The sequence below is a fragment of the Panthera tigris genome, chromosome A2 (assembly GCF_018350195.1).
Source record: "Panthera tigris isolate Pti1 chromosome A2, P.tigris_Pti1_mat1.1, whole genome shotgun sequence".
NCBI classification, from domain to species: domain Eukaryota; kingdom Metazoa; phylum Chordata; class Mammalia; order Carnivora; family Felidae; genus Panthera; species Panthera tigris.
Window position 1 is genome coordinate 47,827,081 of NC_056661.1, and position 64,005 is coordinate 47,891,085.

Sequence of the window (64,005 nt, forward strand, 5' to 3'; positions counted from 1 at the left end):
TGCCAGATAAGGAAGCAAATGCTATACATGTAATTAGCAATCAATAAATATTATTCCTACTTAAATTTCTTGACAACTGCAGTTAGTGTGATGCAAAAGATGAACATCTATATGTATGAGTTGGTGAGCCCCTTCAGATGAAACAATCTCGCTTAAAAATAGTGCAAGGGTATGTAAGTGATGAAACATGGAATCTATCCCAAAAAACTGAGAGCACACTTTACACGCTGTATGTTAGTATATTTCTTTTTTTTTAAATTACGTTTCTTTATTTTTGAGAGGCAGAGACAGAGCGCAAGTGGGGGAGGAGCAGAGAGAAAGGGAGACACAGAGAGAGAGGGAGACACAGAATCTGAAGCAGTCTCCAGGCTCTGAGTTGTCAGCACAGAGCCCAATGCAGGCCTCAAACTCATGAACCGTGAGATCATGACCTGAGCCAAAGTTGGATGCTCAACTGACTGAGCCACCCAGATGCCCTGACAGTAAATTTTATTTAAAAATATAGTGCAAGGGTAGGAGCTAGCAATTTCAGATGTTAAATGGGACAGCAACAGAGCTGCACGTGACTTAGATTGAGAATAAATGTGAAAATTACAGGCACCTCTTCACATCCCCAGCCATGTTGACATAGGAGGCTGTCTGTTTCAAGAGTAAATTTACTTTGTTGAGGGGTAATCAATGCTGGAAAGCTGAGCATCGGTGTTGAGAAGCTCTGTTTTCCTTGATCAGTGTCTAGAAAGACATATTGACAGCTTGTTCCACTTTGTTGTCATAGAAAGAAAGGTGATACAGGCAATGCTCAATGAAGATTGCTCAGGAAATAAATTGGGCATCAAACAGCCCACAGGTAGATGATGCCTTGCTGAGCCTCTGTATGCTTGATGCATTAGGAAGGTAAATTGAATAGGCATTTTCAAATTGTAAAAATGATCATATTGTTTTCTGAACCCTTTCTAATGAGCCCTATTAGTGAAAACATTCTCCACTGTGTATTGTTTCTCAGGCCTTCAGCAGTGAGCCAATTACCTTTGAAATGGAACTGGCAGGAGAAATCTTCCAATGGCAGCACATCAATACTACACATAGAGTGGCGCACAGACTTCTGTGCCTTGTTCCCCTAACTATGGTCTGTGGACCATCCAATGGCCATCACCTGGCAGCTTTGAGAAAGATATAATCTAATGGCCCACACCAGACCTTTTGGATCAGAAGTGGTATTTTTGCAAGATCCCCAGATGAGTCCTATGCATGTAAAACACTAAGAAGCTCAACTAGATCACACACACACACACACACACACACACATGCGCACACACAAACACACACACACAATTTTGATATGATAATTCAGACATAGGACTCAGGAGTCTGCATTTTTTACAAGGCAAGTTGTCTTCAGGTCACACTTTGAGTCTTTTCATAATGCACTCACTCTACCTTTACAGTGTGGGCATTTCTTTTCCTCTGGGAAAATTTGGAAGACTGGAAACTTAAGGTGTCTATATTTACCGGTCAGTCCAATGGCATCACTATGTGCACAGTTGATAAATGTACTTTAATATCTAGCCTTGAAAGTAACAGTGGTATATATACTTGTTTATGTGTACGTGCATACACATGCACATACATTCACTTTGGTTTTATTTTGTAAATTCTCTAGACACCTGGAAAGAATCCACTACAGTAACAGAAACATGATTTTTTGGAGAGAATAAAGCTCTGCTAAATAAATGAACACATTTTGTTAAATGTTGGAAGCCCCCTGCCCCAGAGTCTCTGAATATGCCGGTAGAAGCAGCACTTGTCTCTGCAAAGTAAATCGATTGTGTTTAATCAAATTACTCCAGGGAGATTCACCAGCTAGAATGCAGTGGGAAGTGACCTTATGTCAGGGTTCCCATTTGCTTGCTCATGCTTGCTTTTCTGTGTGTGTGTGTTTAGGAGGAGTGCTGAAAAACAATTGATTTTGGAATATCTATGCCAATCTTCATTCCCAACTATGGAAAGCCCTGCCAAGTCTGAAAGAAAAAAAAGAGCAGAATCAGAATTAAAGGAGAAGGAGAAGAAATGCATTACCATGGAGAGAAACCTAGAGGAAATACACAGAGAAAATGTGCAAAAGAGTAAGTTTACCTGTTGAGAGAAATGTTGTACTTAACCTTTGTAAAGGATAAATGTGTGTGAAAGGCTGTAGCCTCATATGCACATGAAGCCACAGAAATGCAACTTGGAATTATAGACTGTCAAGGAGGTAAGGTATTTCGATAGTGTTGGGTCCTTCATTTTTCAACAGATAAGGTAACTGGGACCCAGAGAGAAGTGATCCCAATAAAGTACCTAAGAACTCAGAGAAAACAGTAGAAATTGAATCCTCATCTCCTGGATTTCTTCTAGAAACTTAAGAGTCATCCTGTCTGCCTTCTCTCCCTCACCACTATTTAGTTCATCTACAAGTCATACCACTCAGATTTCCAAACTTACCTGTGGCTCCCACTTTCTATGCTGAGACCACCCAAGTTCAAACCCCATCTATGTTACCCCTCCACTCTGAGCTGCTTTTCATTTCCTCTAACGGGTCAAACTCTCTATCACTACGGGGCCTTTGCATAAGCTGTGTACTCTGCCTCCTTGTCTTCTGGCCATACTTTGTCCACTCGTTCCTACTTACACTCCAACTTAAATATTACTTCTTCATGGAGGCTAGCACTAAATCATAAAGGGTACCTTCCCTGTTATTTGTGTCAATACGTGCTTACCATGTATCATTGCATTTTTTATAACTTACTATTCATACTTTTCCATCTGTTCTGCTATGATAGACTAATAAATAGCAAAATCATTAGAGTGACCATATAATTTATTGTTCAAACCTAGACACTTTTGAGAGTGGAAGCATGCTATTAATAATCATGCCAAGGCAGCAGGCTTAAACCAGAACAAATTGGGACATGTGGCCAGGATAGTCATAATGTTCTTCTAATGTGTAAGCAGTGTTCATTCATTTATGATTTTTCCTAGGCAAGGAGAGCCAGAATAACTGCAGTGGAGTTTAATACTTCACCAGGAAGGGGGAAAAAAAGAAAAGAAAAAAACCTCCAAGCTTGCCTGCTGCACAAAAATGTTTGAACTCTATTTTAGGGGCTGAAGGCTTTCGGGCTGAAGGGATTTAGAGAGGATAGGAATGTTTAAAAATAGATGCCTGCATCCATTCCCCCTCCTCACAGGGTGCAATCCTAGCCCCACATGACTCTCTGCTAAAAGCAGGTTCCTCTTCTTCCCATCTGCATCCTAACAGCAGCCCTGACAACACAAAGCTCCACTTCTATTTGTTTTTGTTTACTACCTGCAAGCCAGCGTTCTAAGACTATTGTCCTTTGTGAATCTAAAATTCTCTGAATTTTCTTGTCCAGGCTAAGTTATCAACCAGAATATATATTATTGTTTTGGTTATTGCTCTGGTTACAACAGTGTATAGGTGTTGAGTGATTTGGTTTGATTATTTTTCCTATAGGCCACTGGTTTTGTGGCCATATATTCCATTGGCTTTCAAATGTTTTGACCACAACTCATAAGTAGAAAATATATTTGGTACCACAGCCCATTACACATATGGATATGACCATATGCCCATACACATAAACATATACATATGCTTATATAAAGATATACATGTATATAAACTGAAATGGTTTTACCAAAAAATTTACCCTTGCTATATATGAGAAGACTCAAGGGAAGAGGGGTTGAGCTTTTATTACATAAGTTGAGTTTGAAGTTATGGAGAGATATCTAAATGGAAATTTCTAACAGGCTATTGATGAAGGATTTGAATTGGGACAGTTTGGGCTGAAGTCCAACCTGTAATAATTGATGCAATCTCAAATCAGACTTATAAATACAGAGTATAAATTGATGGTTGCCTGAGGGGAGAAAGTAGGGGATGGGCAAAATGGGTGAAGGGGCATGGGAGACACAGGCCTCCAGCTATGAAATGAATAAGTCACAGGACTGAAAGACACAGCAGACAGGATACAGTTAATGGTATTATAATAGTACCGTATGGTGACAGATGGTGGGTACACTTGTAGTGAACAAAGCATAACATATATAGAAGTTGAATCACTATGCTGTACTCCTGAAACTAATGTAACATTGTGTGTCAACTATACTCAAATAAAAACAAACTTTAAATAGAAAATAAAATTGAATAAAGGGAAAGAAGAGGAAAAAAAAAAAAAAAACTTATGAGATCTCAGTGGATGAGAGCAGAGTAAGGAAGGAGCAAAGAAATAATGACCAAAACTTGGGAAATCCTTATTTCTGTGGTTGGAGGTAGAAGTGAAAGCCAGCAAAGGAGCTGGGAGACATTACTAAAAGGAAGAGGGAGATAAGGAGAATGAGGCCTGTTAAGGAGACCCATTTTAGAGAAAAGGAGAAATTGGGAGTATCCAGTGTTCATTCATTCAGTATTTCTTGAGCATATATGTTCCATGGAACAGGATATTTGTTTTGTTCCCTGTTTAATTACTGAAAGAAAGAGCTCAGCAATAGTAGAAAGTCCCTGTCCGTTTCTGGATGTCTGTGTCACTTTCTGTGTTGAGTGATATAGAGGATGTACTGAAGAACAAATTAATCCCAAAACAAAGTGACACAATTGTATTATTAACAATAAGTTATACCTATCAGATGACTTGTGGCTAATGAATACATGGTACAAGTGCCACTGCCTAAATAGAATCTAATTGTTAGGTTTCATTGGAATTTAACAATGTTCAATTTATGTAATAACACTGTCTAATTATTTTCAGCATCATTATTTACAGAATAGTTATTTAGGATAAGAATTGTATAATTATTCATAATTGAGCTGTGCATGTGACATGTAATGATATGACATAGATCGTGATTAGTGATCATCCCAGGAAGAGGAAATTGCTATTTATCCCTTTGCCTAAATATCCATTCCCCTCAACCTCTCTTCACTTATCAACTCTCCTTTATATCTCCTCATATATATATAAAGGGAACACATGCTTTTATTTATTGTGTGGATTTTACCCATATTTTTACAGCTACTCATCAGTGCTTTACAGACCAGTGTATGGCATTTTATTCTGGCCTTTGCTACAGATGCCAGGCAAGCATGATTGGTATCTGTTTAGTTACTTTTGTACTTTGCCTTTGATAAAGAAAATAGTAATATTCCATTGGTACATTATAGGGGCAAGTACTATAGCAAGAATTTTGTAACAAGAAAATTCTCTGTTCTGCTTGCTTCTACCCCTGAGTGGGTTGGCATTACATGGAACTTGGGTATATAATTTAACCTGAAATTCACAGTATTGTTATTTTTAAAATGTAAATATTAACATTATCTCATGGTCTTCTTGAAGGATTCATTCAGAAGGAGCATGTGAATATGGTACCCAAAGCCTGACAAGGAATAGGTGCTCAATCATTATATGATAATATTATATTGTTTTGGCACTAAAATTCTGAGTTTATTTTCTGATGACAACCAACATCAGCCAGTAACTAAAGGCTTAGCTCATATGACAGAAAACAATTGTATTCACACTTTTTTTTCTTATATTTACATGATCCTTGACACGTAAGAAACTTAAAAGTACTGAGATTAATGTACCCAAAGAGGTGATAAAAGGAAGTTAGTAGCCTTAATGCTCTGAGACAGTAGAGGAAGGATTAGTTCTAAGAGATGATCAAGAAATTTTTGTTGAAAGAAGTAGCATGTACATTGGATCTTGAGAATTGCTATAATTGTATCAGATAACTGGGATAAATCACATAGAATTGTTTGAGCAAAACAAATATACAGATAGAGGCATATAAATCACTCTTTTGTAACTAGAGAAGTAGTATGAGAAGTGGTACAAGATCTTGAACAATTTTTTTGTGGAATATTTTATACTCCTGGATTATTGTATATCTATGAAAAATTTAACCACATAGGACAGGGATCATGTGAACTTACTTTTGAAACAAACATAGTAACAAAAATAGATATCACTTTCTATCTCAATCTTTTTTAACATTCTTTCAAACAAGAATGTTTGTTTGTTTGTTTTATTTGAGAGAGAGAGAGAGAATCAATCTCAATAGGCTTCATGCTCAGCAGGAAGCCTGACATGGGGTTCAATCCCATGACCCTGGGATCACTACCTGAACCAAAATCAAGAGTCAGATGCTTAACTGACTGAGCCACCCAGGCGACCCAAGAATGTTTATTTAATAACTACTTCATCTCCTAATTAACTCCAGATTAGTAGGAATTAGATGTAGTACTGTTTTTTGATGGATTCTGGGGATCAATGGGAAGAAATATCAAAATTTATTACCAGTACTTGCCATATGCACAAAAAAGAGGACATTTTTCTTTGTAAATACAGAGATCTGAGTCTAGCTGAGACCATATTAGAAAAAAAAATGGAGTAATAGCTCCTTTAGTCTAGACGCTAATTGGTGGCGTGATATTGGTGGAATTATTTTTCCTGCATAAATTTCCACATCACATGGATCTGAGACAAGTCAGACCCACCATGCCCTGTCTGAATTCCTGACCCCACAAAATCACAGGCAAATAAAATTAAGCCAACATGCTTTGGGGATTATTAGTTATACAAAAACAAATAACTGAGAAAGAAACTGAAACATTCTAGTAGGGTATTGCAGTAACAACAACCTAAAACATGGTGTTAATTTATGACTGTGCAGCAGAGAGAGGCCTGAAGGGTCCCAAGGTGACTACTAGTGGAAGATGGAAAGGCAGTATGGTTTATGCTATAGAAATTTTAAGAAACAGGATCTAGGTGATGTAGTAGGAGGACAATTAGTAGATCAAAATCAGTTGAAAGTGACAGTACCCTTTTATTAGCTGTTGTTGGTAATGAATGAATAACATGACAGGAGAGAGATGAGCTAAATTTTGAGCATAATTTAGAGGAAATAGTAATGAACCAGGAGTTGATGGGCTTTATAATAAAACTCTTTCCATCCTCAATTTTGTCCAGCAAGGGACTCTAAAATTAAAATGGACTCAATGCAAATATCAAATAGAGTGTTGCCTATAAAAAATGTGTCCTCAGAGTAAAGATCACATCAATGTTACAGTTAGAAGTCTCTGTTGAAAGCTCAGAAAGTTTTAAAGCTTCTCCTAGCTAGATAAAAGGGCTTTTAAGGATCTCAGAGGTGTACTTTGTAGACACATTCTGAAAATAGCATTTCTGATAGTCTTAAGAACATTTTCCCACAGCATCCTGACTCAGATTCCAAAGTAGAACCGGGGCTGTCATCATGAAATTTTGTGTGTGACTTTTCTGTAATGGAATGTATTGTAATATAATACATAAAAAACAATTTTAAATGGATTATATCAGTTTGAACTTAAAAACAACAGCAACAACAAACAAACAGAAGCAGTTCAAATTAAAAGAAGTCATTAGCCTATAGCTTCTTATGGGGAGGAAATAAACTGAGAAAGCAACTCCCATACAAACATGGGCCATTCATTGTGGCAAGGTTGATAATTAATTCAATTTCTTCAATGAATATAGGGCTATTCAGGGTTTTTATTTCATTTTGTGTCAGTTTAATAAGTTATCTTTTTTAACGGTTTCAGTAGGTTTCACCTAAGTTGTAAATTCATTGCCATAAAGTTCAAAATATTCTTTATTATCTTTTTACCATAGGTAATACCGGTAGTTTCATAACCTTTACATTTCTGATTTGGGGAAATTTATATCTCTATTTTTTATCAGTATTTCAAGAAATTTATTTATTTTCAAAAACCTCACTTTTAGCTTGGTACTTTTCTCTAGTGTCTGTTTTATATTTCATTGAGTTCTACTCTTATATTTACCTTATTATTATGGTATGTCCAATTATCTATTTACTTTGGTTTTAATTTGCTCTTCTTTTCTAGATTATTAGATTGAAAATAGATAATTGATGTTAAATCTTTCTTCCTTTCAATTATATACTTATAAAGCTATAATTTTCCCACTAAGCACTGCTTTATCTACATCCTCAACATTTTGGTATGTTGAATTTTCATTATCACTTAGCTAAAATATTTTGGAACTTCCTTTGTTTAGTTTTTATTAACCTTTTGTTATTTAGGAATGTCTTGTTTAAATTCCAAATATTTGGAGCTTTTCTAAATTCTTATTCTATTGATTGCTAATTTAGTACATCATATCCCAAGAGGGATGGGGGAATGTACTATATAGATTTCAGTCTTTTGAATTAATCTATACTCACTTTATGTCCTGGTAGTTTGTCTGATGAATTTGCTATGTTCCCTTGAGAATTATATGCATTACACTTCTTTCCTGCCTATGAAGAAGTGATAGAAGAATTATCTGTTTACTATGAACAACTAGAACACAGCACCAATTACATGAAGCAATGGTGTTCAGAAGTTGGAAAGCAGGAAGGACAACAATATGATCTGTGAGAGAAGGGAAACAGGAGATAAGCCCTTTGACTCACCAGGCTTACTACCTGGAGGCAGTTTCCAGGCTATAACACAGGGAGAGGGACCAAAAGAGAGTTGGTAGTCTCATTTAATCAAGGAGACAGAGGGGTGCCTGGGTGGCTCAGTTGGTTAAGTGTCTGGCTTCAACTCAGGTCATGATCTCACAGCTAGTGATTTTAAGCCCCGCATCAGGCTCTGTACTGACAGCTTAGATCCTGGAGCCTGCTTTGAGTTCTGTGTCTCCCTTTCTCTCTGCCTCTCTCCAGCTCGTTTTCTCTCTCTCTCTCTCTCTCTCTCTCTCTCTCTCTCTCTCTCTCTCTATCTGTTTCAAAAATGCATAAATGTTACAAAAAATTTTAAAAAGGAGAGTGTCAGGTTCAGGCTTTTTAGTTAGTTTTATACACTTGCGGACCATCCCTCTCTTCCATTTTGCCATTTGTGAATTGAAGAAATGTTCCAATTTTCAAATGAACCTGAGACAGACATAGAAACTGCTCTTTTACTTGAATCACACTGAGCTTCTCAAGGGAGAGAAGAGTGGATTTAGAAAGCCTTTGCTTTCTTTTGATTGCTTTCTTTCAATATCAGTGGTAAATATTTTAAAAATAATTTGTCCATCACTTTGCCCCTGGTTTAGTTCAATGGGAAGGCTTTGTATCATTTCACTTTCTCCAAATAAATCAGCACTTTGGGGGTGAATTAGCTTTTGAGTTTTCTTGAAATCTGTCTTGCTTAGAAATAAAATTCCTGTTTCTTTCTTTTCTCCCTCCATTTCCACCCCTTTGCTACCTGTCAGCCTATATTATATATTTACTCAGGGTTTGTGAACAATCCAAATTTATGTCATTGGTTTCTATGTTTTTTTTTTTGTTTACCTGTGTTTTCTGCCAGTTTTGTCTAGAATAGATTTAAAATTCCCCCAGAGACCAGAGAACATGTCAATCAACTTGCTTTGTGGATTACCTTGCAATTGGGCTATATACACTGAAGTTCATGAAATTTTTTGTAATAGCTTCTGGGTTCTAGAAACATAATTGACTTAAAATTGGCCTTTCTTGTCACCTCTCTCACCTTTGAACCACCTGTGCTATACCCTGCCAATGGATTAAAGTGACTGACTCTTTCATTATTTATTGATTTATTATTTCAACAAGTATTTATGGGGACTTATTCTCTAGTAGACGTCATTTTAGGCAGAGAGGGCTCAGTGATGAAATACACCAAATTAAATATTATTGTGTGAAAAAATAGTGATTTAGTGGAAAAAAGACATACTTTCTGACATTGAGACCCTCATCCTTGAAGGAAAGCAAGATGTAGCATTAGAAGTATGTAAGGCTAGTTCACTTCCTTTTTTCAAAAAATACAAATATCTAAATTGTATTTTTTAGTCTGGCATCCAAGGTCTAATTTCATATTAAACCTGCCCCTCAAATTTCCTTTACCCAAATTCTTCCTTTCTCTCTTTCACCAAGCTGGTGTATTGCTTCCTTCCAGTTTTTGCTCAAACCCATTCTCTTTGCCTGGATTGTCATCTTCCAGCAAATATAACCCATTCCATTCACCTGACGCTAATTATAAATTGCTCTGCATGGTAATTTATCTATTTCAAATGCACTTGTGTTATATTACCAAATTAGTTTGTAAGCTCTTTGAAGGGTAAAGAAGAAGCCATGATGTTCCTTTTTCCACCTCCTGCAGAGCCTAGTATAGTCCCCACAATGTAGTGTCCAATGAGCAAAAATGTGATGGTTTGTGGATAAGATCAGAGAATGTCAGCATGTAGCTTTCCTTCAGCTTTTGTGTTCCATAGGAATCCTGAGATATGCTGGAATGTCATAACATCTTAAAAGGGATTTGGAAGGTATCCCACTGATCACCCTCCTGAGATAGACATCCTTGTTCTCGCCATCCCAGTATATCCTGGCAAGGCCTCAAAGGCTCCCTGTCCCTGTTCAGTGGCATGAGCTGGAGGCCTTTCAGAGATCAGCAGCTGTGGAGAGAGGTCCCATGGTGTGAAGTTTGTAGCCTGCCTGCTAGTGACTGTGCTGAGATGTAGTTTCCCAGGAGTGTTTGTCTTAGTTTTTTGTTTTTTTTTTTCCCCAACCTGTGAAAGCATTACTTGCCTCCCTGCAGCCTTACAGTTGACTCAGCTGTGCAACCTACTGACAATCCCCAGAGCCATTTTCACCCTCAGGGATCACTTTTCAGCACACAACTGAACACGCAGGGAAAGGGAAGTTAGGGAGAGGAGTGTTGCTGCCTGGGTACCTGTGAGCTGCCATGACAGAGGACAGGGGTCTTGCTTTTGTGGCTTTTGGGTTTAAAGACCCATTTCAGGAATTGTGGGGTTTTTTGTTTTTCATTTGTGAAAGACTTTATATTGTGAATAATATAAAGAACATTTAATAACTTAATCACGTGAAGTATCAAAGGGGAACTGCCTGACACCTTGATGGGTAAGAATAATGTAGAAGATTGTTTCTCAAAGTATGTACCTTGGATAACTTGTTCTGCCAGAGACTAATGATTGTTCTGGGACAAAGACTTCTATGATCAAATAGGTTAGGGAAATTCTGGGTTTTCATACCATAAGATTTTCAGAGCCTATAGTTTGCCTCTGTACTTGAGGAATCACAAAGAGGTGGTTATAGAGTACAATATTTGCCAAATTTACTTGACCACAGAAACTTTTTCATAAAGAAATGCCTTCCTAGAGTTAAATTTAAGGGAAAAGCCATTCTAGATGTTCTCATGTTCAGGGGAGAAGAAAGGGAATTATAATTCCATTGCTAATGAAGTGCTCTTACGTGTTCTTAGATTGTCTTCATGGGCTGTAAACACAGTCCCTTTCTGTGTGTGTGTGTGTGTGTGTGTGTGTGTGTGTGTGTATTATATATCTATGTACATGCTCAGTTATTTATTTATTCATTGATTCAGTAAAATCCCAGCTGGCAGGCACTCACTATATGGAGCTTGACTTTCCTACTAGGCTTGTTGTAGGTCCTCTGTACAGTTAATGGCAAGACTTTTCTCCCTCTGGTGGTGTTCTCCTCCATGTCATAGAGAAAGATCTATATTAGAGTTATATGATCTTAAATGACAGTATTTCATTGTATTTTTATGATGTTTGTTGGAAAAGCTATATAATAACAGGGTATTTTCAACTTTTTAAAATATTAAATTTGTGTTTATTTTTCACAGCATGCTAAAATTCTATTTCATATCATTATGTGATATGGTAATACTTTGGTTTACAGACAGTTATCGTAGCACATATAGACTAAAGGGTCTTTTATTTATTGTTTAAGTGTATTTATTATTTTGAGAGAGAGAGAAAAAGTACAAGCTGGGTGGGTAAGAGAGAGAGGGAGATAGAGATTCCCAAGCAGGCTCTGTGCTGTCCATGCAGAACCCAATGCAGGGCTTGATATCCCAAACCATGAAATCATTATTTGAGCTGAAATTAAGAGTTGGACTCTTAACTGACTGAGCCACTCAGGCACCCCTGGACTAAAGAATCTTTATTTTTATTTTTTTTAAGTTTATTTATTTATTTTGAGAGAGGGAGAGAGAGAACCGGTGGGGAAGGGCAGAGACAGGGGGGACAAAAGATCCAAAGCAGGCTCTGTGCTGACAGCAGAGAGCCCGATTCAGAGCTTGAACTCACAAACCGTGAGATCGTGACCTGAGTTAAAATCAAGAGTTAGACGCTTAACCAACTGAGCCACCCAGGCACCCCTAAAGAATATTTTAAAAATAGCTCCAGCATTTCCAATTTCTCCAACACACAGAATGGAAAACATTGCTCTAGAGTAGAATTTTCTGAATCAGAGAGAGCTGAGCTTGGATCTGAACTCAGCCACTGAAAAGCAATGCAACTGTGAGTAATTTCTCTCAGTCTCATTTATTACCATGATTTAAGGATCGGATATATTAACATAAACAGACACACTGCCTGATAGATGGTATATCTCTTAGCCTTCTCTTTTGCAGAAGCAGACATAAAACAAAACTGTAGTTAGAAATGTTTTGAGGCAAAACGTATTGCTGTTGTTCTAGTTGTCTTTACTTTTTGTAGTTCTGAGGCCAATGTAGGACAAAATAATTGTCATAATTATTGATGATTTAAATAAATAAACAAGGTGAAATTAAATAAATTATATTGAGTATGGTGTGCCAGATATTATTATAAGTGCTTTATGTGGCTTAAAGCATTTGATTCTCACAAATCACAAAAGGTTTTATCAGATCCTTTTATTAACCTGCGTCAGAAAGATGAGGAAACAAAGGCAAATGGTTTATATAACATCCCCAAGTTTCCATATCTAGAAATTTACAGTACTGGTTTTCAAACTCAAGCAATATTTTTCCAGCAGCTGTGCTCTTTTATTTATTTATTTATTTATTTTCTAGATACATATATCATGTGGAGCCCTCATTTGCCATGTTTTACTAACTTATTGTTTTCAAGAACCTCATGGCATATGAACACTGACAGGCCATGATATTTGCTTAGGAATAGTAATCCCAGCAAAAACAAATTAGTATGTATATTTAATTTTACCAGTCAGTTGCTATATCAAAATGCAGAAACTACTATGCATCATGCTAAAAAGTGATCATTTTTCAGCTATATTAAAGCTGAAGGATAAACTGTCCTAAAAGTTTGAACTGCATTATTCCACTGAGGCACTTCAGTGTTTTAAATAGCTATCAAGAGCAGTACGTTTCCTGTGAAGACTCTGTCCAGGAATAATGAATTTGGAAGATACACAAAAGGTCATTTTGTTTATTCTGCTGAGTATTAACAGCAAAATTTATTCACCAGTCATTTACCCGGTGCCTCTAAGACAATGCCTCTAAGACCATGCTTCCATAACTAGGCTAGTTAGAAAACACCAGAAGAATGAAGAAATTTTCCTGTCCTTGGAAAGCTCAAAATCTAGAAGGAGGAACAGATAGGTAGACAGATAATCATGACCTTGCCTTGCTAGTTGAAGCATGTGTGAGAAGCCCATCAACATAGAGGAAAACAAGTATATCAAACATAGTTCAGGGGCTCCTTGGTGGCTCAGTAAGTTAAGTGTCCAAATCTTGGTTTCAGCTCAGGTCATGATCTGGCAGGTGAGTTTGAGCCCCACTTCAGACTCTGTGCTGACAGCCTACTTGGTATCCTCTGTCTTCTTCTCTCTCTCTGTCCCTCCCCCACTCTCTCTGTATCTCTGTGTCAAGGTATAACAGAATGGACTTCACAATTGTATTTGATAATTGGTAATAATGTACTATTATGGGTCTAATTGTAAGAAGTTCATTCTTAAGCATAGTCATACTTGTTCTTGATTTTGTTACTAGTGTTTTCAAGTCTCTTTTCTCATGAACCTAATAATGTAGTAGTTAATCACACCAGCTCTGGAATTAGATGGCATGGGTTTGAATCCATTCCTACCAATTAATAGCTCTCTGGCCTTGGGCAAGTTACTCAGCTCCTTCTGAGCTTTGGTACCATCATCCATAAAATGGGGATAATATATGAGATAAACCATGCAGACATTCAATGCATGTTACTTTCAGCCATTACTGTTGTTGTTGAGAGTAAAATGATGGGGTGTGAGGTTGGCAACAATATATTTGTACATTCAAGTAAATTTTATTTTAAAAGACAATAATAAAGTAAAGAGATTTTTGATATACAAATTCGAGCATGCATTTGAGAATATATGGGGTCACTTCTGTCACTGATACTGATCATATTCATGGGGTTGATGCTTCATGGAGTTGCATATCTATGTTGTTCACCGTTCAGTAGGCAGAGTCTGTGAGGTAATTCATATACTTGCCAAGCAAGAAGGCCATTTTTTCTGGAGTCATGTGTGAGTTGGCCTGGAATGAAAGCAATCACAAAATCCTGTTGCTTGGGTTGTTCTCCTTGCCCTGGCCATAGTTCAGCCCATCTACAAGAGTTACCAGAAGAGAGTTAGTGATTTTTAGCAATGTATTTGCTTGTCCCAATGGCTTTGTTTCAGCTTGAAATACACACATTTGGGGTAATATCTAGATAGTTTAGACTTGAATATTTATGTTGGTGCTAGAAATACCAAACATTCTCAATGAGAGAGGGAAGGGAGCAATTCAAGCCATTAGAAAGTTTGGTCTAGCTATAATGACCCAAGTGTGGTATTGGTGTTCCTTAAAATAAAATTGGCAGTTTGAGTAATAGACTCAATCAAATTGACCAGATGCTTTGCACTTGGTTAAATGCATTCTAATTAGCCAATCAGTACAAACAACTGATTAAATCTTTTGCTAAAGAATTTCCATTAAACAAACAAACAACAACAAAATAGTTCAAGCAAGTTTACTTTGGTTTCTTCTTCCTGAAAGCATGAAGTTATGAAGGTAAACCAGAGATGAATGCCCACCCCTCATCCTGGTTTATTCTCTAGATGATCTAAAAAATTGTCTCAGAATAACTTTAAAATTCTGATTAAAAATGAAAGTTTCAAATGGATGGACAATAGTACTCAGAAAACTTGGGTAATGATTTTGTGTGCACATTATTGCCTTGTGTACTACAGTTATGAAAAATAGGGATACTACATCTTAAATTTGTATGGAATGTTTTATTTTATATATGATGGTATATAATATCCCAGTTAAATCACTATACTATAATAACATACTATATTTGATGCATTCAGATGAAGTCTGCATTTAATCCTTTTGACACCCATGGCTGCTGAAAGATAGGAATTATTAACCCTCGTTGCAAACAATAGATTTCTGGCACAGAAATTGAATGACTTGCTCGATGTCAGCCAGCCTAGTAAGGCTGGTACTAAGCCCAGATGTCTCAGAACTTAGCCAATAATTCCACTAACAGTAGAATCAGGATAACCTGTTGATCCCTTTAGGACCATAATTAGAGATAGGACTCCTTTATCCAAAATATTCTTTAACTTCACAAAGTTCATTTATATAATGTTCCGTATGTAGCTCAATAGCTATTACCAATCTTGGTATAACATTTGAATCATGCAGTAATCCTTTAGTATATCTTTACCCAGTCTTTGTAAGTTTGCAACCTTAGGCCCATCAATAGAAATTCAAATTTCCTAGTTAGACAGATGTATACCTAAGATAACAACTCTGTTTGGGATATATATTCCTGCTTATTTATTAAAAACAAAAACAAAAACTAATTCTAAGTGTTTAATATATACAAAAATAAAATTAAATCCAAATTAAAAAATTGCTATGATTGTAGGATGCATATTAATAAATGTGCCTTCCAGAATTCCAGACTTTAGTAGATAAATGTGTCATGATCATGAATGCCAAACTTGAAGTCTGGTTTATGGGAGTTTTACTCTTGAGAATACATAAAATGAAGTATTCTCACTATATTAAAGAAATAATAATAACACATATGTGCAGAGAAAATACTAATATATCTTTTGATGGTGGGAATAAATGAGTTTTATTTAACTCTCTTCTCCGATAGTGTCCACATTTCTATAATAGCTGCCTATTTGTTTTATTATTAAATATTCAGTGAACTTTATTTTTATGGAATAAGCATCTCTGAACTGGCCACATACAATAGTTATTTATTCTTGCCCAGAGGTCTTTGTACCAGAACTAACTGCTTATTTTGCTAGGAATGATCCTTCCCAATATCCTCTCATGGGGGACTACTCATAATTTAGGTGGTGTCATTAAGATTCCTCAGAAGTCCTCACTACCACTGCGTAGCATCTCTTCAACTTCTATCACATTACCACATATTATGTAAATCATGATTATATCATTACCTCATGTTTATCTTTCTGTTTCTGTATTAGATTTTTGTCTAATTGAATTTAGGCTTCACAATAATATTGACCATGTACCATTTTATTTATTGCCACATCCCCAGTGCACATAACACTGCATTGGTACATAGTAGACGAATAATAAATATTTGTTGAAGAATTGAGTCAAAATAAATTCAATGAGTGAATGAATTAATTGAGCTAAAATTGTAATCCAGTTACCTTCTGGGCTGTATCTGAAGTCTGGTATTATTAGGTTATTTCAATGGACCACCAAATCTGTAGTCAGAGACAATTAGGTTATTTCAATGGACACTTTCAGACTGCCAAGTAACAGAGGATGTTGTCTTGTATCATTTGACTTCCCTTCCTGTGGTAGCGAAGGCTTAACTGGAATGATTTTTTGAAGGAGACACTGACTATTCCAAGAAGACATGATTGCTAAACCATTTTACCTGGGAAAAAATGGAACATTTCACAGTTTACAAAGTTGACAGATTAATACTAGTTAATTGGAAATAAAAGGAAAGGCTGCAGACTAGTCTATAAACTAAGTCAATCCAATGGAACGTGTGTAGTGTGATCACAAGGGATTTTCGCAAACTCAGTACACAAGGGGGAAAATATGCAAGGCAGTCAATTTTCCACTTCGGGTCCCATAACAAAAGCTTTCAGAACTGACAGCTTATACTTTATTAAACAGAATATAAATTAATAAATACACACACAATTTTGTGGCTAATTTTATTTACTATAATTTCAGGGCTAGATAAGAGAGAATGTCACTATGAGAACACCTTCCAATTCTTCTCTCTCCGCCAGCAATTTTTATCTGTGTGCTTATTGTTGTATTTTTTAAAGAATGTTCATGCATTTTTTAATTCAAGAAATGTGTATTGAAAACCTGTTATAAGCCAGAACTATTCCAAGTGCTTGGGATGTTACCCTGAAGAAATATCTATGTATGTATTCCTGCTTATGGAGTTGACATTCTAGTGTGTGGAGAAAGACAAATATATGATAAAAAATAAAAGTACATCAGATAATGCTAAATACAAGGAAGAAAAATAAAGCAGAGATGGGAGTTGTAAGTCGTGAACAGGGGATAGAGAGGAGGAATAAGTACAGTGACCCTGAGGTTGAAACATTCCTAGAAGTTCAAACCAAGAGCAGTACAACTAGAAAACATTGAGCAAGAAGAGAAGTAGTTAGAGGTGAGATCAAGGCAGCAGATCACAGAGAGCATGACAGGCCACTGTAAAGATTCAGCCTCTGGGATAAATAAGAAGCTATGAAAGAAAGAGCATCACACCAAATCAAACATTTTTGGCCAAAGTAACCAAATAGGAGAAGTGGCCATTTTTTGGAATGGGGAATATGGTTGGAAGGATCATGTTTTGGTGGAGGATGAGTATCAGGGGTCTGATTTTGGACACATAATTGTTTGAGAAGCCTGTAAACAGTTGTATGAGACTGAAACTCAGAAAAGAGGTCTGAGAATCGTAAGCTGAAGATGGCTGTGAGAGCCATGAAACTGGATGGGATGACCAAGAGAGAGAGTGCAGAGCTCCTTGAAGTAAGCTCAAGGCACACTGCAGTTTAGAGGCCAGGAAGAGGAAGAGGAGTAGTAGGAAGAAAATCAGAAAATCATAGTATGAAATCCTAGAAGCCTGCTGAAGAAAGGGCTTGGAGAATGCAGGGATTCGGGGCTGCTAGTAGACCAGATTTGAAAAAAACACGCAAACAAACAAAGGATGCAAATTGACCATTGAATTTAGCAGGATGGAGATTCTTGGTGATCTGAGAAGAGAAATTAAGTTGAATGATGGGAGTAAAAAGTCCGATTGGAGTGAGTTCAGGAGAGAATGTAGAAATGGTGACAACAATTTTGAGAAGCTTTTCTGTCTAGGAGAACTAAAAAGTGACCAGTAGCTGAAAGGCAAATGTGAGCATGCATGTTTGTCTATCGTAGCAAGAGGGACATTATCAATCAGTATTGCAGTTATCATTTATATTGACATAGACACTAGCAGTAGAATGAGCAGTGGTGGTAACATGGTGATTTTTTATACTTACTGCTTCTTTTTTCTAGATAAAATAGGACACAAGGGCTTCAAGTAAAAGTGAGGATCAGAGAGGTATTGAAAAGTTGAGAAGAAGTCTTCTAGAAGAACAGGACAGTGAATGGATGAGAAAAGAGGTTGGCAAACTTTTTCTATGAAGGATCAGATAGTAAATATTTTAGATTCTGGGTCATCTGGACTCTGTCACAATTTCTCAACTCTGCCATACAGTGAAAGCAGCCATAGACACTAACACTGTATAACAATAATATAAATAAAACAACATAATATAAATAACAATAATATAGACAAGTAAATGTTGCTCTGTTCCAATAAATCTTTATTTGTAAAAGCAGACATTGGGCTGAATTTGGCTCTTGAGGCCACACTGTGCTTACTTTGGGAAGTACTAGGGGACCATCTGATATTAGTGGTCATGAAAAAGTAAAGCCATTTAGTACTCTGTTTTTCTTCAACCAGTTTTTCTGTGCGGAGTTAAATGGAAAATCTGGCTTAACCAAGGCTAAGGTTTTGCAAGATGAGAGTAACAACTGGAATGCAGCAGAGAGCATGAATGCAAAGGAACTAGTATAATAATTAATAGTGGAATCTAACTAGGCTCATTAAAGAAGAAAGGACAGGAGGATACACAGAGAATGAGAAGTTGGTAAACTCAAAGGATTGTGGTTATAGTGGCAGAAATGATGGAGTAGGTGTATGGTAGGCATAAATTTCAAAACATCAGAAATGTTCTAACCACAGAAAAGAAATTGTGATTATGTGACATGATGGAGGTACTAGCTACTGCTATGGTGGTTATGACTTTGCGATGTATAAATATATCAAATCAACACATCATATACCTTAAACTGACACAATGTTTTATGTCAATTATATCTCAATAAAACTGGAAAAATAAAAAAGTAACAAGATAGGTGTTAGTTCCCAAATGATGTGGTTAAGTTGATATCATCAGGGGAATGCAATTACTACCAGTAACTAAGCCCAAGAAACATCAATGAGAGTGAGAGACTGTTTAGGAAGGACAGAAAATCCAGAGTAAAGGAGGTCAAGGAATTGAGAAAGCAAGGAACTACAAGAATCTTTCACAGGCTACTTAATTCACAGGGAATTGGGAAAGGTACTTTCAGAGAGTGACAGTAAACCAAGTGATAAAACCTCCAAGGGATAACATTGTGGAATGACTAAGAAAAATATGGGTAGGGCACCTGGGTGGTTCAGTTGGTTAAGTGTCTGACTTTGGCTCAGGTCATGATCTCACGGTTCATTTGAGCCCCTCACCAGTCTGCTGTTAGCACAGAGCCCACTTCAGATCCTCTCTCTGCCCCACCCCAGCTCGTTCTGTCCCTCCCTCCCTCTCTCTCTCTCTCTCAAAATAAATAAACTTTTTTAAAAGAAAAGAAAAGGATGGGTAGTGGGTAGTGTAGTCTGATGGATGAAACTTCAAATCTGTGGATGTTTTTAGGAAATAGGGAGGAAGCTGTCTGAAAACAGCAATGGGGAGCAAGAAGGACCTTCGCACATTTCCAGGTAGAAGCAGGAATGTGGATAGAAGAAAAAAGCCACCAACCAAGACAAATGTAGGGAAGTAGCATCCTCATAGGAGAGTCAGGATGTAGAGCAAGAGGGTCAAGTTTGGAAAAGAGGTTGAGAATATAGAGGCTTCTGCTCACATCTGACCCTCAGTTCCAGGACAACTGGAGAAAGATTTTGGGAGTTGGAGACTGGCAGGAGAAGAACACAGAAAAGGAGATGCATAGAGAGAAAATGGAAATAAACCCCCAGGGTTATTGTGATTCCTAGTGACTGAGGAGAACAAAAACAAAAGGTATGATGAGATTAGTCCTGGTGTGTTAGGCACATGGAGCTGGGGTTTGCAGGCCAGGAAGGGGAACAGTGGTATTTCTCAAACATCCTGAAACAAAAGCAGGACTGAACTCCTCGGTCTCTTCCAACATTTCGTTCGCGGTTCTGATTTGCAGCTTTGCATCGTCGGATTTTTGCCTTCTGCTCAAGAAATCTGAGAAATTTTTAAATGTGAAGAATTATTTACTTCAGTTCTCAAAAGGGATGTAGTACTTAAAATTTCTCCCCTCCTCCCAGACCAGGACTGGTCTCCTTCCTTGCTCTTCTTAGTTAACTCTTGGCTATAACTTTGCTGTCCCTGTGGAATTGGTAGCTTTCCTTGTGTTTTTTTGTTTTGTTGTTTTGTTTTGTTGTTTTTTTTCTTTTTCCTTTTTTTTTTCTTTTTCTTTTCTTTCTTTCTTTTTTTTTTTTTTGGTAGGTAATCTTCAAGTTGAAAGCCACTGCAACTCTGTGATGACAATACAGGTTTGAAAGCCATGTTTTTCAAGAATAAGGATTGTGCTGAGCTGCTTTTTTGTCCTCAGTCTTTATCTTCAAAGGCTTTGTAGAGTTTGTCCTGTTTCTTTTAAAACATAAAAAAGCATTAGTCTTTGCCCTTCAGGTTATTCAAAGGTGAGAATACTTTTTATAACAGTATAGTTGAATGACAGTGCTTATTGGGGCAAAATATTTCTTAAACTGGGAGAATGAACTCACAATATAATAATAACCTCTTATGTGTTTAGAGCTGGGATGACCATGCCATTTGTCATCCAATCCAGTACACTTTTGAGCCATGAAAGAGGGTGCTATGAATAATTAATGTAAGACAGTAGACAAACTGTATTAATGTGCTAAGTTGTTTTAACAAAGACATCCCAGAATACAGAGGCTTAAATAACGTAGAAGTTTATTTCACTCACATGATGATCCAGAGCTAAATTTGAAGGATGCAGAGTGACCACATATTCTTTCATCTCTGTAAGTCTCAGAGCTGATCCATTTGTAATGATTTTGTAGAGAACAGGAGGAGGAAAAAGAGAGTGGCTGGAAGGCAAGCAGTAACTTTTTAAGAACTCGACTCAAAAATTGCACACATCACTTCATTCATCTGGGGTAACATGAGTGAGTAAACAGGTAGCTTTATTTAATACACACAGGCACTAACTTTCCATTTTAACTTCTGTTCTGTTCAGATCTTTATATGGCATAGTAAGCCTCAATTTAGTGTTGTCTGTTAACTTTAACCATAGGTAACTGGTAGAATATAGTAACCAGCCACTTGACCAGCAAGCATGTTGCCAGGTAAGGCAAAAATACTAAGTACTACTGTGTGAGTACTTGAAAGACATACATCTGCATATTAATATATATGATGTCATTTGTGTTGAAATCTAAAATTAATAAGGTCTTTATATCTATTTTTGCTTCTAAGAATGTTATAAAACACTATGAGGTTGGTGGGATCCATGAAATCATATTCATTTCACCTGTGAAGACACTGACTTTTGAAAAGATTATCTTAATAACTTATCCAGTTATTAACTACACAATCACTATTGGGCACAAGAGTGTCATATCCCATAACACATTTTTTATTTTGAACTTGAAATTAAAGATTGACATAATTTATTGCTTGTTTGTTTTGTTTCCTGGATAGTAGAAAACAGAGTCGCAGACTCATAGCTTTCTAAGGATGGAAGGGGATTTAGAGTTCACTTGGTCAATCTCCCTCATTTTATAATTGGAGAAGCAGACACAGACGTGTTGAAACCTGACCAAAGTTTTTTAGTTAATTAGTACCAGAAGCAGGGCAGAAATCTATCAGACAAGATTCTCTAATCCTTTCTCTTATTTGATTCTTTCTGAAGGAAAAGCACTGATGATAGTACTATAGTGATGTCCAAGGGGTTGGCTGTAACTGTTCAGTTTCTTACCAATGCTTCTCAAATTGGCTTTATCAAAGAGATCAACAGATACTTGAAGCATTACAAAGTAATATTGATAATTTTTTAAAAAGATTTACACAATTCTTTGCAAACCTGAATAACATACTTGAAAATCGTGTTAAAGTATATTGACTGTTTTTAACTTGAGATTGCTACCTTGAACTTTCCAATGAAAGGAACATGGCTGAATGTGTACTTTATAAGCTTTAAAGTATACATACATACATACAAACGCACATATTAATAGCCTTCATAGGATTTTAGAATAATTAAGTGAGGTTATGTTTCTTTATAGTTTTGAACAGGATATAAGTTTTCTGATTTTGTGTTCTTTCAACATGAGTTATAAAAATACCATGTAAACCTTTAGCTACCACAAACTAATCAATAACATCATGATTTGAGCCAGCAAGTTCTTTCAGGACACCATCACAGACCATTTAAGGAAGAGTGCTATTCAGAGATCCAAGAATAGCACTACAACTTTCCAAGATAATACTGGGGGGAAGGAAGTAATCTTAATCTCAGGGAGGAGTAAAAACCACTTAATGTATGCAGCAGTGAGAAGCCTCTGACCTCAAGTGGAGGCCAGGTCTCTCAAATCAAGTTGAACATTGAGAATGAAATGAGGGTCTCTACCTCAAGTTCCATGTAGATCATTTCTATCGAGGTGGAGTATAAGCAGAATCGCTTCATAGAAAATTTACTGGAATTGACTTTGAGACAGTTATTGAGGGAAAGAGGCTCAGAAAAGTGAAAGACACCCCCCCCCCCCCGCAGCCTTTCTGGAGGAGAGGAAAGCTTAGATTGCCTTTTAAAGATCAGCTCAAGGAGGTAAGAGCAGGAGGAATACAAGAAATAGAGCTCAGTGATGAAAATCACATCGTTACAAGAGTGGTGGAATGAAGGCAATGTGAAACTAGGGACAGAAAAGAGAAGCATGTCAAAATTAAGTACTTAAGATGTTACAGAAACTGAAACAACCCTAAAATATGCTGTGAATGGTGAAATCACATGTGACTGTAATTTTCTATTTGTCAGGAACTTATCTGTATTTTCTAAGTTTTCTACAAGGCAAATGAATGTTTCCATAATATAAAAATACAATATAATTAATATATAAAAGGAACAAAATATACTCTGCAATGTAGAAATTTTAATTGAAATTGGAAGTCTCACAAACATGAGAGGTTCTTGCAGTGATAACCCATTTTAATCCAAAAATTAGGGTGTGTAGTTTAAAATACAATTACACGGGGCACCTGGGTGGGTCAGTTGGTTGAGCATCCAACTTTGTCTCAGGTCATGATCTCACAGTTCATGAGTTCATGCCCCACGTCGGGCTCTGTGCTGACAGCTCTCAGAGCCTGGAGTCTGCTTCAGATTCTGTGTCTCCCTCTCTCTCTGCCCCTCCTCTACTAGCTTCCAGTCTCTCTCTCGAAAATAAACATTAAAAGAAATTTTAAAAAATACACATACACAATTTACCCCTAATTTGTCAGTTGGTTATTTGAAAGAGATTCAGGTGTTATAAAACTTTAATTTAGTTCTATATTCATGGAATTGTATCTTTCCTGAAAAAATTGGTACAAATGGTGGCTATTATGTAGCTCTGCCTTCATTTAGCTCACTGATTTCAATAAACATTAAGGTTTTGGTCTTAATAATGCTGAAGATATATGACAGACATTAAGAAATACTGTATTAGGATGATAATATTCGGAAGTCTAGTGGAAATTTAGGACCCTGCTGAAAAAAAATAATACAATATACATTTGAAAGTGTTGCTAATAGACATATTAATAGTTCTTAAAAATGCAATACTATTTTTATTTCCATGAATTGTTGGGTTTTTTTTTTGTTTGTTTTGTTTATTTTTGTTTGTTTGTTTGTTTTAGATCCCACACATAACTGAAATCATACAGTATTTGTCTTTGACTTATTTCACTTAGCATAATGCCTTCAGGGTTCATTCATGTAGTCACAACATGGTTTCTTTCTTTATTATGGCTGAGTTATATATATGGATGTTAACTAAACATACATATCACATTTTCTTTATCCATTCATCCATCAATGGACACTTAAAATGCACATAGCTATTGTAAATAATATTAAATGAACAAGAGAGTCCAGATATCTTTTCAAGTTAGTGTTTTTGTCTCCTTTGTATATTCACAGAAGTAGAATTGCTGGATCATATGATAGTTCTATTTTTAATTTTATGAGTACCCTCCATGCTGTTTTCCACAGGAGCCGCATCAATTTATATTCCCATCAGTGGTACACAAGGGTTCCCTTTTTCTCCACATCCTTATCAGCATTTGTTACCTTTTGTCTTTTTGATGATATGCATTCTGACAGACATAAGGTGCTATCTCCTTGTGGTTTTGATTTGCGTTTTTCTAATGACTAAAATGTTGAAGATTTTTTAATTTACTGTTGGCCTTTTTTCAGAAATGTCTATTCAGATCTTTTGACCATTTTTAATTGGATTTTTTGGGTTTTTGCTTTTTGCTATTGAGTTGTATGAGTTCTTTATATATTTTAGATATTAACCACTTACAAGCTAATGGTTTGCAAATATTTTTTTCCCATTCTGTAGGGCCTCTTTTCACTTTGTTAATTATTTCTTTTGTTTGCAGAAGCTTTTTTGTTTGATGTGTTCCCACTTGCTTATTTTGTTGCTTGTGCTTTAGCTATCGTATCCAAAATAGAATCATTGCTAAGATCCATGTCAAGGATATTTTCTATTGTGTTTTTTCCTAGGAGTTTCATAGTTTCAGGTCTTAAATTTAAGACTTTACTCAGTTTTAAGTAGTATAAATAGGGGACTAGTGTCATTCTTTTACATATGAATATTCAATTTTCCCAGCATCATTTATTGAAGGAACTGTCTTTTCTCCATTGAGTATTCTTGACTCCCTTGTCAATAATGGTTTATCATATATGATTAAATTTATTTCTAGGCTCTCAATTCTGTTCCAATGATCTAGATGTCTGTTTTTATGACTGTATCCTACTGTTTTCATTACTAGAGCTTTGCAGTATAGTTTGAAATCAACAGGCTTGATGCCTCTCAGTTTGTTCTTCTGTTTCAGGATTGCTTTGGCTATTCAGGGTCTTTTGTGGTTTCATATAAATTTTTGATTTTTTTATTTTACTTCTGTAAAAAATTCCATTGGAATCTTGATAGAGATTACATTTGTAATCAATGTAATCAATGTAATCAATGTAATCTAGAGATTACATGGGTTTTTGATAGCATAGACATTTTAGCAGTAATAGTTTTCCCGATCCATTAACACAGGATACCTTTCCATTTATGTGTTTCATAGATGTTGTGTTGTTTTCAGAGTAGAGAACTTTTACCTCCTAGGTTAAGTTTATTCCTAAGTATTTTTCTTAATACTATCTAGTAGGTTCATTTTCTTTATTTCTTTTTAAAAAAAAAAAAATTTAATGTTTATTTTTGAGAGACAGAGACAGAGTGCAAGTGAGGGAGGGGCAGAGACAGAGGGAGACACAAAATCCAAAGCAGGATCCAGGCTCCGAGCTGTCAGCACAGAGCTCAAGGTGGGGCTTGAACTCACGAGCCGTGAGATCATGACCTGAGCCTGAGTCGGATGCTCAACCGACTGAGCCGCCCAAATGCCCCTCTTTATTTCTTTTTCATATAGTTCATTTCTAGTGTATAGAAATACTACTGATTTTTGGATGTTAATTTTGTATTCTGCAACTTCACTGAACTTACTGTTTAGGTCTACAATTTAGGGGTGGGAGGTTTTAGGATTTTCTATATATAAAATCATGTCATCTGCAAATAGAATCAGTTTTACTTCTTCCTTTCTTTTATTTCTTTTTCTTACCTGGTTGCTCTGGCAGGGGCTTCCAGTACTATATTGAATAGAGATGGTGAGGGTAGGCACTCTTGTCTTGTTATTGACCTAAGAGGGAAAGCTTTCAACCTTTTAACATTGAGTATGATATTAGCTATGGGATTATCATATATGACCTTTATCTATTGAGGTATGTTACTTATAGATCCTAATTTGTTAAGAGCTTTTATCATGAATTGAGGTTGAATTTTGTCAAATGACTTATTTGTGTCTGTTGAGATGGTCATATGATTTTTTTAATTCTGTTAATGTGATGTATCACACTGATTTGTGTATGTCGAACCATTTATGCATTCCAGGTGTAAATCCCCCTTATCATGATGAATAATCTTTTTAATATGTTGCTGACTTTTACCACTATTTTATTGAGAATTGGTGCATCAATATTCATCAGCAATATTGATGTATACTTATCTTTTCTGGTACTGTAGTTTTCTGTTTTTGGTATCAAGGTGATGCTTGCCTCAGAAAATGAGTTTGAGAGTGTTCCCTCCTCTTTATTTTTTGAAAGAGTTTGAGAGGATTGTCATTAATTCTTTAAATGTTTGGTAAAATTCACCATTGAAACCTTTTGGTCATGGGCTTTTGTTCATTGATTACTGATTCAATCTCCTCACTAGTAATTGGTCTATTAAGACTTTTTATTTCTTCCTGATTCAGTCTTTGTACTTTATATGTTTGACCCCTTGATCATTATATCATGGCCCTTTGTTTGGTTTCATTTTGTTACTTTTAGTTTAAAGTCTATTTTGTTTAATGTAAGTATGGCTACCCCTGTTTTTTTTGGGGGTGGGGGGGAGTTGTGTTTATCTTTTCTTTGTTTTTTGGAGTCTCATTTTTTTTGTTTGTTTCTTGTTTTGTTCTTTGTTCTTTGTTTGTTTGGTTGTTGTTTTTTGGTTACCTTTGTTTCAAATGTCCTTTTCCTTTACTTCACTCTAAGTCTCTGTGTGTCTTTAAGGTTGAAGTGAGACTCTTGTAGGCAGCATATCATTGGTTCTCTCTCTCTCTCTGATTTCTTAAAAAATCTATTCAGCCATTCTGTTTTTTGATTGGGTAATTTAGTCTGTTTACATTTAAAGTAATTATTGATAAGTAAAGACTTATTATTGCCATTTGTTCATTATTTTCTGATTGTTCAGTATATCTACTATTCCTTGTTTCTTATCCTGCTATCTTTTTTTTGTGTGCTTTGATGTCTTGTGGTATCAGCATGCTTTGACTTCTTTATCATGTTATTTGTGTGATTCCTATAGGTTTTTCTCTTATGGTTTACTGTGACGCTGGCATGAAACATATTAAAATTATAACACCCTATTCTAACCTAATAACAACTTCAACAGAATTCCTAAGCTTCACACTTTACTTCTCATTCCCCTCACATTTTAGGGTATTGATCTTATAAATTCCTTATTTTTTATATTGTGTAACTAATAATAGATTTTAATAGTTATTGTTATTTTTACTATGTTTGCTTCTTTTTACTTTTAATTTTTTTTAATGTGTATTTTATTTTTGAGAGAGACAGAGACAGAATGCAAGTGGTTTAGGGAAAGAGAGAGGGGAGACACAGAATCTGAAGCAGACTCCAGGCTCCAGGCTCCGAGCTCCCAGCACAGAGCCTGATGCAGGGCTCGAACTCGTGAGCTGTGAGATCATGACCTGAGCGGAAGTCGGACATTCAACCGACTGAGCCACCCAGGCACCCCATGTTTCTTTTTACTTTTAAACTAGAGTTGTAAGTGAATTATGCACCACCATTACCATTACCATATTACAGAATCCAACTTTGACTATATGTTCAATATTACCAGTGAGTTTTACACTGCCTTCTTATGTTCTTAGCATTCTTTTATTTCCACTCAAAAACTCCCTTTGGCATTTCTTGTAAAGTAAGTCTAGTAGTAATGTTTCATCTCAGCTTTTGTTTATTTGGAAAAGTCTTTATCCCTCCTTCATGTCTGAAGAATCTCTTCACCAGGTACAATGTTCTTCATTGACTTTTTTTCAATTTTAATATTTTGAATGTATCATCCCATTGTCTTCTGGCCAGTAAAATTTCTGTTTATAAATGGTTTTATGGGAATTCCTATCTATGTAAATTCTCTCTTCTCTTGCTGCTTTCAAAATTCTTGCTTTGTCTTTGACTTTAGACAATTTAGTTATAATGTATCTTGGTGTAGCCCTGTTCAGTTTGAACCTGTTGAAGTCATCTGGGCCTCTTAGAATTGGATGTCCATTTCTCCCTCAAGGTTTGGGAAGTTTTCAGCCATTACTGCTTTAAATCTACTTTCTGTCCCTTTCTCTCTCTCATCTTCTTGAATCCCCATAATAAGAATATTCTTTCTTTTTTTAATATTTTGTTTTGTTTTGTTTTGAGAGAGAGAGAGTACGTGAGCAAGGGAGGAGCAGAGAGAGAGGGAGAGAGAGAATCTCAAGCAGGCTCTGAACTGTCAGTGCAGAGCACTGGTCTTACAAACCATGGGCTTGGTGGGCTTGGTCTTACAAACCATGAGTATGACCTGAGCCAAAATCAAGAGTCTGACACTTATCTGACTGACCCACCCAGGTGCCCCAAGAATATTTTTTCTTTTTATGGTGTCCCTTAATTCCCATAGGCTTTCTTCACTCTTTTTTATTCATTTTTCTTTTTACTATTCTGACTGGATAATTTCAAATGTCCTATCTACTGATTTTTTTCTTCTGCATGGTCGAGTCTGATTTTGAAGGTTTCCATTGAATTCTTCAGTTCAATTATTGAATTTTTCAGTTCAAGGATTTCACTATTTTTTTAAGTTTATTTATTTATTTTGAGAGAGAGACAGAGTAGGGGATGGGCAGACAGAGAGAGAGAGAGAGAGAGAGAGAGAGAGAGGGAGAGAGAAACTCCATGCTGTCAGCATACTGCCTGATGTGGGGCTTGAACTCACAAACCATGAGATGACCTGAGCCAAGATCAAGAGTCAGACACTTAACCAACTGAGCCACCTTCAGTGTTTTTTTTCAATTGTGTCTTTCTCTTTGTTGAAATTCTCATTTAATTCACACATTATTTTTTAAATTTTGTTTAGTTGTCTTTCTTTGTGTTCTTGCAGTTTACTAAATAAGATGATTATTCTGGAGTCTTTGTCTGGCTGTTCATAGATCTCTATTTCTTTAGTATCAGTTACTTGAGCTTTATTAATTTCCTTTGGTGGTATCATATTTATCAGCTTTTCTATGATCCTTGATTTCTTTCATTGATGTCTCTGCGTTTGAGTAACCGAGCTCTTCTTCCAGACTTTGAAGATTCACTTTGGCAGAAATAGTTCTTCACCATTCAGCTCAGTTTGGGTTTATGAATGTGTCTTCTGGTAATGTTCTTGGGAAGATACGGTTTGCCATTAGGGTCTGTTTTTGAGTGAAGCAACTGTTTGAACTCTGGCAATCGGATGGTGGATGTTCCACTGGCTGAGAAGAGCTGGTAGGACTGCTGGCTTTGTTCCCTGCCCAAGTGAGGCTGTAGGATGGACTTCATGTTACCTGGATTCTTTGGTATGACTTACTAGTTATTTGGGGCTAGATATTATATTCAGTCACGGGTATGAATTATCTTCCCTCGCAGGGCAGCAGGACAGGACCTAAGGCCTTCATGGCTGGTTGCAAAACGACAAAAATCAGGCTAGAATGTATACTAAATATCCTGGTTATATGAGAACATTTTTTTCTCTGTAGACAGTGAAAACCATGCCCTATTCCAGTGCCAATATGAGCAGAGTTGTTGGATTGTCTATACAACTTCACACGTGATCTGGAGAGGTTCCCTGGTCAGGTAATCTAAAGGCTCTATTAGGTAATAAGTGGAGCTATGAATTCATTTTTCTAACTCTGGCATAGCAGGAACAGCAGCTCTAAGGCTGCTAATTCTCTTGGTTTGTGGTCTTGACTCAAGTTAAACTGTGTTCCAAAAGCTAAACTGTGTTGCTTTGGGGTAATGAGTTCTGCCCAGCTGCTTCTCAGCTCAACAGTTGCTGTGTTATGCAGCTTCAAGGTGTTCTTGCCAACCCTTCTTGTCAGATGGGGCTAGAGACCATCCTCCACAATAGGTGGGACTATGACTCAGGTTCCTGCCTTAGTGAGATGGGGAGGGACCATTTCAGGCAACTCTCAAATTTTTCTGAACAGCCCTTCTGGCGAACAGGAGGTCTGAAACCATAGTGGGTGGAGGATATTCTCTTGGGCATGGACAGACCAGGCTCCAGGGTAGGCAAAACTCCTCATTTGGGGATGCAAATTAGATGGGCCTTCAACCCACCTAATTCCTTGGTCCGACAATAACCACAACATGGTTCTGCAGATGAGCAAAACCACTGGTTGGTACTACCACCTGGGCTCTGCAGGTAGGAATTTGATCTGAGTCTGGTTGCTGGAAACCCCTCCCCCTTTCAATCTGACTTTTTCAACAGTCAGATTCCTAGTTGTTTAGCCCTGCATATTCCTCTGTGATTCCCATGGGGAAAATTCAGAGTAGTGACTCCCACAAAATTGGGCAGCTGGTTGTCACTCCTGGGCTCTCTTTTTCCACTGGAAGAACTGTAGGCATAGGCTCAGGGAAGACATCACTATGATGTGCTTCACTGGTCTGGGTGGGGAGAAATGTGGTCAGCGTGTAGTTGTTTTTCTTACCCTTCTAGTGAAGTCTGTCTTGGTCTCTGTGGTGCAGGGGAAAGTGCTTCATTCTCACCTTTGTGTTCTAGGATTCTTTTATTCTCATCTTGTCCCTGAATTGTTAGTTGTTCTTCTTGTGAGGAAGAGGTCCACAGTCAGGAATGGCCTATACTGCCATCTTGGTGACAGCACTCCTCCAACATTGACTTTTTTCAAAAAGTGATAATGTACTCTTTAAGAGAAATTTCATAGTTTGGAACAATGTGTCATGGCTATTACATGACAAAAATGTATAGCAAGGTCTGTGGGAATTTATACATGCAAAATGACTACCCAAGTTAAGTAGGGCAGATGTAAGACTTTTTAATTTCAACATTTCCATTCATGCAATTCAACTTTTTACATACAGAAGCAACTACTATCCATTATTTCTTTGGAATAAAAAATATTTTTGTTGAGTTTACTCATGATTTTAAATTTGTTACTGTGTCCTTCATTCTCTGATGATTCAGTCTCCACTCTGCCTTGCAAAAGGTTATTTTATTATTAAGTCATCACAAAGTATCTTGATTTTTCAGAATCTTTGGAGAGTTTTTTATATTCTATTCACTCATTCAAATACAGGATCTACATGTATCTGCTTTTATTGAATACTAATGCTGTTATGTTATTCAAACTTTGTCATTGTGTAAATACTTAAGCAGTTGAAAACCCATTCAGATGATGTTTGACTATGTTCTCAATCTCCTAGGCCACTCCACCTGTCTTCCTCACTCAATATGGCATATGACACAGGTAGATAAAAGGTGCCATTGTGACTATCATAATCTACAGGAAGTGTTTTCTGCTTATGATGCTGAAAAATATTTTATTACTTGTACCTTTTGAGATATAATTCTTCATAAATTATTTCTTGAAATCACAATGTGAAATATTAATGAAATTATTATATAGTTTTAAGAGCTACAATAAAGAATTGTAAGTTATTATTTATCATGACAGTGGTAATATAATAAACACATATTTTGGCCGTGATGAGATTAACATCACAATAAAGGACTAGAATAAGGAAACCACATTATATTATGTAACTCTGAGAGGGTATTTAATTTGTTGATCATATTGCATTTCTTCCTCCAAAATGAACTAGAGAAATCTTGGCATAGAGAATTTTTAGTTAATTTGAAATGTTTGATCTTGAAATCTGACTGCAAAATAACTAGAAACATTGAGTTGTAACTAACTTTTAAGCTCATATAGTCAGGGTAATTTCTTTCTACAAGGTGAACATGTTTAGAAATTGCACTCATTTAAGATAATTCGATTTAAATGGAAATATTGTCTCTTACATGACAAGATGTAAGTAAAATTGTCAAGAAGGGCATTGGTACTTGCCCTCCTCTATCTCCATAAATAGATAGATAGAGAGATAGAGAGATAAATAGAAAGAGAGGCACAAATGCATCCCTGTTCTTGAACAGTAGAAAAAGTATTGTCATTAAAACCTGAGTATTTCATTTTTATTGTCCTGTCATCCTCAACTATCAAAATCATTGCCATGTTTCACAAAAATACATATGAGTAATTAAAAGTTGTTTTTTTTTTAATCACTTCTAAAATTCTTATATTCAAAATAAAGAAGAACATTTTTATTAAAAAAAAAATAGAGGGGTGCCTGGGTGGTTCAGTTGGTTCAGCATCCAACTTTGGCTAAGGTCATGATCTTGCAGTCCATGAGTTAGAGCCCTGCATCAGGCTCTGTGCTGACAGCTCAGAGCCTGGAGCCTGCTTTAGATTTGGTGTCTCCCTCTCTCTCTACCCCTCCCCCATGCTCTATCTCTCTCTCACACAAAAATAAATATTAAAAAATTTAAAAAATATATAAATTGCTTCAAACATCAATTAGCTAATCATTGGTTAGCAGAGTAAAACTAGACTATATATTCAAGGAAATTATTATGTTTTCTCTCTCTTTTTTTAAATTTTTCAAAGTTTATTTATTCTTGAGAGAGAGAGAACATGAGCAGGGGAAGAGCAAAGAGAGAGGGACACAGAATCTGAAGCAAGTTCTAGGCTCTGAGCACAGAGCCTGACGCAGGGCTTGAACTCACTAGCCATGAGATCATGACCTGAGCTGAAGTCAGACACTTAATCGACCGAGCCACCCAGGCACCCCATGTTTTCTCGTTATCTGATTTTTCTTCTACAATGTCAAATATGATGTCAGAAAAAAAATAGACTTCTATCACATTACAGGTGTAAAAATCTTCATTTATATCTTTGGATGTTAATATAAATTACATTATGGTTTATGATTAGGAGGCAGTATAGTATTCAACTAGTATATAACATATTATGGCATATGATTAGTGTCTGGTCAGCTACATTATATGCAATGTATGCATTTCCTTTCAATGATAACCAGTTCTGGGAAAAAATTATATTTTGTTTGAAAAATTTTTAGAAAAAAATACCTTTACAATCAGTTGAGAATAGCTTTTCAGCTGAAAATGTTCTGTTTAAATGGTTAGCATTTTTGTATCATTGAGTTATTTTTATATACTAACAGACATTGAATATGGATGGCTTAGAAAAAATTAAAACAGTAAGTGATTGCAAGGCAGTAATTCATGTTTCTGCCAGAAATGTGGGTATAATATAGTGTGCATCAATGGACTATGCTGTTTGAGATCATTAATTAATTGAGTTATTACATAATTGCTTTACATACCTTTACAGAGCATCGGCCTATCATGTCCTACTGGCCTGGCCACGAATCACCTAGAGTCGGAGCACACCAGGGAAGAAGTGGGGAAATCAAGGCATGCTTTCAAAGACATACAGCATAAGAAATAGGGTGTTTCACTATTACTTACCTCATGTAAAAGCCTGGATGTACTTGGCATAAATTTGTTATAATGATATGAATTTGGTTGGCCTAAGTATCTAATGAATATAGTTGTTGGCATAAGATCAAAATATGCCTATTACTAAAAAACTGGTTTTGGCTTTATCATTTTTAATAGCATAGTTCTTCAGTATTTTTCCTGTTGTCAAAGTTGGTCCCTGCTTTGACATTTTTCATGATATACATTATCTGAACATAACATATTTATGTATTATGAGGAAAATATCTAGGTGGTTCTAAAGACCCATTACTAATTTTCCAGTTTGTAGGATTTTGACTCTTTTTATTTTAAATGTGTCAGACAATTGATATCTTAGCAATTTAATCATGTTCAGCAATTCACAGCCCCAGTTCATAGTTACAGTTCAAGAAACCTCACAGGTGCACTTTATATTGTTTTTTTCATTGGCCCAGTGCTAAATTGTATTGAACTTAATTGACAAGAACTTCTATTGATTTACTTATTTTTGTCATGCTCATGATTACACATCAAAAGCAGAACTAACTTCTTTCTGGCTTTTTGTGTAACATTAAAAAGCATGTTTTTTTGTCATTTTTTTCCAACTTCATATCTTTTTAAAAAATTTTTTCCACTTTTAATTTGAACTTATGTAGAGAATTCTAGAACTAAATTTTATTCATTTTGAAAGCCTTTTTCACCTTTTCTTAAGTGATTTGTACAATGCCTAAATATAGTTGTTAATTCCTTTTTGTATACTTTTCCATTGATCATTTATGTTTTCCCAGGTTTCGAAATGATGACCTTTTTTCCCAAAGGTGGGAGAAAGCTGTCTTATAATGTGGAATGAAATTTCCTCCCTTTTTAATGAAAGAGTTGATACATAAATTCCTTCTCCTATGTTAAGATTTTTGAACTGGGAAAGCTATGTTTCTGACATTGCCCTCTATTTGAAGACGTATTGAAATTTTTGCATATAGACTGACATCACAATTTTTTTTATTCCATTCCCTTTTAAAACCACAGCTCAGTCATTAGAAAGAGTAATAATAGGAGATATAGAAAGCTAATTTACCACACTTGATAAAAGAGAATAATTTATTTTTTTAAGTAATTTTTTTTTTGTAAAAGGAGAGACTGTGAAGCAAGTTTCCTCTTTTCTCCCCCCACCAGTATTTTCTGATTGTTGTGTTTTTCTGTGAGTGATGCTGAAGTTCATTTTTCCTGATCAATTTCAAGGAATTTTTCTTAACCTTGCTCCTCTATAGGTGTTCTTCTCTGGCACTGCTGACCATCCCTGTACAAGACACCTCTAGGCAACACATACCTTTAGTCTTTTCTTGGCTATGTTTTAGTACTAAAATTTGTCCAAGAAATTCTGTTTTAAAGCTGATTCCTTCTATAATGAAATTGCACAAAATTACTGTCTTCAAGAAATAACATTTTTTTAAAGTGAGCACAAAAACATCTTTGTACACGTCTTTGATGTTTTTACGCAGTTATTTCAAGGGGAACTAATGTTGATGACTTTCAGTGCTTATCATCTGACTGCTTCTGTAGCTTTGGGAGTTGTGGCTTTTCTTCATTTCAATTTTGTTATATTTATACCCATCTTGTTGCCTTGGCTTTCTACAAGTTAAACCTGACTTTTTCCCATTTGATTTGTAAGCCTGCATACATAGCATGTTCTTTGGGAAAACACTTTCCAGCCCTGGAGATGTTTGGTTGACCCTGTGTGACCATTCTAGTAGCATGCTTCCCTTCTTCTCTTGCTAATCTGCTAATCAGTGTTTATTCATTAGTGCATACTAGCTTCTGTGGGTCATAAAAGGAATGTAGTTTATTTCCTTAAAGAAATTCACAATTCGATTGAGAAGATAAGTGCCATTTCGTTTAAAGGAATTTTTTGACAAAAAATCAGAGACTTCCTTTTCATTGGCAGGCCTTATATCCTGTGTATCCCTTAGATGAGTTAATGAGTGGTAATTAATAATGCTCAACATTCAGTAAGGATTTTCAGAAATTTTTTGGCAAATCACTCAATGATCAGATATAATCCTTTATTGGTGAGGTTTCTCTTTTTCTTCTTGAGAAAGAAGTGTGTGTGTTTCCCCATCTCTTACTGCCTGTCATGTGAGTTACACACCATCTTTTTATCACCTATATCACTTGGTATTTCCTCTTATAAAATGGCCACCTCTTTCTTTCCTCACTAATCAAATTCTTTGCAATCTTTTAGACCCCATTAAAATATTGGCCCCTCTGGGAGACTTCACTGAGCCTACAGTACTGTGTCTATATTCATAGTAATAGTCAATAACTGTTCACGTTGTTGTTATGGACTATGGTCTGCATTCCTTGCTAAGTACTTTACTCACATTTTATTAAGCTGTCCATCATGACCCTCTGTGCTTAGTCTTTATTGTCCCCATTTTGCAAATGGGCTCAAGTTTAAGTTTAGTATATGTTTACCAAGTTCAGAGCACTGTAATGATAGACAAAGGATTCAAATTCAGGTCTACCAGACTCTAGAGTTTGCACTCCAAACTCCCTACTTTGGGATCTGTGAAACAGTAATTCAAATTTTGGAGAATGAGAGACTCATGTTGATGTCATTATTGACCAAAACTTATTTATTCACTGCATATCCAATAAAACTTATGTCATGGGACAAATATTGTTTAATCTGATATCAATATACTGTTTTCACATTATCTAGAGAGGAACTGAATGTCTTTGTTTTCTGTACCTACTCTCTCCTATACTGTGACTTGATATGAGAATTTTGAGGTGGAAAATGTCTAATGGTTTATAGCTGAGCATTTGCATTTGGTGCTGTTATTGCTGCTGTGGTTTTAGAACTTTTTATTCTGAAACCAGTGAGACTTGGGTCTAAATTCCACCTATATATCACTCATTCCTTATTTTTGATCATGACTAAGACATTTAAAGTCTTTCTAATTCAATTCTCTCATCAGTATAATGGGGCTAAGAACTTATAACGAAGATTGCTTTTTTAGAATTTACTTTTTTAAGTTTGGAAAATTTTAAACATATATAAAATTAAAGAGAAAGATCTAACATATGTCCATCTGCCCCTTGCCTAGTTTAAACAGTGGTCAACTCCTTGTCAATTTTGTTCTTCACATCCTCAGAATTAGTGTTGTTTCAGAATTAAATAATTCTCTTAAAGTTATTTACAAAAGTGCCTGGCACATGTTAGGTACATAATTCGAATCAAATCAATTTCATGTTTAGGAATGAACATTGAGAAGTATTTGATGGCCCATTTTTCAAACTTATTTTCTTTGTGGGTTTTTTTTTAGATTTTTAATTTCTTTCTTTTTTTTTCAATATATGAAATTTATTGTCAAATTGGTTTCCATACAACACCCAGTGCTCATCCCAAACGGTGCCCTCCTCGATACCCATCACCCACCCTCCCCTCCCTCCCACCCCCCATCAACCCTCAGTTTGTTCTCAGTTTTTAAGAGTCTCTTATGCTTTGGCTCTCTCCCACTCTAACCTCTTTTTTTTTTTTTCCTTCCTCTCCCCCATGGGTTTCTGTTAAGTTTCTCAGGATCCACATAAGAGTGAAAACATATGGTGTCTGTTTTTCTCTGTATGGCTTATTTCACTTAGTATCACACTCTCCAGTTCCATCCACGTTGCTACAAAGGGCCATATTTCATTCTTTCTCATTGCCACGTAGTACTCCATTGTGTATATAAACCACAATTTCTTTATCCATTCATCAGTTGATGGACATTTAGGCTCTTTCCATAATTTGGCTATTGTTGACAGTGCTGCTATTGTGGGTTTTTTTTTAAGTTTTTTAATTTATTTTTGAGAGAGAGAGGCAGATCACAAGCGTGGGAGGGGCAGAGAGAGGAGACACAGAATCTGAAGCAGGTTCCAGGCTCTGAACTGTTAGCACAGAGCCCGATTCGGGGCTCAGACTCATGAACTGTGAGATCATGACCTGAGCCGAAGCTGGACGCTTAACCATCTAAACCACCCAGGCACCCCCAAACTTATTTTCTGCTTTTAGTAAAAAAAAATTACTTTGAAAATTGAAGAGAGAGGGAATAGAAAGTAAATGTTTGTTTAAATATCTTCTATTTTCTTTTCACATTTTAAGTCAAAGGACAGGGTCAAAAGCAAGCTCAGGCATCCCACATCAAACTAGCTAAAACTAAACAAAGACTATCTATTAGAACTATAGGATTTTTCATATGAGTGCCCCGTGTCTCTCCTTAACACGTGTCTCCAATCTTTGTCCTTGATTTCTCTGTTGTCACTCTTGGTGTTCCATATTTGCCTATTGCCTTCTTCTCTTGTCATTCCTGGTATGGCTCCTAGATCTTCCTATTACTCTTGAGGACTTTTCTTTCCTATTGGTTTCAATTTTTTCTGTACCTACATTGTGCCCTGGACTATAATGCTCTTGCAATCTATGGTGTGTGTGTATGTTTTACTTACTTATTTTTTTCCTCATTATAAATTGGGCCCAGCTCTGCAACAAAAGCTCTCCAGCCATTTTTCATTTTTCTCATCTGCTTTCCTGGCAACCAGTACTGAGAACCCTACATGAGAAACACTGTCCCTTCTCTTTTCTTAAACAAAATTTTTCTTTTGTCTCCTAAGTATACTATTCATGTTCATAATACACCAAATGTTATAAAGAACCAAACAGAAGAAGGCTGTTTTGTGAGTAGATGCCAGAGACATTTTGCTTGTACATGCATAATTGATGTCCAAAGAGTATGCCAGGAGTTACTGAATCAGGACATGGAATAACTAGAAGGGGAAAAAAAAAGTGATTTGGCTGCACTTAACCTTCTTCCTACATTATTATTTTGCTCTTGTTTATAAAGCTTTGACATGCCTTGTATATATCCACTCTAAGTATTGAAAAAGTCTCAAGGCATGATGATGTTGTGTTTTTTTATACTCATATTCTTATGTAATGTTGTCCATTTTAACTGTTTATATTAAGAGATCACAAATATGAACAAACCCTAAGCAAAAGTTTGCAATAGGCTTTTATTAAGAGCCTCTAATCTCTACTAATTTTTCTACATACCCCAGTTTTACCCCATTTGAGACACATACTGAATATTCATAGGGAATTGAATATATTTGAATTATTTATCTCCTTACCCCCAAACCTATTAAAACCTGAAAGAAGAATGGGGATGATAACAGAACATTAGTTTTGGGATCAGATATTTCCAATTTCAACACCAAGTCCTGATGATTGCTATTGATATGACCCGTAGTAACTTATTTAACCCTCACTATTTAACTTATTTAATGTCCTTTCTCATTTTATGTTACTCCTGTATAAATGGGGATAATGATAGTATCTATTTCTAATAAACTGTTGTGAGGATTGCATGAAATATTATATGCAATGTAGCAGATACTGGAGGTAGGGGTGTGGGGGATAGATTTCATTCTAACCAGTTTTCCTTCTTGTAGAATGAATATATATATATATATATATATATATATATATATATGCCCATATATATATATGCCCATATATATATGCCCATATATATATATATATATATATGCCCAAATTCAACACCAAAAAAACAAATAGTCCAGTGAAGAAATGGGCAGAAGACATGAATAGACACTTTTCCGAAGAAAACATCCAGACAACTAACAGACACATGAAAAGCTGCTCAACATCACTCATCACCAGGGAAATAAATATCAAAGCCACAATGAGATACCACTTCACACCTGTCAGAAGGGCTAACGTTAACAACTCAGGCAACAACAGATGTTGGCAAATATGTGGAGAAAGGGGATCTCTTTTGCATTGTTGGTGGGAATGCAAACTGTAGCAGCCACTCTGAAAAGCAATATGGAGGTTCCTCAAACATTTAAAAATAGAACTACCCTACGACCCAGCAATTGCCCTACTCGATATTTACCCAAAGGATACAGGAGTGCTGATTCATAGGGGTACATGCACCCCATTGTTTATAGCAGCAGGTGGGTTGGGGGGGAGTTAAATGGTCAATGGGCATTAAGGAGGGCACTTGTTGGGACAAGCACTGCGTGTCATATGTAAGTGATGAATCATTAACTACTTCTGAAATCAATACTCACTATATATTAACTAACTTGAATTTATATTTAAAAAAAGAATATATATGTGTCTATAGTGTGTATATAGTATATATGTTTATATACATAACTATACACTTGTATATATGTATTCATATACATATGTATACATATGAATATATATGTAAACTATATATAGTATATATATACACATATATATGAGTGTGTATATCTATCTACTTATATAGATATATATATACCTATATAGATAGATATACACATACATATTTATGAATATATGCATATCTTGCTTATGTTAGAATAAAAGGGTTTGGCATTTCCCCTAACAAATGTTGACTGGCCATTAAGTGGAAGGGGTTTTTTTTCATTGTTATTGGGAGAGATCAGTCCTGTTTGCAGTATCCCTAAAAGCACACCTTATAAAGCTTTCTCCCATAAAGGAAGCTATCTCTATTGTGTTGTTGTCATGCTTAATTTGTATCTTCACAGTAAAAATGATGTTTTAACAGTGAGTGAGAAAAATTACTACCTTTAGGAGGAAAATCATAGAATGGAGAAAGCTTTTAAAAACAGATGTGTGGGAATATTTCTACCATTGTGTGAGTTTTTTTTTTAACATTAAGTATATTACCTGTAAAAATTCTCGTACCTAGATACTTATGCTCAGGAAAGGGGTTTGAAATTTTGTAAGCTCTTTCAATATCCTTTACATGAAAATTTTAATGGATTTTTATCACTTTGATTAAACTGGAAAAAACACACCTTCTACCTGGTTTGTAAATGCAGTTGATAGATAGCAAGGGAGAGGGCACTCACTAGCCTATTTTTAATACTGGAAAACAGTGAATTTTTATCAGGGCTTTTCAAAGCTTTATGACAAAATGTGCAAGCAAGATTAAAAAAATTATAAAGCATATCCAATCTGATTGCTTTCTCTGAAAATGCTATTATTATTATTATTGTTATATATTTATGTTTGAGAGAGAGAAAGGCACAGCTTGAGTGGGGGAGAGAGAGAAAGAGAGAGAGAGAGAGAGAAAGAAAAAAAACAGAATCCAAAGCAGTCTCTAGGCTCTGAGCTGTCAGCACAGAGCCTGAAGCGAGGCTTGAACCCACGCTATGAGACCTGACCCAAAGTCAGATGCTTAACTGACTGAGCCACCCAGGCACCCCTGAAAATGTTATTATTAATAATATTTTGTAGAATAGTTTGGTGAGAAAAATGATTTTATGTATCATTAATAAATATAATTCTATTTAAGACATTTCCTTGTTCTCCTTTATTTTATCCATTATTACTATTTTAATTTAGTTATAATGTTTAATAAATGTTAGTATATTAGAACATTTGTCTATTGCATAATAGATGAGTATACATAGATGGCAGATATCTACTCAAACATTTTTATGGGTGATTAGTTTGAAAACCCAAAAATGTTCCAAAACAACCTGTTGATATGATCATTACTGATGTTGTTGTCAAGGTTACACCAAGACAGTTTATGAATTCCTTTTCAGCAAAGACAGATTAATGATCAAGTGAAGTAGAATGCATTTGTGTTGTTATGAGTCTGTCCTCCCTCCCTCTCTCTCCCTGTATATCAGTTTCCTAGGACTGCCATAACAAAGTACTGCAGACAGGGTGGTTTAAAAAAAAAAGAAAGAAATCTACTCTCTGACAATGCTGGAGGCCAGAAGTCTGAAATTAAGGTGTCAGGAAGGCTACATGCCCTCTGAAGGGAAGCCTCTAGGGAAGTATCCTTCCTTGCCTCGTCTTAGCTTTCAGTGACTCCTAACATTTCTTGGCTTGATATTCTGCATCGTTTCACTCTGCCTACATGATCACATGACCTTCTTCCCTATGTGCCTCTGTATCCAAGTCATTAGATTTAGGGCCCACTCTAATCCAGTATGGCCTATTCTTAATTACATCTGCAAAAAAAAAAACCTATTTCCAAATAAGGTAACATTCACAGGCACTGGGGATTGAGATTTGAACATGTCTTTTGGGGGGATATAATTCAACTACTACACCTTCTCTATCCCAGTGCTTCCCTCCCTCCCTGCTCTTCCCCCTCATTGTCTTACTTTTACCTAGTATCATACAGGGCAGTAAGTTTTCTGAGAGTTCTCTGTATGCAGAGCACCAAAAGTCCATACACCAAGTGGGACATGAGGCTCCCGTTTGGAATAAGGGTTGGGTTAGAGCAGTGCATGGAAGGGTTATGTAGTATGATTCATGTGTCACAATTTGCTCCTTCATCCTCTGAAGTTCTTCGTGCTCTAGACCTAAGTGATAGCAATTGAATGACTTTTATTTTCTCTTACTCCATTTTGGTTGCCCCTAAAAGCATCAGGAGCTTGGCATTGCACTCAACACTGACCTGATTTGAGACCCTTGAAATTCATTCTCAAAGGGGAACCAGTCATTTGTTCTGGATACCTGCAGAGGGAATAGGGTTGACTACATCAGCCACAATCACAGGTGTCTTTTCAGTCTGGCATCTTGAAGTTCCTACCATTCATTTCAGCCTATGAAATAGTAGTCTGAACACAGCTTTACTTTCCATTCAGTAACTTCCCATGCACCTTGGTAACCCAATTCTTACTGTGCTGTCATGAATGCAGGCTAGGTAGATAGTGTGGAGAAATGTGTGCCTTCATTATTAAGTGGATAAGTTTTCTTTTTCAGTTTCTACAGTCCTTGTGGTATATTCTTCAACTTGACTATTTCATCCTCTTTCTCATGAGTAGGTTCCCAATACTACATTGGACTTCCCTCTTTCATGGTTATTATACTTCTTCTTTTATCAAACAGTAGTTTCCCCCATTTATGCCCCCCACTTTTGATCTAATCTCTCTCATTCATCCTTTTGAATTATATGGGAGCTATCTAGCCTACTACCATTGTCAATTTATCTCATTTACTTCTTTTTTCTTCCACTGATGTTCAGTCATTCCATGTTTTATGCTTTGTTTCAACTGATATGTTGGACTTGAACGTTTCAGTAATGTCACATTCACTTATAGATTATCTTTACAGAATAGGCCCAGGGGAAATTACTTCTTTGTCCTCCTTATCTTTCAGATGACCTCATTATTAATGATACTCTTAATAACTGAGCCTACTGGCCCAAAAAGATAATATGAAAGAACCAATAGGTGGCAGACATTTGGTTTTATGAAAGGGAGAAATTGTTTCCACGGGAGAACGTAGAATTCTTTCAGTAGAAAAAATAGGATGCAATTTTACGTTTCGAGTGCTAAAGGACATGTCTTATTCAGACCAATTGCATTCAGACTGTGACAGATTCTACCTCCTATATTGTAATGATACTTGAATTTTTTCAATATCCTTGCTCCTTCACACATTTCTTTTTTCTGTAAGCTCTTTCATGAGCAAGAGATTTTTAAGATTAGAATGTGTAAGATAAAAATCTTGGAAGCATCTTCAGTATATTTCTTTCTAGTTTTAACCTTTGAACCAGAAGCATAAATAATGAGTATAATTTATTTGTTGGGCCTCCACCTTCTTTACTTTTTGCCCACTTGCTTCAGGAAAGAGTTACTACTTCCTTTTCTTTAAAAGCCTCAATTCCCTGTTTTATCTTGCCTTCTTCTAAGGAGTGATCTTGTTACTGAAATACTTTTGCAGCTATTACCAGTGTCTTATTCCCTAGCTTACTTATTGCTTATAGTCCTCTACTGCTTTCTTTGCTTTGCTCTATAATCCTCCTAGTTTTTCTGTCTACCTCCTTTACACTTGGCATATTTCCTCAGAGTGTAACAAAAAAGAGTATGCTTTGTTGTTCTTTTTTTTTTTTTAAACCATTGCTCTATTTGCCACATGTAGCCATTCTTTTAGTGACTGTCATAAAGCAAATCTCTGCAAAGGCTTTATAGTTTGAGTTTAGCGGCAGAAATGCTTTCCAATACCTGGTGTTTCTGGAGTTCTTATATAGTTCACTGGCTTTGTCTCAAAGACTTTGCTATTTCCCTTGTTTTTGAAAAGGCCTGCCATGAGCTTGCTTAAACACTACAAACTGTGTATGATGTATGGTGATGAGGAAATTTTTCTTTCAGCAGTCTTACCTTGCTTTAAAAGCCTTTTTTATTTTATTTTATTTTATTTTATTTTATTTTATTTTATTCTTTGCTTTTTCCCCAAAAGGTGTGCTTTCATGTATTTGGTGTTATCTCCAGTCCGTAGCATTATAGCAATAAGGAAGTTGGATCAACTGGGGTCTTTGGACTCTGGCAGACCTAAATGCAGATACTAGTTTTGGCACTGATAGGCTGGGTTACCTTCAGAAGTTAATTAACTGCTCCTATCCTTAGCTTCTTCACTGTAAAATGGAAATAATCGTAGTATTACAGTCATAGAATTAGTAGAAGGATTTTATGTGACTGTGTTTATAACTATTTCTGACACATGGAGAGTATTTAATGAATGTTGCCTATTAATTTTTACAAGTGAATCCTGAGCTTACTCCAATATATCACTTTCTATTTCTCTGAGCAAATGAAACGTGCTCTCATAACAATGTTTTCATTTGCCCTTTTTAACCTATCTATTTAGATTTTTAAAGGGCTGTTAGTGCCTTCTTATCTAAGTATGTGTGTATTTCTACTCTTCATGAGTAGATATTTATATAATATATAACCTTTCCTTCTTTTTTTATAAAGCTTTTGAAAAATACAGGAAAACAAAACAGTTAAAATCACCCACATTTTTATCATGTATGCGCATCTATAAAAGATTTACATATGTGTGTGTATGCATATGCCAATTATACTTAATGTTTACATTTATGTAAAAAGCTATCACTCTACAGGAGGATAGCTCTGCTGTCCCTCCAATGTTGTAACCAAGAGAAAACTATGTGAATCTGGCTGGTCATTTTGCTATGCTTATAGGCATAAATTATTTGCACCTGTACTTTCATTTTAAACATATATTTATAATATTCATGCATTATATGAATAATTAATGTTCTTTCCTTAGGCAATTTCCTTTTCTTTTTTGCTTCATATTGATACTACTTTCCTGTATACTTTAAATAATTAATTGCTAATAGTAAAATAAGGCATGAACATTTCACTTTAGAGTTTCCAAAATGTCTTTCATGTCGATTATCTCATGTAGTGCCCACTGTCATGCTGTGAAATGGGTAAAAATATTTTAATTTAACAGACAAAGGTATTGCAAGCTACAAGGATTAAATAGTAGGGAAACGATGGTTCCCAAACTATATTGCGAGCCTCTGGACCTCAAATCCCAGGCACTTTCCTGAGAGAAGTGCATAGCCATCCTAAACTGTTGGTTTTGTGTTTTTCTGCTATCTCTTCCAGCCTGTAATGAGATTGACACACCATCTTTTTGCCACCCATATTACTTTATATTGAGTATCATGTTCATTCAGTTTTCAAGGTCTTTCCAATACTTCTGTCTTCTCCAAATTAATTTCCATCATAGCCATGATATAATCTGAAAACAAGCGCATTACTCTATCTTCTTAAATCCCAAAGTAGCTGTATTTTCTTTAAATATACTCCATTTAAATTACCCCTGTTTTTCACATGTAATAGAGGAAAAGACAGCAAAATAGAGTAGCAGTTAATTATTACCATCTCTGGAGCTCCATTGCTTGAGTTCAAATCCCAATTCTGAGACTTCTTAGCTGTGTAACTTTTGTCTGATTCTCAGTTTCCCTGTCTATAAAATAAAAGTGATAATAATACATCCTCTGACTATAGAAATGATTAAAGACTCAAGATTTTATTAAAATATTTAATAAAAATTAATATTAAAACTAATTTTAAAAACTAATATTAAAATATTAAAGTATTTAGCCCATAATGTTTGCTAGGAAAATATTAACCAAGATTACTATTATGATAAATAGGACACCAGATAATCAGATAGCTTTCCTGGGTAGCATTAAATATGGAGATAAAGATTATTTCCTGCCCAAACCAATGTGCTTTTCAGTGAACAGTTTTGTATTAGCTGTCTTCCAGTGACTAATGATAGTTCTGCTAAGAGTGAATGTCAAAAATTTTACTATATTTTTCTAGTGTCCCTGCAGCTGTAAAAGGTAAGTGTATATGCAGATGTTTAAACATAATGAATCAGTTATAATGATGTCGTCAATGCATAGCCTATATATAGCCTGTGTATATTATTTCTTCATCAACACGTTTGTTTTCATGATTATTGCACTCTTTAGAATGTCTGAAAAAGCTAATTTTGATAGGCAAGTACTATGATAATATTATGACATTGTACAGAAGATTTTTCTTAAATATAGAGAAAATACAGAGCCTGGGATGGGCTTGGAAAAAGAGAAAGAGGCTAGTAGATGCTGGCGTTCTAATTCTACCTGCTTCTAAATGTGTGATATGTTTAATATATTTAGATCTGTTCATTATCTGTTAACATGGTAGTTCTGGGGTATGTGATCTCTAAATACCAGCTATGACATTTTATATTCTGTCTTAATAACTTATAACTTCATAATTATGATTATTTGTAAGTGTGGTGTGTATAGTAGAAGTGTTGTCTTAAAATTCTAACACCAAATGGCAGAGTCTAGTTTACTTCCTGGGGAAGATAACTGTCCGTGTGGTCTGACACAGTAGCATCTAGCAGTTATCACTGTTCAAGACTATGCAGTAAATCTCCACTGTCCTTAGGAATAAAATCTAAAGTTCTTAAAACTACAACTAGGCAGCATCACTTGGCCCCTGCTCGGTTGCCAGTCCTCTATCAGCTCACCACATCTTACCCTTGAGTGCATACAGCCCTTTTCCATTCTGGACTTCTGGTAATGCTGTTCACTTTTCTTGGAATTTCTCTCTCTTCATGTGACCCAATCCTGCCCCTACCTTATCCCTTAAGCATCAACTTAAATATATACGTTACCAACTTCTGTGTTGAGTGTGCAGTGTTTTATGCATTAGAAACAAGATTTTACAGGAAGAACCTTGTTCAGTAATTTATTTTATTTTATTTTTTGAAGTTTATTTATTTACTTTGAGGGAGAGAGAAAGGGAGAGAGAGAAAATCCCAAGCAGGCTCCGCACTGTCAGCACAGAGCCCAATGTGGGACTTGAATTCACAAACCGTAAGATCATGACCTGAGCCAAAACCAAGAGTCAGACGCTTAACTGACTGAACCACCAAGGCTCCCCTCAGTAATTTCTTTTAAAATGAGGATCTGGCAATATTTCTGTCCATGTTTGTACCTGGCAGCTGATTAGCTGATGAATAACCCTCCTAGATAGGTTCTGAGATCTCAGAATACATATATTCACATGAATATATATATTCACATGACTTGGAACCCAGCTTCACTGTGACATATCACTTGTTTCTACATGTGGGGTTAAGAGGTGGCAACCTGTAGCTAAAATTTTCCTTACTCAGAAATGTCTTCTGGAACCGTTGGAATGGGCGCCTCCCAAATATTCCATCCACAAAACCTATAACGTCCTTCACTATATTTAGCATAATTGCAAAAAAGTCATTTTGAGGGGGAATTGTTTTAATATATATGTCCCCATAGCAGATTGTAAGTTTTATGAGGGCCAAGACTTTGTCTTGCCTACCACTCTATCCTTTTACCAAACATTTTGCCTAATCTATGCTAACATTCTTGACAACAGTGTTTGAGTGTCCCGTGTATGTCAGACATTGATCCTGTGTCTCAGTACCTAGCAGAAGAAGGCTTGAAAAAATTAACAACCCAACATAGAACCCTTGATGGAAGCCCTAGGTGTAAGGAGGAAAATTTAGATAAATCAGTGGATTAAAAATATGCAGCACCACAGAAGGAATGATCAATTTCGTTAACAAGTGCTGGAAGGCATGCTTCTTTGTTGTCTGCTCCTCTTACATACCAGTTTTTATTTCTTTAAAAAATTTTTTTTCTTTAAAAAAATTTTTTAATGTTTATTTATTTTTGAGAGACAGAGAGAGAGACAGAGCATGAGTTGGGGAAGAACAGAGAGAGAGGGAGACACAGAATCTGAAGCAGCTCTGGGCTCTGAGCTGTCAGCACAGAGCCCAACACAGGACCTTAACTCACGCACTGAACCATGAGATTGTGGCCTGAGCCAGTTGGACCCTTAACTGACTGAGCCACCCAGAAACCCCTACAGATCTGTTTTCATCGTTGTGTTTCAGTCATATCAGGATAAAGGATTTGCAAGTAACTGGCACTTATGCAATCTGGCATTAATTACAAATTTTTAGTCTCCATTTAGAGCATCTTTATTGAGGAATGCATAGGTCTTTCTTTTTTCTTTCTTTCTTTCTTTCTTTCTTTCTTTCTTTCTTTCTTTCTTTCATCCCTCCCTCCCTCCCTCTTTTCTTTCTTTCTTTTTAAAAATTTTTTTAATGTTTAATTATTTTTGAGAGAGACAGAGACGGAATGTGAGTGGGTTAGGGGCAGAGAGCGAGGGGGACACAGAATCCAAAGCAGGCTCCAGGCTCTGAGCTGTTGGCACAGAGCCCAGTGTAGAGCTTGAACTCACGAGCCGTGAGATCATGACCTGAGCTGAAGTCGGATGCTGAACCGACTGAGCCACCCAGGTGCCCCTTTTTTTCTATCTTTCACAGAGATTTCTAGATAAGTGTACCCACCTCCCTAATATGATATTTCTATTTTTAACAGCCTGTATACTCAGCTCATGCCTTCCAGACTTAATACAACCTATTGAAATATCTAGAGAAAAACTAGAGGGCAATTAGGTAAAATAGACACAGATTCCTCAATCCATTCTTTTAGGGTAAAATGAAAAAAAAGAAAAAAGAAGTGATTAGAGTTATGTGTCACATACTATGACTGGAGGATTATAAGCAGATACAACATGATCTTTTGAATTCACAGGTTTAAGATTAAAATACACTTCAGCTATTCACATACTTGTTACATCATAGTCCTGGGGGCACTAAAAGGTTTTTTTCTAGTTTTTTGAGTTTTTTGAGTCATTGTCTTTCTCAACAATAATTAGGTACACTTATTGGACATTTTCAATGGGTCAGACCAGACACAGTACTAAGTGCAGTGCATGCATTATCAGTATTTAACTGTAGAACCATGCTGCACTGGACATCACCATGCCCATTTTACAGATGAAGCCACGAAGACCCAGATGAGGTCTGCCAGTAGGAAAGCTGAATTTTGATCCCAGGTCTTTCTTGAAACTAATGCATGTACTCCTATACAGCCCCCAAAATGTATTTTAGTGCAGATACTTTAAGTAAAGCAATTACAAACCCTCACACTCCTCTTAGAGGTCTGCAGTAACTCTCCACTGTCCTTAGGAATAAAATCCAAAATTCTTAAACAGCTAACAGGTAGCATGACCGGTACCCAACTAGATTGCCAGACTTTTCCCTACCAACCTGCTACATTGTACCCTTTTCTACTCTGGATTCAGGAGTAAGAAGATAAATCCACAATTTGTTTTTCAACTATTGTCTAATTAAGTCTGTCCCCATAACATTCTTGTTTACTTTTAGAATATAAAGTTTTTAGAATATAAAGTTAATCTGAATTAGTAAACAACACTAAGGCTCCTAGAATTATCAAGTACACCAGCTGTACTTCTGTGTTTGTAGCAAAGATGTCATTTTTGGTAGAAACACTTTTTATTGAATAAAGATCATTGTGGCAGCAAAACTTAAACTTTGCAAAAGTCTTAGTTTTTTTCTTGCAGTGAGAGGGTTCTTATTTTGGAGAACAAGATCCTTTAAATTTTCTTTTAATTTAAAAAAAAATTTTAATGTTTATTTATTTTTGAAGGAGAGAGAGCAGGCAAGCACGAGTTGGAGGAGGGGAAGAGAGAGAAGGAGACACAGAATCTGAAGCAGGTTCCAGGCTCCAAGCTGTCAGCACAGAGTCTGACATGGGGCTTGAACCCACCAGTGGTGAGATCATGACCTGAGGTCAAGTCAGACACTTAGCCAACTGAGTCACCCAGGAAACTCGATCCTTCAATTTTTTTTTACATTTATTTATTTCTGAGAGACAGAGAGAGATAGAGTGTGAGTGGGGGAGGGGCAGAGAGGGAAGGAGACACAGAATCAGAAGCAGGCTCCAGGCTCCAAGCTGTCAGCACAGGGCCCTACGTGGGGCTCAAACTCACAAACTGCACTGCAAGATCATGACCTGAGCTGAAGTCGGATGCTTAACTGACTGAGCCACCCAGGTGCCCCTCAATCCTTCAAATTTTTAATGGAAAGCTATGAACCTACTCCCCAGAAATATTCACATACACACAAATTTGAATATGTTTCAGAATGTTAGGCAAATATAAATGCTTAAAATAATGGTGAAAATAAAAATGAAGAGTGTAATACATTGAATATGCACTATGTGTAAATTATACAGAATAAATTTTCTTAATTTATTCCTAAATCTACCTTAGTAAAGTTTAGTAGCACCTAGATCTATGTTGTGCTAATTATAAATCAGAGTACTAACAAGAAACTCTTTTAAACCAGAGCTTCTAAAGCCAGGAGATCCATCCATCCTAGATATATTATTAAACTTTTATATATCTTTGGATTTTTTTGAGAATGGGGTCCATCCTTTCATCAGATAGTCAAAGAAAGCTGTGATTCTCTTTCAACTAAGAACTAAAGAGGAAGGAATGAAATTATATACTGCCACTAAAATTGTGGGAATATGTAATGACTTTGAAGAGTGTTTTTGAAATAAAGTTGATTAAAAAAAAGAAGAAAAAGTGTATGTTAAGAAGTTTCACCTCCACAAAATAGAATTTATAGAAGACTTAAGATGTGCCATAATGTTAATAGTATTCATCTGTTCATAGGTGATTTTTATTATTATTTACTTCTTAATTTTTTAGGTTTTCTAAAATGACCATATTTTTACCCTATATTAGAAAAATGAATGTTTAAATTTAAATATATTTAAATACATGATATAAAATACAATATCTCCAACATAATCTTCACCACCACCAGATTCTCTTGAGGGTAATGGACATTCCATCCATCCAGGGAATTTTATTCTAATTAAAGAAAAAAAAAAGTCTTTTGATTCATCTATCTTGAGCAGGTATCCTGCTGGTGCTGTAGGGGATGCAAATATTCATCCTTAATATTCAATTCTCCAATACTTTATAGGTGGGGAAAAGTGGTCTTTATGTCCTCAAAGTTTTCTGCTGAAGGGGAATTTTTATTGTATGGCTTTTATAGACAATCTGTTTTGTGTAATCCAAATTAGATTATGAGAAGCTTTCTCATTCCAAATTGCCAGTTGTTTAAAGACACTAGGGGCAAAAGATTCTGGTCATTCACAATGTATCATCTCTTGTGAGATTTTATACCTTTTCATAGGTTTCCTTTCATTTCAACCTTTGGAAATTTTTGAGAATAGAGTCATATGTCTGCAATGTATCTTCTTAATGTAAGAGAAATTGCTTAAACTATGATTATGCATTTTTATAACACTGAATTTTTACATTCACTTTATTTTCGAGGGACACTTTAAAGGCATGTTATAGAATAGCTATTTGACTGTCTATATATTAAATAATCTTTTTTAAAGGCAGAATAATTGTTTGATCATAAAATTGTTAATTGCAATAACAGATCTTTAGAATTGGATGGGACCTCAGAGGTTATCTGGTATATTTCCCCGTCTGATGCTTCAGTCATCTTCAAGTTGTTCTAACATCTCCCTGAACACTCTGTGTGACCTAGAACATAGTATCTTATTTGGCAGTATTCTTTGAATCATGTAGCTTACATTCTAGAAAATTCCCTCTAGAGAACTAAATCCTACTATATCTCTTTTTTATGTTAGTGATTAATTTTTGTCCTACCTTTTAGGGTGATTTGGAATAAGTTTCCTCATTATCCTACCTCCTAGATTGAAATCAATTACTGCAAGCTACAGTAAACCAGTACAAACTACTGAGCAAAAAGATAATTTATTGGCTCATGGAAGGACTGGTGAAGTGAAGTTTGGTCCTAACATGTATGGCATACCTAGGGCTTTGACTTTATATCTGGAGAGCTGTCTCAGTGAGGAATAGCAGTGTTATTTATGGAAAAAATGTTTATGTCCAATATAGTTTTAGCTGTTTTATACAATACTACTGTACTGACTGAATAAACAGTCAATGAAATCCCTTACATTGGTATTTTTTTTCATGTATCCCTCTTACTTATATCAATCTTAACTTTTGTTTGTGATATTTTGGGAACCAAATTCTGGGATTTATAATTATTACACTTTATCTGGTCTAATATAGAGCATGAAAATAGCTGATAAATATCTTCTGGGATTCTCATGCTGCCATCCAATACATTAGCTATTTCTCTCTGGATTAGATCATCTATAGATTTTATGACTATGTGTTTATATTCTTAAATGATATAATGCATATAGATCATCTGACATTATACCTACTGCATATATGCTCCAATAATATTTGAAGCAAGCCACACCTTTTTTGAAACCATTATTAAGATGGTTGAATGGTACAGAATACAAGACAAGACTCTGCCATCAAAGACTTTCTCTTGTAAAATGGCAATGTGCCATTCAACTAATCATTGAACCATCAACATACAGTCTTATCCAGGTTTTGTTTTGCCAGTTTTGAATGAAGCAAAAGACTTATCAAAATGTTTGGCTGATACACACACAAAACCACACACATGCATGCAATTTGCAAACATTTCCTTTTCTATATATGTACTTATATAGTTATGTACAAATATATATATATATATTTTTTTTTTTTACTTTTCAGATGGAAAATATGGTTTATTTTATATTGGGTTTGCTATTGCTTATAACCCTAAGTTTCCTGTTTGGCACAATTTAGGCTCTTTGATTCAGAGGAAATAGAAATGAGTTAATATGACATTCTAGTTCTCAGTTACCACTCTCCATTCTAGGTGCTTACAAAATGTCTACTTAGCAGTTTATTTGCTGGGAAATGATGTGGGATCTCTAGTCTATGGTTTAAAGAATCTACCTTCTAGACATCTATTTGACTTCTTCTTCTAGGATCTATTTGGCTTTCCATGATGACAAAGAAGTTATTCTAGTGGAGGCTGCAATGTCCTGCTCAGATCCGCTTTTGGTACTGATGAACTTAATTCCCACAGCTGTTGCACTTGCTGCTAGCAAACAGCCTTTAGTTGTCAGCTCTGATTAGAAATTTCCCTCATCTGTAGAGAGCAGCCTTGCCAAAAGCCATGGGCAAGCCCCTTTTCCTGGGGCAGGTTTCATCCAAAGACTCTTTCATAAAGTCATACAAAGATACATCCTGTTGGTTAATATCCAAAATCTGTAAAGAACTTTTCAAACTCAACACCCAAAAACAAATAATTCAGTGAAGAAATGGGCAAAAGATATGAATAGACACTTTTCCAAATAAGATGTCCAGATGGCTAACAGACACATGAAAAGATGCTCAACATCACTCACCATCAGGGAAATACAAATCAAAACTATATTGAGATACCACCTCACACCAGTCAGAGTGGCTAACATTAACAACTCAGGAAACAACAGATGTTGGCAAGGATGCGGAGAAAGGGGAACACTTTTACACTGATGGTGGGAATGCAAACTGGTGCAGCCACTCTGGAGAACAGTATGGAGGTTCCTCAAAAAATTAAAAATAGAACTACCCTATGACCCAGCAGTTGCACTACTAGGTATTTATCCAAGGAATACAAAAATGCACACTCAAAGGGGTACATGCACCCCAGTGTTTATAGCAGCACTATCAACAATAGCCAAAGTATAGAAAGAGCCCAACCTTTCATCAACTGATGAGTGGAGAGTGGATAAAGAAGATGTGATGTGTGTATGTGTGTGTGTGTGTATACATATGTGTGTATATATATATATATATATGTATAAATATATATATTTATATCTATTTATATCTATATCTATATTTATATTTATATACACACACAGTGGAATATTAGTGATTAAAAAGAATGAAGTCTTGCCATTTGTAACAATATGGAACTAGACTGTATTATGCTAAGCGAAATCAGAGAAAGATAAATATTGTATGATTTCACTCATATGTGGAATTTAAGAAACAAAACAGATGAAGGGGAAGGGAAGCAAAAATAAGATAAAAACAGAGAGGGAGACAAACCATAAGAGACTCCTAAATACAGAGCACAAACTGAGGGTTGCTGGCAGGGTATTGGGTTGGGGGATGGTTTAAATAGGTGATGGGCATTAGGGAGAGCACTTGGGATGAGCACTGGGTGTTGTATGTAAATGATTTCTATTCCTGAAATCATTATTACACTATATGTTAACTAACTTGGATTTAAATTAAAAAAAAAAAGATACACCCTCTTGTGACAACAAAGTAACCATCCCAGCCACAGATGTGTTGCTGGGATCAGCTGAGATCTTTGTTGTAACTATGGTACAGCCAACTTCTTTCTGCCATTCCTGCTTTCTTCTTCTCCTTCTCCATCTCCCCCTCCTTCATTCTCCTCCTCCTCCTTCCCCCCCTCCTCCTCCTCCTCTTTCTTCTTCTTCTTCTTCTTCTTCTTCTTCTTCTTCTTCTTCTTCTTCTTCTTCTTCTTCCTGTGTTGATCCTAAGAAGACCCCTTAATAAACATTTTTTTTAACTTTTTTATGTTTTATTTATTTTTGAGAGCAAGAGAGACAGAGCATGAGTGGGGGAGGGGCAGAGAGAGAGGGAGACACAGAATCTGAAGCAGGCTCCAGGCTCTGAGCTGTAAGCACAGAGCCCGACGGGGGCCTTAAACTCACAGACAGCGAGATCATGACCTGAGCTGAAGTTGGATGCTTAACCGATTGAGCCACCAAGGCATCCCTTAATAAACTTTTTTCACATTACTCTCCATCTCACAGTCTGCTTCCCAGGGCATTCAACTTGGAGCAGTTATCCAATCCAAGTCAGATCTCTCATCTCTAAATTCTCAGAGCACTGACTTAATTCATTTGACCAGACAACTTCTAATCCATTCCACCCTTTAACTCTCTCTAGTCTTACTTGAAATTTACTTCTCTCTTAAATGTTTTTGTTCAAACTTTCTACTCATATCTGAACACACAAAAAGTGGTTTTAGATCACTAAAAAGGATGTTTACTAGATAGCTAAAGAGGAATGTTACTGAGAAATATGAAAATGTTGTGTTTTCTGATCTCAACCTTCAGAGTTTTAGTGAGATGTTAACCAACAGCATGAATGAAGATAATGAGGCATATGACAGAAGGAGTATTGTTCCTAGACTATGGTATTTTTTGTGTATATTTCATGATGGGCATCAAGTTTCCTTTAAAAATCAATGTCATTTATTCAGTTGATAAAAGTTATTAACTTAATCCCATTTATTCATTAAGTAATTTTAAAACTATTAGAATTAATTAAAACTCCAATTATTAACTGCTTATAATTTTCTGAGATAGCAACAATAACTAGCTTGAAAATAAAATGGCAGTAAGAAATCTCATCTGAAGTAAAATCCAAGTTTAAAATTTCTAAAAATAAATATAATAAAAGTCTAAACAGTGTAAGTGAAACAAGCTACACAATGTTGAAGCACATGAAAAAAATTTAATATGTAAGGTTAGTATTAGGGGGATTTGGAAAAGAAATTGATGTTCCTTTTAATGAATCTAATCCACATTTATACATTTATTAGACAATGATAAAAACTTCATACTTTTTTATTTGTTTAACAAATTTCAGTGAGATTCTTCATTGTACAGGAACACTCAGACATCTGTAAAAGGACTTATGAATGAAGATTTTCCAAAACATACATTAAAATATTTTTAAATTGATTAATTAATAAATGCAGTATTTGATACTAGAAACAAACGCATTTAAAATAATAGCTACTAAAAGGATACTAACTAACACATGTAGCATTTCAAATTGGTAAGGCAAATAGTTTGGGGACAGTTATGTTGTCATTTATGAAAACCTAGACTTTATCTTATTTCTTAAACCACTTTTATTCATTGTTGTCATTAGCTTTGTGGAAGAGGCTGAGCATATTACCTGGAGGTGGGCAGAAGAGAGACTTTTGGGTACTGGCAATGCTCTGTGTCTTAATTTGAATTATGTTTACATATATGTTTATATTTTTGTAAGTCCTTAACCTGTATTGTTATAATCTGTGCTGAATGTTAATTATATTCCCAGGGTCCTGAGAGCAAGTCCTGTACTAAGCATGGATCCTGCTTAAGATTCTCTCTCTCCCTCTGCCCCTCTGCCCTGCTTGCTCTCTCTTGCTCTCTCTCTAAAATAAAATAATAATAATTAATTTTTAAGTATTTTGAGGGGCGCCTGGGTGGCTCAGTCAGTTGAGCATCCGACTTCAGCTCAGGTCATGATCTCACGGTTCGTGGGTTCAAGCCCTGCGTCGGGCTCTGTGCTGACAGCTCAGAGCCTGGAGCCTGTTTCAGATTCTGTGTCTCCCTCTCTCTCTGCCCCTCTCCCACTCATGCTCACTCTTTCTCTCTCTCTCTGTCAAAAATAAACAAACATTAAAAAATTTTAAAAATTAAAAAATAAAACAGTATTTTTTGTGTCTACTATATTACCTAGTCCTAAGTATACATCAGTACAAAGTCAGGCAGAGGTTGGCACTAAGGATATAGATGCACCAAAGCAGAATTCATGCCAATGATTCCTTTCCTTTCCACATAGATATACTCTGTATAAGATTAATTTATTTTTCCCACACATTTATCTTAAGCTGAACCAAATTATATTTTTTCATTGAGAAAAATATGATTTATGTTGCATTCCTAGAAAAATTAATCCCATAATCTAAATGATGAGTACTTTACATGTTATACTTTTGTCGTTTTTATGATTTAAATTGATGCAAAGGAGCCATAGAAAAAATAGCACAGGAGAAACAGCACAGGAATAATAGGAAAAATGCACAGGAAAAATAGCTTGTAACAAGTAGAATTTCAGTTGAAACATTTGGAATATGTGCACTATATGGTGTATAACAAAGCTACAAATCTATATATGGTAGCTGTAATATGGTTTTTAAAATAGTCAAAATTTAAGGTACAGTTTTTTTTTGTTTATTTTTGAGAGAGAGAGAGAGAGTGTGAGAGAGAGAGAGAGAGAACTCAAGTGTGGGACCGTCAGAGAGAGAGGGAGACAGAGAATCTGAAGCAGGCTCCAGGCTCCACACTGTCAACACAGAGCCCGACTTGGGGTTCAAATTCATGAACCATGAGATTGTGACCTGAGCCAAAGTCAGACACTTAACCGTCTGAGCCACCCAGGTGCCCCTAAAGCAAAGTTTTAATTTAACAAGTAAACCTAAATGCATTAATCTTTATATTATCTTTTTAAAATTATGATATTTTGAAAATTAAATTATATTACTCCAAATTATGGGAAATAATTAGTGTATAAATATTTGTTCAATCACACCTTATATTTAGAAAAAATTTGTTGAACCTAACATTTCACTGTAACATTCAGTTTCTGACCTCATATATTAATTCTTGTAATATGAATATGGTCTCAAACAAAGTAATTATGGGCTTTTTCTACCTTAATAAATTGGCTGTTGGTTTTATTGATGCACCATCAGACTAAATCTCATTTATTATGGTAAATTCCTATGGGTTTAGATTCCTTCAGTCTGACTTTACATGTTCCTATATGTTTACAGATGCTGTTTCTATCTTTCATACATGATTATGGCATTCTTGAAGTCCAGAAGCAAATCTTATGTATGTAGTTTCCACACAATTTAGCAAAGTTCTGGGCACATGTTAATCTGTGAATATTTATTGGTTGGATTTCATTTAATGTGGTAGGAATTCTACATTTTAGCTTTAACCATAATTAATAGCTTCTTAATTCAAGCTATTAATTAGTCGTTTCTTATCTGTCAAAGTTCTTTGTTGAGTTACATCTCTCCCTGGCTTTATGATATCCGGATACATGCCCCTGAAGTATATAGTTGGGTGTTGTTATCCATCTAGCCCTTATCCTACATTGCTTCCCCTAATCTTCCTGTCTAAATTGGTTACAGATAATTCCCTGTCACGGACTTAAAACTCAAAACCATTTCTCTGACACTGCCTCACCCATGCCAGCGTTTAGTTACCTGTATTCTGTCTGACCACTTTCTTAGTTATTCATTAATTTTTGGTTTTGAAATCCATTACTCAATATAACACCGTGCTGCTGTGGATATCCAGAAAAAAAAAAAAAGCAGATATTATCTCTGGCTCCATGAGGTTTATAATGCATATACTAATAAAATCATAACATAGGAACATATATCCAAAGTATAATGTATTCTCTAAAAGTACAGAATTATATAAGAACAAAGAGTGATCATTAATTATATAATGATGCTTGTTTCTCTAGAAAAGCGTATGCTGTAGAAGGGAAATCTAATGGAATTGGTGCTCGGTGACAATTTGATAGCCTTTAATTCTCCACCTCTTTATCAGCTGCTAAGGATGTGGGTGATATAATCTACACCAAGAACCAAAGAGAATGGCATGGAAAAAAATGTACCTATCTAGGCAAAAAGAAGGCAAGTGAAGCCAAAACCATTACTCAAGCATTAACTCTCTTGTCATTCTCAACAACTCTTATCTTAATTAAAAAAAAAAAAAAAAAAATTAAGTTTGGAATGTTGTGGTCCCAGAGTGGCAATGTGAGAAATAAATTATGTCTTTTAAGATTGTTTATAATATATTTTTTATGTATTACATTTGTTTATATTAGCTTGACAAGAAATGTAGTTTAAAGTTTGTTTACTTAGAAAAGTACTAATTTTTACCCAAGTTAAGTAAATCAGCAGTCATTTTTCAAGTTGCTGACACATATTTTTTTTAAAAATCTATTTTTATAAATCTACTTTGAGAAATAACATTTTTAGGGGCACCTGGGTGGCTCAGTCAGTTAAGCGTCCGACTTCGGCTCAGGTCATGATCTCACAGTCTGTGAGTTCGAGCCCTGCGTCAGGCTCTGTGCTGACAGCTCAGAGCCTGGAGCCTGTTTCAGATTCTGTGTCTCCCTCTCTCTCTGCCCCTCCCCTGCTCACACTCTGTCTGTCTGTCTGTCTCTCTCTCTCTCTCAAAAATAAATAAACATTAAAAAAATTTAAAAAGAGAAATAACATTTTTAAATTTCACTTGTTTCTAAGAGTTAGAAAGTTAAAAATCACCTTTTTTGCACTTTTTTTTTGGTTTGTATTTATGTAATTTTAAGTTTTTTTTATGTTTGTTTTTGAGAGAGAGAGAGAGAGAGAGACAGAGCATGAGCGGGGGTGGGGTGGAGAGAGAAGACACAACATCTGAAGCAGGATCCAAGCTCCGAGCTGTCAGTACAGAGCCCAATGTGGAGCTTGAACTCGTGAACCAGGAGCTCATGACCTGAGCTGAAGTCAGATGGACACTTAAGTGACTAAGCCACCCAGGCGCCCCACAACTTTGTTTATTAAGTTGAAATCACATTTATTCTCTCCTGATAAATGCCCATCATTTGCCAACAATCAGCCTCAATTGAAAGAACAGGCTCTGGAGCCCAATTTAAAAAATTTTATTATTTTTATTTTTGGTTTAAATCCTGGCTTTGCCACTTACTAACATCAATGACTTTGAGAAAATTACATGATTTTTTTGCGTGTCTGATTTCTTAGCTATCAAATGGGATAATAATAGCATCTACCTCAGGTTGAGCATGGATTAAATAAGATAATATACACAGAGCTCTTACAATAGTGCCATATCACAAAGTGAATGAGTGCTCACTCATGTTAGTTGTAATTTACTGTCATGCAATATAAATTTTCCCATGTAAGTAGACAAATGTAATTCCTTCTGATATTGTGTGCTCAACAGAAAAGGCTAACACCTACTAGTATGACTGGGATACAGTCTCCTAAATAATTTATGTGCTTCTTCTTTTAGCCCCTTTTTTACACACAGCCAATGGTAGTCGTTCAAAAATTCAATCAGGTGAAGGTAATTTTCCTGCTTAAAACTCTCAAATATAATTTTCCAACACACTTTGATGAAATCCAGTCACCTCACCATGCCCTACTACAGTCTGCGTGATAATGACCTCTGCCTACTCTCCAAGTTCACCACCCACCCCACTGCTAATGGCAATCCACTCACATTGGCATTTCCTTTTCTCCTCTCTGAATAGAGGTAGAACAAGTAGCATCTGTTACCCATTATCAGAAGTCGAAGCACTTCTACCTACTGCCATTTGGTATCACAGTCACCACGGAAAGCACAACACAGTCAAGCACTGAAAGGAACAACACCTTATTCACACAGAGAAGAGCAGAGCAAGATCAGCTTCAGTGGAGGGTGTTGATCCCCTGTGGCCAACCATTGGCCTGTATGCATCCCTCTTGTGTCACAGAACAAAGGCCCCTGTTCCCTCATCTCAGGGGCAGATATAGTAGTGGGTTTGTCTAAGGGCTGTATCACAGATATACATAAGAATAACAAAGGATACACATTGAGTGTGAAACAAGGAAAGACATTCCCACACAGGGCGACAAGCCCAGCACAGGCTGTGAGTTCTCTCTCTTTTGTGAAGTACTCCAGGCCCAAGGCCCATTCTTACGGAGCTCAAAAGACTGCATCATGAGAAGGTCTTTCTTAACAACAAGCTTTTGCATTTGCTGCTTCTTAAGCCTGGAAATATTATCTGTAGCCACAATACTTATAAGAGTCACTGGCATGTACTAGACAGTCAATGGTATAGTTGAGTAAATGGATTCTATTCCTTAATTCTTTTCTTGGTGATGAGGTCTATAATGTATAAATATACCTGTTGCCCTTTCTCTGGAAACAGGTTCTTATAACCCCTCCTACATTGGTTTTAACTCAGTGAATGATATCTTTTTTTAGTGGATCCATTTAGCAAAATGTTTTCTCATTTATCAAGTGAGAAGACTAAGGCTCTGAAGGAAGAGAGTCTTGGATTCATTCTCTATTCTCATCACATAAGATCTATTTGATATTAAACAAAGTCATTTAGTGCCTCAATTTCTTCATCTAGTAATCTACTAAATAAGTAGAATATCTGCCACAGTCAGTAATATTTTACTATTATTGTTATAACTTAATATTCATAAATTTGACTGTTCTTTTTCCAATTCTACACAGGAGGAAACTGAGACTCAGACATATGAAGGAACTTAACTCAGGTCTCCTGGATGGTAGATGATACATATAAATGTCCCTGTTCAGTTTTCAAGTTTAATACTATGAATGTAGGATATTCATTTCCATTTATGTGGTTCATTTTCCAGTGGCAGCACCTACAAAATATTTGACTGCCATTTACACTAGCTCCCATTAGGTAACAGAATATTTAAGTGCTTTCTGATGTATGGATGCAGAGAAGGACTTCTGACCAGGACTCCTGGTAAGGGCCCTCAAGATTAGTTTGAAATGTAGCAAAACTTATAATTTATACAGATTTTTTTTAGTTCCATGTCCATTATAAGCAGTGGTAAAGGCTTTCTAAAAAGAAATATTGAAAGACGTCTCTTTTCAGAAAAATGGAGTAGACATACTTTTCCCTATTTCTCCCACTAAGTGTGTGGTTATTTAAAGAAAACATGAAGGTTTCTTGTGATGATAGAAATGTTCTGTAACTTGACTGTATCAATGCTAATATGCTACTTGTCACATTTTGCTGTTGTTTTATAAGATGTTATCACTGGGGGGGAAACTGGTTAAAGATTACATGAGATCTCTCCAAATAATGTATTATAGCTTTATGTGTACACACAGTTATCTCAAAAGTAAAAAGTTTAATTAAAAAAACTATTGTGTTCATATAATAGTATAGTATTAGTATAGACAATGAGTTAAGCTACTTAATATATAAAGTGTTCCAATAAATTAATGGCATAACACCCTGTTATATCAGCACATGTTATAAAAATGGAGCAGAGAGGCTCCTGGGTGCATCAGTTGCTTAAGCATCCAACTGTTAATATCGTTTCAGGTCGTGGTCTCCCAGTGATGAGATCAAGCCCCACTTTGAGCTCCTCACTGAGTGTGGAGCCTGGTTGGGATTCTCTCTCTCTCTCTCTCTCTCCCTCTCTCTCTCTCAAAATAAATAAATAAGCTTAAAAAAAAAAAAGCCAGAGATGTCTACATAATGTAAGTTACTCCATTAGTTATTAATTTTGTTTCACAGGACAGAGGACTCAATGTCTACCAGCCTTGATCCACTGTATCAAATGTGAACTGTAATGTCTATTTTATGAAGTTAATGTGAGGAACAAAAGAGATGATCCATCTCTAAAACACACTGCTTGGTTTCCTCAATTAATGATGGCTGTACTTCATATTTTCAAAAAAATATATGTATCTTAAAAAATATGTATGTATATTTATATATATTTTATATTTATATTTTATATATTTACATATATATTATATATTATATTCATATATATATTTGTATATATATATAAAACAAGGCAACATATTTTGTTGATAAAACTGGCAAATTTAAAAGACTTTATCGCAACACTTTAAAAAAATTAATGCTCGTAAATTATCAACAGTTAAGAGAAGTATGAGATTCTATGTGTTGGCCATTCTATGATACTATTTTAAATGATTTTACAATGTTGTAGAAGAACATTGTATAATATGAAAAAATATTCACCATACATTGACTAAAAACTATAAAACATATGCAGTATTATTTTTTAAACATGGATACAGATACCAAGACTGTAAAAAAAAAAAATTGCAAACAAACAAAAAGAAATGTACCCTACCCTTGATAGCACAGTAGCAAATTAGGCTCACGGATCTTCAAAACTGTGGAAAAATAATTGCCATTTTATATTTGAAAGACTAAAAATGTAAGTTCTAGTAAATAGAAGCTAGAAAGGAATATAACTACTGTCTTATGAGTCAAAAAAAAAAAAAGAAAAACCATACATATGCTAAAGAGGATTACATAGAAAATCATGTTTAAGTTGTGAAGTGGAACCAAGTGGGAATAATGCCAATGGGAACATATTCTAAGCATTAACTGGCACTTTTGTGGTATATTAAGCAAGCTTATATTACATCACCCCATTGCCTGAAAAATCTCTGGGTACTCTATTCACTTGCTGTTTTTGCTTCCAAGTATTTCTCTCCCTGTAAGCTGTTTTTTGTTTTGTTTTGTTTCATTTAATTTTTTTAATAACTGTGGAAATGGTATTTCTGAACATTACTGAACTTTGTGAAGAGCAGTGACAGAAAAGATATATGTTAGAGAAAAGAACATAATGATTTCACTCAACTTCACTGATGCTTGGTGGAATCATCTGTATAATGATGAGTATTGGTTGACGAAGTGTTCTAATTTTTTTCTCTTTCTTTTTTTTAATGTTTTTATTTATTTTTGAGACAGAGAGAGACAGAGCATGAGTAGGGGAGGGGCAGAGAGAGAAGGAGACACAGAATCCAAAGCAGTCTCCAGGCTCTGAGCTGTCAGCACAGAGCCTGACGTGGGGCTCGAACTCACTGACTGTGAGATCATGAGCTGAGCTGAAGTTGGACGCTTAACCAACTGAGCCACCCAGGCACCCCTTTTCTTTTTCACATGTAGATAAATATCTTTGTTCCATATTGGTTGTGAAAATAATGTAGAGAATTGTGTATTTTATTCTCAAATCAGCTTAAGTTATTCAAAAATTCAAGCAATCAAGTAAAGGGAAAAAAAAGTAAGCCCCCATAAAGTAACTTTGAAGACAAAGAAATATTTAACCATTAACTAGCAGAAAAATACATGCCTCTGAATGTAACATAGCTACTATAATATCACTTCAGTGATTGCTTCACGATGGAATATTCAGTGGAAATAAAGTTGTCAGATGTCTTTAGGGGAGGAAAAGCATTTATTTGCTAAAATTTTCATGGTGTACAAAACTCCCTACCCCAGTTCTGTTGGATTGTGAAAAGTTTCCATTTAATGGTAAGAACACTTATAATTTTTTTTCAGTTGTACATATGCATATGAAGAAATATTTTGCAAACCAGTAAGAAGAGAGCCAGCCATACCTTGTTTTAATTTTTTTAAAGTTTATTTATTTATTGAGAGAGGGAATGAGTGGGGAAGGGGCAGAGAGACAGGGACAGAGAGAATCCCAAGCAGGATCCGCACTGTCAGTGCAGCTTGTGGATGTGGAGCTTGATTTTACGAAGTGCAAGATCATGGCCTAAGGTGAAATCAAGAGTTAGACACTTAACCAGCTGAGCCACCC

The 64,005-nt window shown here is 35.8% G+C and overlaps 1 long non-coding RNA gene across 1 annotated transcript; it reads right to left on the reverse strand.

Annotated features, from left to right (window-relative positions):
• Window positions 1-42,088: 42,088 nt before the first annotated feature.
• Window positions 42,089-60,064, reverse strand: LOC122236406. The gene is made up of 3 exons (XR_006214464.1): window positions 59,885-60,064; window positions 45,333-45,420; window positions 42,089-42,147 (listed from the first exon to the last, which is right to left on the reverse strand). It is a non-coding gene; the product is annotated as an uncharacterized LOC122236406 (long non-coding RNA).
• Window positions 60,065-64,005: the final 3,941 nt, after the last annotated feature.